The 56,383-nt window shown below is 35.2% G+C and overlaps 1 protein-coding gene and 3 long non-coding RNA genes across 15 annotated transcripts; 2 read left to right on the top strand and 2 right to left on the bottom strand.

Annotated features, from left to right (window-relative positions):
- Nucleotides 1–332: 332 nt before the first annotated feature.
- On the top strand, nt 333–2,460 carry LOC126829899 (uncharacterized). Its single transcript, XR_007683577.2, has 4 exons — nt 333–492; nt 1,299–1,476; nt 1,893–1,999; nt 2,228–2,460. It is a non-coding gene; the product is annotated as an uncharacterized LOC126829899 (long non-coding RNA).
- Nucleotides 2,461–8,794: 6,334 nt separating this feature from the next.
- On the bottom strand, nt 8,795–12,480 carry LOC126829897 (zinc finger protein 41). Of its 2 annotated transcripts, none has more exons than XM_050560068.2 (2): nt 12,414–12,480; nt 8,795–11,272 (listed from the first exon to the last, which is right to left on the bottom strand). In XM_050560068.2, the coding sequence occupies exon 2, from the start codon at nt 11,257–11,259 to the stop codon at nt 10,111–10,113; it is 1,149 nt and encodes a 382-aa protein (XP_050416025.1). In that variant the 5' UTR covers nt 11,260–11,272; nt 12,414–12,480; the 3' UTR covers nt 8,795–10,110. The 2 variants fall into 2 exon arrangements, with proteins under 2 accessions (XP_050416025.1, XP_050416026.1); XM_050560069.2 differs by lacking the exon at nt 12,414–12,480 and adding an exon at nt 12,174–12,266.
- A 3,736-nt stretch (nt 12,481–16,216) lies between these two features.
- LOC126829898 (uncharacterized) lies at nt 16,217–21,688 on the top strand. Its single transcript, XR_007683576.2, has 4 exons — nt 16,217–16,360; nt 18,401–18,672; nt 19,620–19,745; nt 20,595–21,688. It is a non-coding gene; the product is annotated as an uncharacterized LOC126829898 (long non-coding RNA).
- Nucleotides 21,689–24,682: 2,994 nt separating this feature from the next.
- Nucleotides 24,683–54,679, bottom strand: LOC126830917 (uncharacterized). Of its 11 annotated transcripts, XR_007684031.2 has the most exons (5): nt 45,922–45,942; nt 37,948–38,121; nt 27,433–27,595; nt 26,628–26,687; nt 24,683–25,708 (listed from the first exon to the last, which is right to left on the bottom strand). It is a non-coding gene; the product is annotated as an uncharacterized LOC126830917 (long non-coding RNA). The 11 variants fall into 11 exon arrangements; XR_007684038.2 differs by lacking the exons at nt 37,948–38,121; nt 45,922–45,942 and adding an exon at nt 54,568–54,679; XR_007684037.2 differs by lacking the exon at nt 37,948–38,121 and having other exon boundaries at nt 45,915–46,073.
- Nucleotides 54,680–56,383: the final 1,704 nt, after the last annotated feature.

Genomic DNA, 56,383 nt, shown 5'->3' with positions numbered 1-56,383 from the left:
AAACAAGACGGCCATGTTGAACTATATATCAGCATCATGCATCCAATGTTCGTCACTAAACATAAAAAATGGGATAAGTAATAAAGTTGTAACTGTGTGGTATTATTAATTTCATGTTGAAGTAACATTGAAAGTTTACTTGCGCTTTATGACAAGCTGTGAAAATGTGCTCTCTTAAATAACATAGTAGTCCTGTTACGACTGTGTAAATTGCATACTCGTTTTATTTCTAACCAAAACATCAGCGTTTCTTTTATTTCATTGTAATTTCCACTGCGAAATTCAGACAAAAATTCCTCAAGAAATTAAATCTTGCGTATGTTTATATACGTCGTGTGTTCTTGTTATTTGATGAGTTCCTCTAGTTTAAAATACATTTAATAATTTTTTTATCTAGTGTCACAGACAATGTTTAGAGTTAGAAGGTTTAATCAGATCAACAACAGATGATAAAACAGAAGTGGAAGAAATATTTCCCGTTATAACTGGACGGTAAGTTCTAAATGATATTCCTGACAACAAAAAAACCCAACGAAACTCAATTCAAATACTCATATAATTTTATGGGGTTAAGGGGGCCACGGTGGCTCGCTAACCTGTTCGATCCCTGCATTGGCTGAGAAAGTTCATCGGGATTTTCCGGCGTGGTCCCCCCTTGTCAGTGGTGCATGGTAAAGGTTCTGGCAAGGTACAACGCATAGTCGTTTGATGGGACGAACAACCGAGGTCCCGTGTACACATTGGCGTGTACATAAAAGATCCCTGTCCAGGCCCGTCTTCATTACCCCAGTCGGAGCAGAACAGTAGGACGTTTAACCCCATTTCATTCCATTTTCATTTCATTTTTATTTCATTTTCATTTCATTTTCATTTCATTTTCAATGGGCTTTAAAAAAGGAATTTCACGTTTTAAAAGTAAATTGTTAGGAATCAACCAAATATGTACAAGCGTTCCACGTACAAACTGAAAGGAAAGGTCAATATAGATGTGGTGTGGCGGTGCGATATCTTGAAGTCCTACAGGTAGTTGCCATGACTGGCTAACGCTGTAATAGACCGTACGCAACGCCAACCCTAATTAAAATTAACCAAACATTTCGTTCCATTTTATTTTTGACTGCTTACTCCACTGAATGGGGTTAGTTACCGACCATTCGATTAAAAGGAACGGAAATAATATTAGATTTTAATTAGATTGGGCAATTTTAAGACCAAATATGTCTGAATTCCTTTACGAAAATTCTGATAGACATGCCAGAAAATGACCCTTTTAACAATTTTATGATGTATTTTTTCAGAAGAAAATCCCCAACTGAAATAAATGAACGAATAGTGAATCAACCAATAGCAGTATGTGATATATTAAATATAAGTAATACTAGTGATGATAGTAGTATGACTGACAGTAGTATAGAAGATAATAATAACAGTGTCATCAGAAAAACTAAAATACCTAATATAGGTGACGCTACACAGGTGAGTTTAATTTGTCCTTGAAAAATATATTGAAGACCAGCAAAGTAGAACGTCAAACTCTATTTCATTTCAGTTCTCATAATGTAATAGCATTACCACTAACTAAACTAAACGGATATGTTCCACAAAATGTTGACACAGAATTAAAAGGTAGCTGCAGAAACTTATACCGGTCTTTGTCATGACGTTCGTAAAAGAGAATGACAATTGATGTTATGATGATTGATACGCCAAGGGACATAAATTAGAAATCTGCATTACTGGTATAAATATTCATCAAAGTTTTAAATATAAACTATAAAATAATACCAATATAGTAACAATAAAATATATTTATTAAATGAAAAAAAACCCATGAAACATGAAATAAATAAAATTGTTATCATAAGTGATATGTTCTTTTAATTACTTTACAGTTATCAAATGGTGAAATATGGATAGAGTTTAAAGATGGCTGCCATATTAAAATAAAACCATCAGAAGATATTTTTACATTTATAGACAAAAATGGTGTATGTCAAGAGTAAGTATAGGCTATTTATAATAATACTAATTTTCCTTGCTTTATAAATTCCGCACTGATTATAATATTATGTGCAATTTTCACTGAATTTTTATTGATATGATATTCGAGATCAATTAATTAATATATATGGTCATCGATGTTATTTTGAGATGTAAATAATTCTTGCCCTGGTATAACATGTCAACGTATTCCATAAAAATTAATATATTCCTTTCCAAATTTCAGGTATAACAAAAGAAGACATGTTCCGGACTTCGTCAAGTACAAATTAGCTTCAATAACATTTGTAGCAAATCATCTAAGAATTAACCTCTAGTTTAATCAAATATCGACTTGCTTTATCGACATCATTACATTATTATGTCTGTCACACAGATGACAAAAATCAGTTTACCAATGTTTGATTTTATATGTAAATGTGCGGATCCACTTGTAAAATATTAATTTATTTCAAGTTGTGCTGTTATTGTAAATATTGTATATTACATAATATAATTTAAAAAAATATTATTCAATAAATATAATTTGTTTTATATACTTTTAGTTAGTGCCTTTTGTACTGAGTAGTGACATGTGTCGTGTGTGACACATACTTCTTTCTCATTCTAAACATCGGATACCCTTCTTCGCAAGCTACATACCACAAGACAGAATTCCCGAATGACCTGGTCCCTGTTTCACGAAATTTTAACTAAAGATAAAATCCAAATTTTAGTAGATACTTCAATTTTGATTGGCTAAGCACTAAAATCAATCTAATATTATCCAATCAATTACTAAAATTTTGATTTTATCTTAGTTAAAATTTCGTGAAACAGGCCCCTGGTTTAGCGTTAATCCGGAAGACTGCCTAAGACTAGTAATTCTCTCTCCGTTGACTTCATTTTTAAATTCATTGATACATGATAGGCCTGGTCTAAGTAATATACTGAGCGCCATGGAAAAGGCATCGCTTTTTTTTCCCAAATATTTTATTACTAGGTGGTTTTGTATGTATAATATTATGCAATACTATGAACTATTGTTTCCCACAATGCTCCCAAACGCAAAAAATATCGGCCTGTGTGCAAAAAAAACAAGCGGTTGCCATGCAAGATACGCCCACATTTTGCAAGCGATGGACAGAGAACAAGCTAAAAAAAAGAAGTGATTTTTTCGTACAATCAAGGGCCATAATTCAGGAAGTTATGATCCAATATGTGCGAATATCGAAAGGAACCAAGATCTTTGGGTTATAAATATGTATTTCAAGTTTCATCAAAATCGGATCAAAATTGTGACCTCTATAGGGTCCACAACCTTGATATACCATATTTTTACGCTATTTGAGAACGAACGGCGGCCATTTTGTCTGTCAATTTTGGGCCAATTTTCACGAAATTCGAACTCTGTCGTCCTTAGGGTGTAACGGTGACATAATAATACGTTTTTTTTAAATCTGATAAAAATTATGACCTATATAGGGTCCACAAGCTAAAAACGCGATTTTTCGTACAATCAGGGACCATAATTCAGGAAGTTAAGGTCCGATATGCGCGAATATCGAAAGGAACCGAGATCTTTGGGTTATAAAATTACATTTCAAGTTTCAACAAAATCGGATAAAAATTGTGACCTCTATAGGGTCCACAACCTTGATATACCATATTTTTACGCTATGCGCGAATATCGAAAGGAACCGAGATCTTTGGGTTATAAAATTACATTTCAAGTTTCAACAAAATCGGATAAAAATTGTGACCTCTATAGGGTCCACAACCTTGATATACCATATTTTTACGCTATTTGAGAACGAATGGCGGGCATTTTGTCTGTCAATTTTGGGACGATTTTCATGAAATTCGGCCTCAGTTGTTTTTAGGGTGTAATGGTCATATAATAATACGTTTTTTTAAATCGGATAAAAATTATGACCTCTATAGGGTCCACAAGCTAAAAACGCGATTTTTCGTACAATCATGGGCCATAATTAAGGAAGTTACGGTACGATATGCGCGAATATCGAAAGGAACCGAGATCTTTGGGTTATAAACTTACATTTCAAGTTTCATCAAAATCGGACAAAAATTGTGATCTCTATTGGGTCCACAACCTTGATATACCATATTCTTACGCTATTTGAGAACGAACGGCAGTCATTTTGTCTGTCAATTTTGGGCCGATTTTCACGAAATTCGAACTCAGTCGTCCTTAGGGTGAAACGGTGATATAATAATACGGGTTTTTAAATCGGATAAAAATTATGACTTCTACAGGGTCCACAAGCTAAAAACGCGATTTTTCGTACAATCATGGGCCATAATTTAGGAAGTTACAGTCCGATATGCGCGAATATCGAAAGGAACCGAGATCTTTGGGTTATAAACTTACATTTCAAGTTTCAACAAAATCGGATAAAAATTGTGACCTCTATAGGGTCCACAAGCTAAAAACGTGATTTTTCGTACAAACAGGGGCCATAATCCATGAAGTTTCGATCCGATACATGCCAATATCGAAAGCAGCCAAGATATTTTTGGGATAAAGCTATATTTCAAGTTTCGTCAAAATCGGACAAGAATTGTGACCTGTAGAGAGTCCATAAACAAATTGTGGACGGACGGACGTCCGGACGGACAAGGGCGACGACAATATACGTCCACATGAAAATGTGGGCGTATAAAAATTGCACGAGATGCACATGAAAAACCCAATATTCACGTGCAGCATTGTGTGTCAGACCTTTAAAAGCATGTTTTCAACTTAATGTGCAGTACATGAACTGTGGCGTCAATCTGTCGTAATGTGTTGTTGGACGTGTGAAGGAATCGAGCTAGAGATGCCGAGACTTACTGAAAATCAACGGAATGAAGCCATGCAGGGGCGGATTGGGCCATTGGGTCCAATTCGTCTAAAAAAAAACTTTTTTGCTGAACATTATATGGGGGGGGGGGGTATTGGACCGATCATGTTGTATGTGGCCGGTGGCTTTAACGGGCCGCCACGCCATCACTGAAGTCTGGAATGGGCTGGTATAATAGTCTTTCTGGCCGGGTGTGCTGGGAGTGGGCCGGAATTCGGAATCCTGCAATAGGGATTCCGAATTTCATCCGAAAATTTCATCGGATTCACCCGACACTGTTGTGGAAGCTATATTTTGCGTCCAAGATCAAATTTTATTTTTATTTTTATTTCCGCCATCCGCTTCTGACAAAAATGTCAAGGGTAACGCAATTCTCATAATTAAATTTGTGTGGCCTTATACTCGAATATTCATTATCTGAACTAATGCTATGTTCATTAATCAATATGTAGTGTGCCAAATGTTCAAGTTCGGAGTCAGGGTAAAATAATTTACCTGGAACAACAAATCCAAAATTTAAAAAAAGCAGCTTTCATGAATTTCACTTTCGTCACTCTGTACCAATGTGTCTCGTGGCCTTCCATCACAGGAGGAATCAGCTAGCGCTCCCGGGAACAAAAATGGATCATTTTTCAATGAAAATATTCCTACTTATTCAATATTCCTAACTGGTTAATAGAATGGTAAAAAATTTCTCAACTATTCCCATTTTTTAACCAGTTAAATTCTCTTGACTCTTGACGATACAGTGATAATACGTTAATTAATAATATGACGATATGATAATTTCACAGGTTGATGGTTGTAAATTACTTGTAGGTCGGGGTTTTGGCCTAAATTAATCGATTTATGAGATATATTATTTGACAGAGGTTATAATCAGATATGCCACCAAATCGCATATTTGCGGTTCATTTTTCAAAATTTTCCATCCGGGCTCCGCGGTCAGTAAAAGGGGCCGGCCCCAATCCGCCCCTGAGGCCATGGGAATGTCCAGGGCTGGCATGTCTACACGTGCTATTGCCAGACACTTCAATTGTCATAAGTCCACTATTGTAAGGTTGGTGGAACGTGTTCGAGTTACTGGATCAACAAGTGACCGTCAACGTCCTGGTCAACAACGCGCTACAACCCAGGCTCAAGACCGCTACATCCGGGTCACTCATCTGCGTGACAGATTCCGCCCAGCGACTCGAACAGGTGCAGCAGTCGTCGGAAGACAAGGACCAGTAAGTGCCAACACCGTAAGACGTCGTCTAAGAGAAGTAGGACTCCGTGCACGACCGCCTTATGTTGGAGATATCCTCAGGGATCGTCACCGTCAGCGGCGTTTGACATGGGCTCAAGGACACCAGACATGGAGAAGAGTAGACTGGGAAAGTCAACGTGTGTGGAGACGTCTTGGGGAACGTCTTGCAGACTGCTGCGTCTTCGACACGAATCGATGGGGGGGGGGATGTAAAGGTGTGGGGAGGCTTCACATTTCATCACCTGACCGCCCTACACATTTGCAGGGGTCGCGTTAATGTTGTAGCATATCGTGATGATGTCTTGCAACCAATTGTTGTTCCGATGTTTCGAGCGCACCCACAACGTCAGCACTTCCAACAGGATAATGCCCGTCCGCATACCGCCCGTTTTAGTATGGACTACCTGGCTGCTAACAACATCTATGTCTTGGACTGGCCAGCCATGTCTCCGGACATGGCACCGATAGAACATGTCTGGGATGAGATTGGACGCCGTCTGTATCGGAGACCACAGATGCACACCATTGCTGCTTTAGAAGCTGCTCTTGTCCAAGAATGGAACAATTTGCCCCAGGCCTTCTTTCAAACATTGGTAAATTCCATGCGACGTCGCTGCACAGCGTGCGTAAGAGCCCGTGGAGGACACACGCGCTACTGACATCTGTGTCGTACTTTTGGTTTTGACCCCATTGACTTTGTACCGTTGATTACAGATTAAACATCCATAAGTGTACAAATGTGTTGTTATTGATGTGTTCCCATTTGAATATTGTTCACAATAAGAAGCAAAATAAATAAGATATGTTTACAGGATCATTTTGTTATACGAAAAACTAAGTGATGCGTTTTCCATGGCGCTCAGTATATATAGGCAGGTGCTGTCATTTTAGTGGGCGATCACCCCAATTCGTGTTTGTTTACTTCCTTATCCTTCCGCTCCCACATAATGAATATTCACGAAAACCGGGCAGAAAACGGAATTTCAAACACCCGTCATCGATTCTAGTCCAAAACATCAACAATAATAGCCCCGCAAGTATGCCCACACAGCAGCTATATCTCAACTTCAGCTTATCCGAAAGGCTAATCTCTATCGTGTTCACAAGCTTTTCCGCAGACGTTTATCTCTAGAAGAGAAAGTCCTAGATTGCTGATAATCAATAGAGTTCATCGGTTATAATTGCAATGGTTGACACCTAGTTTGAAAAGCCTAATGCTTTGCACCAAATTCCAAAAAAAAATGGCTTCAAGAGTGTCAACAAGATTTATCAAAGTGATCAAGGGCCATAACTCTGGCAGAAATTAACACAGATCGCTGAATATCAATAGGCGTCTTCGTCTCATGACCATAGATAAATTTAAAGTCAATCGTACAATAAGTCTCTAAAGCGTCCTCAAACAGTTGTGAACGCCGGGCCGACGGACAGGCCTTCGGACATTGGTGACTACATAAATACACCTACAATGAAATGAGGGCGCATACAAATTGCCCTGCAAAAGGGTATGGATGTTGAAAAGGGGTTATTTGGTAAAATACCTAGACAAGGGAAGTAATGACTGGTCTGAGTTCGAACCGTGTTAGGAGAAATAACTGCAACAATTGGGATGCAGACTACTAATCTTTACTTTTCAAAAGTAAAGACAAGAATTACCCATATGGTAAGACTGACAAAATTTTAACTGAAGACCACCATTAGCACTGATCCCTACCACACATCTCCTGTACATTCAGTGGATCAGGGGATTTGTGAAGGTCCTAGGGATCCTCCTGCTCACATCCCGTGGGCGTATAAAAAATTAAAGAGTTGGATATTGAGCAGGCAATGCAAATTAGAGTTTTCTTAAATTGGAAATTCTTATTTTCGGGCTAGTTATACCTCCCTTAGAAACTAGGAAAATTTATGGCTCGCTATGCTCAGTTGTCTGTACTTTCTTACATTTCTACCTCTCCGTGAAAAATATTTGCAGTTCCGATAATCAGTCAAAAATCATAGTTATCAGGTATGCCACTGACATCAATCAAATACATGTACAGTCATCTTTGCTAAACCATGTTACTAGCTGTTTCAATGTCCATTTGTCTGTGATTTTAACTAAAAAAAGGTTCCCAACAATGTTTGTGCTTCACATACCCACAACCAACCTCCTTTTTTTCAAGAAACCTGTATCTGCCCCTCAAATCTTCACATATGGTTACGCAATAAATGGGTTGATTTATATGGTTGACATCCTCGGTATCCCCAGTGGTGTCATTCCGTTCTACTCCACTATACCCTGGGGTATTCACGTATTCAAATTTATCGGCCCCTGATCAAAGATTGATTCTACAAACCAATAAAATAACAGTTTACAAATCAGTCTTAGCCTCATTGTTTACGTTCACAACAAAATGGTGACTTATGTTTGCTCGATTATGAGAAAGTTTGCAAGAAATTTAATTCAAAAGAAGTGGTATGCACACAAAAAGATGTTCTTAAACATCTTTTTGATGGAAAAGATATTTTATATCAGTCAAACAGGTAGTGGCAAGTCGTTATGCTATCAATCGTATTGGTCAATAAAAATAGCACAATCATCAAGGGGAGATTATTTCAATATGTGTCTCACCCATGGATGAATCCAGGGATTAGTGGAGTGGAACGGAATGAGACCACTAGGGATACCGAGGATGTATGGTTGAATGATAAATATTCTTCTTGTCAGATATACATTGTTCTATGTCAGCCTGTTTCAGTTTAACAGAATTTGCTATTTTAAGCAGCAATTTTAATGAAGTAACATACATCAATAATTAGTTTCACATTATCATATCTAATTAAATAGTAAAACAAAAACATAAACAACTATAAAAAAAAAACAACAATAGAAATCAAAAAAGGTTGTTGCTCTTAAACATGGTATGGAATAGTTAAATTTAATCTGCATTAAAAGTAAATCTTATATCCTCAGTACATCATCATAATACCCGGGTTACACTGATGTAAGCCTAGGACTTTTGTGGTTTTTGACAGTTGCCATTATTCAAACATTAAACACATTTATTTTAATTACATATTGGTAGGAGTAATAAAGCCTCTTAAATATAAGCAGAATGTATTAAAGAAATAAAAGCAAACAGTGTCCTATAACCAGTAAAATAATATGTACCTGATCAGACATAATAATTGTGTAGCAATAATATTTTCAGTAAAAAAGCTGGTCGTAAAACAAAATCAATCAGTCGAGCGTGTAATTGGTATCTGAAATATAGCTAGCCGGATGTGGACACTCTGCTTGACAAGGCATATACTGGAAGTGGGTGTGACCTGTCTCTATTCTTATATACGGTAATCAGTTGCCATGTTTGTTCTTCAAATTAAAAACAAGTATGGTGACTGTTTAGGGCATTAACATTTTTTTATTCAATTATTTCTGTAGTTTTGTTCAGAGTTCAGATTTACGTCTTAGATTATCTAAGACTTTATATCTTAATCTACGAATAGAGGATACACAACTACAGTGCATAAACAGAAAAGATGAAGCCAATAAAATGCAACAATGTTAGCACAACAGCACAGATTATAGAAAACTAATTTTTTTGAATAATTATTTAATTCAAATTAAAGAAAACTTCTTATTGGAATAATTATCTAATACAAGCTATAGAAAACTATTTCTTGGAATAATTATCTAATACAAGCTATAGAAAACTATTTCTTGGAATAATTATCTAATACAAGCTATAGAAAACTATTTCTTGAAATAATTATCTTATACACTGTATAGAAAACTATTTCTTGGAGTAATTATGTAATACACAGTATAGAAAACCATTTCTTGGAGTAATTATGTAATACACAGTATAGAAAACTATTTCTTGGAATAATTATCTTATACACTGTATAGAAAACTTTTTCTATAAATAATCATCTAAAAGAAATTATAGAAAACTATTTTCTGGAATAATTATATAATACAAGGTATAGAAAATTATTTTCTGGATTAATTCTCTAATACATACTAAAACTGGAATGTTATTACTGTCTATTTAATTTTTCATAGTGTTCTTGTGTCATATGAACAAATAATTCCATACTATCTGAATAAGGTTGGGAACAATAACCACATTTAAAAGGATCCTCATCGTTTTTAACCTCCTGATAATTTATAATATCAGAACCGTCAACAGTTGACAATACTATCTTAGCCTGAGATTCATGATTTTGGTAATCTTCTTGTATTTCTAACACACCATCTTCATTCACAAGATAGCCTGCTGGAATGTTGACATTAGAAATCGCTTCAGAATCTAAATTTACTATATGTATATCTTCATTGTCAATGATAATATTTTCACCCACACTAATATTAGTTTGATTGTCATTTTCATTCTTGTATGGCCAGACATAGATACAGTTTGATTCCTTGGAATCCGACGACTCATTTAAGTGGAAATGCACAACTTCTCCCACACTTGAATTTGAGGCGTCAATGTTATTTGATTCAACGTGCACATCTTGAACTGTAGAAGGATTTAATTTATATTCTACAGAACTATTTCGAGCATTGTCAATTAATTGCAACCCATCTTTAGATACTCTAAACATATATTTTTCATTATCAACAACGTGCTTAACCTTTTTTTCAACATTTCCTATGTCATTAATAATTTGAAATTCAGTGTCTTCATTTTTTCTCTTAAATGTTACAGGTGTGTTATGTGTTTCAGTATTTACCACGGGATGTGATTCTTTATGAATATGAATTTCTTCTGTTGATAAGAATTTTCTGGAGCATTGTTCACAATCATATGTTGTAAAATTGCTTCGATGGTCAGATAAATGTACTTCAAGGGAATTTACATCATCCAAGATTTTCCGACAGAGTAAGCACTTAAAATTTTCACTATCATGTGAAGAAGCATGAATGAAGAGTTCTTTCTGACACAAATATTGTTCCTGGCATTGCGGACACTCATCATGATTTATTCTGTGCTCAAAAAACTGCCTCTCTGAATTAAATTCCTGATCACAAAGTGCACAACTATAGGATACACTGTCTGTGTGTAAAGTCTGTGTGATTTCTGTTGACAGACTCTCATTTTCTTCAGTATCAACCTCATCAATATCTTCTGCATTTAGCTGCATTACAGTACTGTTCACAACTGCAACAGGCACATCTGTCATCTTGTTCACTTTTCTACAAAATAAATATCAGATTTAAATTAAATGTTCCACTACAGTATTGACAGTACTTGTCTCACGGTATTGACTCAGACCCTGGTTTGGCACGGTACGCCTACCTTAACTTTTCTCAGTTAAAATATAGGTGAACTTAAATTTTGCAAGTAAATTGGTAGACCTACATAATAAACGATATAGCACTGGTACTCAACAGCCCTAAAACTAATGTGTCTTATAATCGAATCCCTAAGAATTGTACTCAAATTGTAGTATCCCAGTCCCTAGGGTACAAGTAAAGCTTGATTACCTCCCTTTACCCATAGACCCTGTAAATCTTAGAAAGAGCCCCAAACTCTCCTCTGCTGCTCAAAGAGTGCAACAGTTTTTTGTGTACAGGTAATGTAGGCTATATGCCATCCTATCAGTAGGCTACTAGGCTACCAATATAGGCTAGCTGGGTAGACCGTAATATACAAGGATGAAGTACATGTAGCCTTATTCAATGACACTAAACCCTGGCGTAAAATTCAGGTTTTGAATCTGCAACCATTTGGTCACAAATCCTACTCTCTAACCGTTGTACCAAATCCCTCTATAATAAATTAAATAATAAGTAGAAAAGAAAGATATGAATTGATACTGATAACGACATTTTCATTCCATATCAAATGTATATAAAATTTATATTTTGTGGCACATGAGGCACGACAGCAGCTAACCTTGCCCAAAGAGCTTAAACAGTGGAAAATCAAAATAACATTGTAATTTGGAAAATAACAAGCTATCTATTCCATTTTTTGTTCAACACAACATGAACATGAAACTGAGACTGAGAGGCGTGTGACTTTTTTGGCTGTGCTTAGGTCTACTGTTCAGTAATGACCGAGAGTAGACTATACGAATAATTATAACATAACCTATCAATAATCTAAGTAATTAAAAATGGTGATTGAGACAGATTCAATAAAATTAATCCAATAAAACTAGACTAGACTTCAAATCCCACCACCAACACTGACTAAATTTGAAGGGAAAATAATGCGTGGTTTTATACGTTCTGGGAAATAATATGCCATGTTGGATGTTTTTTCCGATTCTTGTTATTGTAGATTCAGTCTTAAATATAAGCAGTGTACAAAGAAAAGAACAGTAATGACCTTATATTGCCAAGATTTAAATCGGAGAACAATCAAGAAAGAAAACAACAATGGCGATATCAAGGGGGGTAACTCGTTTTGCACACGAGGAAGCAGGCCACCATTATTTTTTCTCTGTGACTTTAATGTTAATTCTTGTCTCTTTGTCCGGCTTCAACTTATTCCCATATAAACATACCACTAACATTTGTATACTATATCCTTAATTTCAATTATTCCCCTTGGTTTCCTTATTAGTCTTAAAGAAGAACCTTTTGTTAAAATTTATGGTTCTGAAGAAGAGTTAAGGGGTTGGATGACAGTTAACCCCTGTACAACAAAAAGTATGCTGCTTCCAATGAGTGTATCGTAACATTTTCAAGACACGCTGTCACACTTAATTGGTAGTTAGTACGCATTTAGGAAGTCCATTTACTACAATACATTGTTTGATCTAGGGTCGATTGTTCTTACACCACTAACAAGGGAAAACAACACCGGAAAATCCTGAGGAATTTGGTAGACTGGGGTACATGAACTGTTTCATTGCATATGAGAGAGAGAGAGAGAGAGACAGAGAGAGATACAGAGAGAGAGGGGGGGCTTAATGTCCACTCGACACAAACTAGGTCATTTCGGGACTAACATACGTTCAATTTTATTTCAACAATTCGCTTGTGCTTAGGGTTCTTTAACAGTGGGGGGACACCGCGGCTGGCCCGGAGAAACCCCACGAAGATGAACAGGCGACACTCCTTGCCTGCGGGCAAAATTTCTAGCTTACTTAGAAACACAATTCCGCTACAAGGTCCCCAAACCTAAAAACAACGCTACATTTTTGGAAAGCTTACAACAACAGGAACACAAATCCCGAGAGTTCCAAGAAAAATGTTTGCAATAACTCGATTAAGGGCCTGATGAAACACGTCACACGAGTAAATAGGCTACTATAGTAAAACTAATAATTCTGAGATGGTATAACATTAAATATTGGCGAAAACATCCAATGCCTTAATTCATCCTTGGCAAAGAATAGCGTATTGGTAAAATTGTAATTTAAACAAAGATACCCAAACATCAAAGCCGAGGCTGAACAAGGAATTTTGGAAATCTATTAACGGTAAAAAGAAGAGTTGTCTCCCTTTTTGTCAAATGTCCGCAATAAAATTGATAACAGTATTTCAGATGCATGGTGACAGATGATGCTCTATGACGCACAAGTCTATGTCTAGTGAGCCAGGTGGTATGTTTTACCAAAATGAGCCGGAATGCGCTAAGTCTAATAATGCGCTACAGACAAAACAAGGGAAAATATTGATTTTGATCGAAATTGAAAGCGATAAGAGGATACTTGTCGAAACGTCGTGCATTTAGAATAAAACCAACGATTGTTTCCCAATCGCTAAATGTCACTTAAAGATTATCGTATAATATAGATTGCCGTCGAATGTCAACCAAACCACGTGGCGCGGAATACTTGAAAATCCGGATCGTGTTATTGAGTAATAATTGCCATGGATTAATGATTAGTTGATTGATAATTGTCAATGATATATATATATATATATATATATATATATATATATATATATATATATATATAAAGCCTTCCCCTTGTCATTATTTACTCCGAATTATTAATCTAAGCGGTAATTATTTAATATTTCATTTCGTCTTAAAAAATTATATTTCGATATTTTGAGTAATAATTGCCTTGGATTAATGATTAGTTGATTGATAATTGTCAATGATATATATATATATATTATATATATATATATATATATATATATATATATATATATATATATATATATATATATATAAATCCTTCCCCTTGTCATTATTTACTCCGAATTATTAATCTAAGCGGTAATTATTTAATATTTCATTTCGTCTTAAAAAATTATATTTCGATAGTTGAATTCCGGTTGCTGTGGCTTCATTGGTTAGATCTATTTCATAGGCTCAACTTCAAGTTTGGTCAACGGTCCCGAGATGTAAACAGGGCTAGCACTGTGTCCAACCCTAACCCTGGACCTAGCTCTATCGCTTACCCTAACCTTAACCTACAATTTCGCCAACATTCACGAGCCCTAACCTTTTTTACATCTCAGCGACCATACGGCATGTATAATATACAAGCTCGCCTAATTGGAGATTATTGTTTCCATGGGTCGGAAACGTGAGGACAGCGAACGAGTCGAATAGCTACGAATCTAGAGTGAACGGTCCACAATTTGTTTGATTATACCGCCACCAAAATGCACTTAAGTGAACGTAAGCATCCTTTACTAGTCTTACAAATGAAATTAAAATTGCAATTTCAATTTCTATCATTCTATCAGGGGTTCAGATTCTGATACCATTACGGTGCCTGAAAATATCAGTAGACCTATTTTACACGTAAAACCTTATTTTAATTCAGTAGTGTGGCGAAACTAACAGAACTAAGTTTATGAATACACAATCAACATTCTTAAATCTCCTGGGCAATAACATAAAGGTGCTAATTAGTTGGTGAGATTATCAGAAGTTATTCCCATAAAAGTTATAATATAAAAAATCTAGATTACTAATGTATGGACAATTCTCTTTTGTTCTAAATTATAATACCAAGAGAAATATTAAACGAAAAAATAACAAATATATGGCGTGGTTGCTATGTGATTTTGTTTTAGAACATACCGACATCTTTAACTTACTTTTTCTCAAAAGAATATAGCTCAGTCAATTTTTGCTCGATTCATACCGACTATACATAATTTTTAAGGTACTGAGGTGGAGAATGTGAAAATAACAATAACTCACTGCAAATCAATTTGCCCTCACAGGTCACATTGGTTGGGCACTAGTGGTTATGAAGTAATGGAGACCAGAATCTGTCAGTGGTAAATCGCATTGAAACCAGGCGACCTTTTCCACTAAAATATAAACCCACAACCCATACCCTTTCAATTTGACCCTACAGTATTTTTACTGAATGTAGGACTTTCGGCCAGTGAGTGGACATTTCGGCCTAGGACATTTCAGACCAAGATATTTCGTCCTAGGATTTTTCGGCCACTTTTTTTTATGAAGAAAGAGGACGTTTCTGCCAATTCATTCTTTTATTTATTCAACAGATCTATTTGTTTTGATTTGTTTTGGTTTTCTCTTCAATAGATATATTTGTTCCAATTCGAACTGTCAAATGGTTCTTTTACGTTCACGCCAATGTGTACACGGGACCTCTGTTTAATATACTATCCGAATAACTAGACGCTGCCCATGACACACACCGCCAGACACACCCCACCCCTCTGCACCACTGACAAGGGGAAACAACGCTGGAAAATTTTGGGGAACTTTCTGGCCCAAAATGTATTCACAATTATTATTAAAATGTAACGACAGTAATAATTAAAATGTTTATCTTTTTCATTGCATAGTTTCTCCCAGTTATAAGGAGATATCATTTATTTATTTAAATAACTACACACACGTAGCTTGTTTCCGCTTAAATACTGATCAATTTTATTTTAGTTTAAAACGCGTTCTATAATTATTCAAACAAGCTCAAACTTTTATAATGTGTGAAAGACTCAGTATTCATGTTAAATTACCTATGTTCAAAATCACTTAACAGAAAGTTAATGACAACTATTACCATAACACATTGTCAAATAATGACCCATGTTGTCGATCGAGCTACCATTTTTTCGAAGAAAAACCAAACAATTATATCACATTATATTTATAGCATTACAAAAGGTGTCGTATAATATAGGGGTTAGATTATTTTGTCATTATCGTTCAATAAATTCAACATAGTATTATGTTCATTCAAGAAAAACACACGCATTCTTTAATATGGGAAAATATATTCGAATGATAAGTATAGTGTTCTACAGGAAAGACGTATATAGTCCCCGTTAAAGTTTATTATAGGTAATCTGTGATTCAGGTCTTCATCATGTCGTCTAAAGGTAAACTTGTATTTATTTATCTGGAAGGAGGGTGTGTGTGGGGGGGGGGGGTCAAACAGAATTCGTCAATTACAATCTGGGTTACTTTTTCGGAGATACAGGGACAGTTGAAAACAGCCCGTGGATATACTCTACGTATAATTGAAAACTATTAAGTTAATAGTTTTAGGGGTGCTAGTTTTCTTATCTCTCTTTTTTGAGGACAGGAGCGGGGTAACGACATTATGGATTACCAAGCGACAATATTATTGAGATGGATTACGAATAAGCGACGTTGATAGTGTTGTGAAATATAACTATGCGCACACGCAGCGCTCATTATTTTGAGTCACGTTTAATTAATGGTTTTCGTTCCACAAAAATAATGATAATATTTGGCTTGGCCTCCTTACAGTGATTCGGAAAAATATTATTTTTGTAGAACTGTAGGAATTGGGTTCAGTGCGCACGACTTCATTCGACGTTACACAGTCGTCGACATGTAATGACTCAAAAGCAGAGAAATTACATTGGTGTGGGACATCAATATCAGTGTATGGGGACGGTGGGGTGGGGTGGGGCAGTCAACGTCAACAAAATTTTCACAAATTTTACTAAGCTAATAAAAGTCTGTTGTAAAACACAGCTATCAAGATACAGTAGAATTTGACTAGAATTTGTACCAGAAATTTCACCAAATATATTAAAGATGGCTTTTTTATCTGGTGTTCCATCAATTCTAGCTCTCTATAAAGAAGTCCTTAGGTCATCAAGACGCTTTTGATAGTCAGAACGGGGCGTTTTGAATGGCTGAGAGTCAAAGATCCTATTATCAAGTTCGAGATAACGAAAATATCTTTTTGTGGGTGGTGCTGTGGTTAGTCACGAATATTGTTCCGTCACTTCTACAGAACCCTCTACACATTGGCGATCGAAGGAAATTGAAATAAATAGGCATGGAAATATGAGAAAGCAGAGCCGCGGGAATATTTATTGAATTTTGTAGGCAACTTCTAACGTACGTTAGGTAAGTTTAACAACAGCCCCACGTTAGTCGTCGAAGGGGTTTAGTGCCCTCAGAAAACTTTTAAATTATAAAGCCCTATTATATAGAAATCTTAAGGTGAATTCAGGACATATTTCGGCTTATCAAAGCTGGGAAATTAATCAAGTTAGGTTTCACCAACCGCCCCAGTCTAATATGCTCTTTTCTATAAATGAGACATGGCCGAATGGTAAGCACGTGCGCGCTGTATCTTAAGGCCTGTCATCGAGTCAACTGGTTTCGAATCCCCGGTTGTACGTGACAAGGAGTAGGGTCGCCTGTCCAACCTCGTGGGTTTTCTCCGGGTCCTCCGGTTCCCTCCCACTGCTAAAGACCCCTACGCGCAAGCGAATTATTGAAATAAAATTAAACCATATGTTAGTCCCGAAATGACCTAGTTTGTGTCGAGTGGACGTTAAACCCCCAAGCGTAAAACACACACCCTTTCTCAAATCGATTGCCACTATATACTTCCGCTTTCACCGTAGGTGATATCACAGACAAGATGACGAAAGTATCGACACATGGTATATATGCGCGGCTTTACCCCAATAAAGTATCTCCAATCCCACCCCCTTCACATGGTTATTCCCCAACATTATTATAGCATTATCTATAAACAGTAACTGGTCATGAAATCAATTGAACTGCATAATACACTGAGTCCTATTTTTATCGTCATGATCAGCGATATGAAGCGACAAAGAGATCGTGAATTCTATTAATATAATACAATACAGTATTAGTTTATTTATATAGCGCCTAAATATCTTTTGCTCGTCGGTTTAGAGTTGCCCTAGCGATTTCTTTTCAAAATTTCGAAGAGAGATGCGTTATAATTTGAGCTTTGAAGGCTACCACTTGTGATAAAATCAAAAGGTCATTTATGAAAAGAATACAGGGAGATTTGGGATTTATCTGTTGATACAAGCTTATTATTACATATCAAATATTCTCTAACTAGTTTCCAACAATATATTCCACTGTAAAGTCATATGTATTAATAACATTTTTAGGCATGGGTTATGAAGTGAGACGAGAGACATACGAAGTTCATGGAAGCCCTGTCTACACCACGTCTACTGCTGGTTATGGAAATCCGGCTTACACTCAAGAATACTTGACCACAAGTAACAGTCAGTCACGACGTGGGAGTAGTGGTCATGTAATTTATTCAGGAAGTCGTCATGGTAGTCTTGATAATTCCAAAGCTCACCACAAACAGTATACCGGTACTCAATCGGCCGGAGTTGGCTATTCTTCTTATAGTCCCGATGGCGTTGTTGTTGTAAGTGTTCACTGTCATACATTGTCATTTATGGCCAGCTCTGCAGTATCGTGAATGGTGGTGTTGACCATAAGGTTGGGTATAAATTTTCAGATATCAATGCAGTACAACATCAAACAAAAAAGAAAAATGTAATTGACATTTTTGATCCGTAATTTTTCCTCACTAAAAGGAACACGTAACCTACACCGGATGCAGACCGATTTATATTTTTACTGCTCTCTCCACACCAATAATTACAAATCGCAATATTTTCTTTATTCACCCAAATTTCTAATCATATTCAGTTCTTAAAATATAATATCCACGAAAAGTTTCCTCTTCTGATGTTAGAGATTATTTTAGTGCAGCAATTTATATTATGATTTTCTAAGAGTTAACTTTGCCGGATGTAAGGTGTAACAAATTCAAGTGTTGAATGACTAAAGGGGACAAGTGCCGATGTTTTTAAATAAGATTTGCTTTTTAGCAGATTTTCTTAAAAACTTGTTCATTTTTATCATTTTCTCATTTTTCTCACAGTATGTGTCAATTTTAGTGTTCTGGTCTAATAATATGCAGAAATACTATTTTTGGCAGATTTTGTGAAATGCACTTGCCCACCTTATTGCACTAGCATCCTTAATTGTAATCTGCTATGTCGTATTTGGTTAGTAGACAGTACAATATATTTCCCTGAATCTTACACCGGTTATCATTGATGATATTCTTGATCACCCTTCTCATACCACCATTACAAAGCAACACAGATTTAGAGAACAATTTCCACATTTTAATAAATACAGAAAATATATAAGAAAACAAAAAAGAAATTCTGTCTAGAAAAAAAAAATTGGACACCGGTTAATGAATTCCCGATAAGGGCATGGAACAAATCAAACACACAGAGAATCGTATTTTATTTTCAAATATTGTTTTCAAAACTATAAAAAGTTACTTTTTAACAGGTCAACCCACAAGGAAATCATATGATGGTAGCCAATAGACCTAATGATTATTTTGGTTTGGCCTTATTTTCCTGTTTATGCTGTTTCTGTCCCACGGGCTTAGCTGCTCTATATTACTCTATACAAGTAAGTATACGTTTCCTTTAGTTATGATTTATCGATAGAAACTGGCACGGTTACACATTTACTCCGTGTCAGAATGCAATTCTGGTTTCAATAATTTATAATGTGACGTATACAATTCTGGATTGTGACAGTTTGCTGAAAGAGATGATGATTTATTAGAACTTGTTGTAAGAATATGATGACAGTTTCAGTTTGATGTATAAATCTCCATTTGCAAGATAGTACTGTCTGCATTGATGATTTGTAAGATTTTACTGTATGAAATAGTGGTTTGTGAGAATCTTTGTATGAAATTGTGCTTCGTCACAATCTGTTGTATGAAATAGTGGTTTTAGAGAATTTGTTGTATGAAATGACAGTTTATAACAATTAAAACAAGTGATTGTAAAGATAGATTGAATAAAAATGATGTTGAACGGGTAGTGTTGTTTTTTGTTTTAATGAGGGTGGGGGGGGGTCCATAATTAAATGTTTGCCACAATTTGATGGGACGATGATCTACTATTATTTATACATTCAGTGACGTGTAGAGGTTTGATAATGCTCTGGGTTAACTCAAGTATAGAGCCCAATACTTAAATATATAAGAAAAGAAGACATTTTTAATATGCAAAAACCGATGAAATAAGTTTTTTTTATTAAAATTAAGCAGGACAGCTTGTAAAATTAATAGCTATAATTTAAATTTCTAAAAATTTAAATTCAATTATATTCTTTGATTCTATCCCCCTCCCCTACCCCTCTCTCTCAGAAATGGATGCTGACAGCCAATCTGCACACCCCACACCCATCTGTCTCTGTACTCCTCTTATGTCATGTTATATCTTTTGCTTTTCTTTATTTTTGAAGTCCCGAAAGGCCACAGACAGAATGGATTTTGGAAAAGGTCACAAGAAAGGAAAAACGGCGAAGATTTTATCAATGATTGGAATAGTAATAGGAATAATAATTGTGGTCATAATAATAATATTGGTGATTATAATGCTTGTTAGAGCAAGTAATGCTAATGTTGTTTTGCTTGGTTAATAACATAGTTTAATCCATAATAATAAACATTTCGTTATCAATAATATGACCTGTTTCATTATATAAAGTCATTTGCTTAGTTATTTCCAAGAAACATTAATATAGCTAAACAAGGTGCATGTCAGAAGTAAGCCATTTTATTCTTATAATATCCAAGATTGGTGTTAATTAAAGGAGGAGCCCCCTAGATTTTACAGGATACCCGATGAATGCGAGCCGTTCGGGAGACGGAAGTGGTGGATAGATTTGCTCAATGGATTTATGTAACACATTGTTGTATGAGCGGTGAGCTATTCACGACGATCAACTGCCAATATAAATCAAAAAAGTATGACTATTCTGGTACTTCGCGGTGGCGTGGAATTTGGCTATTTATCGCCATCTACATAGATACAGAAAGTTTATGTACTCCGGGGATTCATAATAAAGATCTCTGAGAGTCTAACAGTAACACACAGGATTAACCTGTTTGATCCAGTAAAATATATCCGGGACGCCTCCTCTAATCTATCTTCATCTATACATGTATGTACATAATATAGGTATTAAAAATAATAGTTCGCTGGTAAATAAGACAATAAACCATAACACATACTTATGGAAGAACAATTATTGATTTATTTAGGCGATGTTTCGAAGAGTATTCTCTCACCGTTATAACTTGCTTTAAAACGGTAAGACTATATCTTCGAAACGTCGCCTAAAGAAATCAGTAATTGTTCTACCATAAGTATATGATATAGTTTAATGCTCTATCCAGTAACTAAATGCCTTTAAAAGATCAGTAAATAAAACCTCATAATTTTCTATGTACCCAATATTTCTCATTTCTTTATTTGTTATAATGCGTATAAATTAAAAGATACGACTCACTTTAGTTGGTAGTTTAATTTAATAAAGAATTTTTGTACATTAAATTTATTTACTTCATTTCTTTAGGCCTATGGGGAATTGGAGCCCAAGTCTCTTAGCCAAACCCTCAACTCCCACTAAACTATGCAGAATTGAATACAAATTCATATACATTAATATTAATGATGTCGTAATCCCAACTGTTCATCAACTGTTTGCAACTCTCAATAATCGCAGCAAAAATAAAAACTTTTGTGCCTGGAAGGTAACGGTGTTCTCCACATCATCTGACGTCAGACTATTAATTCTCTTACCCCATTGCCTTCAATGGTAAAACCATGTCATTGCTTGAGCTGTAACATTCCCGAAGACGGTCTCAGATTAGTAATTATCTATCCATTGTCATCAATGTTAAATTTGTGACATTCAGATGTTCTTAAACTTTATAACCACAAAGAGAGCAACATGTCATAAACATATTGAAGAGGGAGGTGAATTTGACTTTTTGTTGGGTATGGTCAAAGGAATCTATAGACATTTAGTAGACGATTACCCTAATTCATGTCTGTTTTCTTCCGGACTCTTCCGACACAAACTCATGCATAATCAGCAACAAGTCAACAAAAATTGCCATGCAAAAGGGAGAGAAGGGAGAAGATAGAATTGTTCTAAAGGCACTAATGGGCAAGTAATTACTAGCCTTAGACCATCTTCGATTGGCCCTTGCAATGTTGTCTCCACCTTGTATGGCTTGACAGCCCCTATATGACTATCACGAGTCTTTATATGGATATGTGCCTATCCATAGTGTTTACACATATTATATAATATGTTTACATATCCAGACGACTCGAGCTACGATTGAAATTGTGGTTTTAATCGTGGAGTAATTGTGATCATTTTATCAGATCTAATCATATCTTGAGGTGAGCCGTAGCAATCGTGTTGGTCGTAGAAGGGTTTTGGACGGTTCAAAATTAATTATTGTCAATCGGATCATCGCCTTAGATCGTATTGGATCGTAACATAACGCATCTTATCGTGCTTTCAAAATTGTGATGATTGGGATCATCTGTTAAGATGCACTATGATCTCTGTAGAAGTATAGGAAATAATGGAGTCCACCAGTCGGGCTGTATATATATATCCGTCGGGATCCAATCGTAGCTCAAATCGTGATCACTCTCGATCCTGATCGCGAAAGACGTCGCTACCACAATCATATCTTAACGCAAAATAGCGCGTCGGTTCCTGATGATCGTATCGAAACGTGTCCGAACGTATGTGCACATACCAGAACTTGGACTTAATAGGAGCAATCCTATCGGAACGTATCTGATGGTATCTGAACGGGGACCAGATCATGACAGATTGTGTCACCTGAATGAAATTGACCAGTCGTGAGCATATCGCATCCAAACGCACCAAATTGCACCAAAACGCATCGACTCGAAGCACCTCGTATCCAAACGTGAAATTTCAGAGAAGTAAATAAAAATTCCACGATCAGCCAAGAATGGCCAATCGTCGCATTCGTTACGCACCACACGACATGGGGAACCTAGCATTAGGGAAATGAACGCATAACCAGAATGTTCCGGTTTCGATCAGAATTTTCCAGGTCCAGTTCTCATTATTTGAACCTAATCATGGCGCAAGACTACCTAAAACTGGAATTCGTATCCTCGATGTTCTTGGACCGGTTGTTCGACACGTTATTTTAACGATCTCTTAAACTCAAACAGGTCGTTATCTTGCTAACGTGTCGTTTGTTAACTGTCTGTTAAATTTCTGTTGCTGGAAGGTCAATTTCATTATCCGTTAGCTAACGGGCTGATTAAAGTTAATCCAAGAGAAGACAGTTTGGTTATTGGCTGAATTTTTAAATTCGATGTACATGTATAATAACTTCATAGAAGTTAGTATTAACAAGAAAATGGAGAAAATAGAACAGCTATGCAGTCTGCTCAAGAAATTTGATGAAAGACAAAAATATAACTGTAGAATTTTCCACAGAAAATACTATGACAAAATCTATAGAATACTATATTATTTACCCATAGAAATTTGACCATAAATCTGTTGGAAAAACTATAGGATTTGCAGGACAAAAACTGTACAATATTCGGGGCCGTTTTTTTCCTACAGACACCCAAATTCTTCCTATCCGATAGCGCCCCCCCCCCCACTCTCTAGAATGTTCTATAGAAAACTAACTGGTAATCTATAGGAATAAGGGTATACATGTACTTCGACTGACAGCCGACTAATGCTACCGGACAACGTAGCTCAAGCCCTTTGTAAAATATAACGGCAAGTTAACAACATGTTAAACATGCATTATGCAAGAGCAAAATCAGCTCATTACAAGTCTTTCTTTAGGCCTGAAATGTTATCTAAATTATCAATTAGACATTAATTAACTTATCCAGACCATAATAAGCTCTCGATGTCAAGGCTAGCCTTCGATGTTGGCTGGATTAGATTCTTATATGCCGCTAACGGCTATTGATAATTAAATCAATAAAAGTGGATAATCGAGACTATGCTGTTTATATTAATGATTTCAGTAATGAAGACCGAGACTATGCAAAAATTTCACCCGCTTCTTTCTCGGCTCATAGTGGATCAATTTGACTGAAATTTTCAGCAAATTACCTTTACACTATCTAGTTTTTAACTATTATAGCGAGAACTGCCATCTCTTTATCTTATCTCCCATAATGTATCTTTAAGTTAACGTAGACGTTCTCTACGTTAATAGATCATGTTAACGAGTCGTTATAAGTTAACGGAGGTTTGAACAACCGGTCCTGGTCTTTAGTCTCTATATGTATTAAGCGCATGCTTACCGAAGCTCACCCATTTCTGTACCAAAATACACAAATACACTCTAAAAAGATTACCAAATGTAAATGCAACCCGCCCCGGCTTGGAAAGCCATGCATTAGCCAAACGTCTTCAAATTTGAAGTGTTATCAGGTTTTTAGAAATCGTAAGAATACCCGTAAGATGCATCTCTGCCATGATTATATTTTTTATATATAAAATTAAATACATTTACGTTTATTAATAATATATATTAGACATTGATCGTACATAAAATATATATGTTTATGTACAACATTATCACAGTAATAACAATAATTCCCACATTTGACATTTAGCAATAGAAAAGAATCACAGAATATACAAACAGGATCCAGCCTTGTATTTAATAATTATAATGTTATTTATCATTGAACACCGACCACCAGCAACCAAAACAAGTAGATGTTAGTCTCAACACTTGATCCTTCAAAATTGCTGTTAACATTTAGAATTGTGATTTCTAGTTTCACATAAACTCATCGTGTACTTTGTGTAAATGTCATGGACTAGACACCTTTATCAAAAGAGGACCTATAAAGCGTAAATATTTTTGAGCCCATCATGCTGAAGGTTAAAAACACGTATAATACTAGCTGTTGGGCTGTAGCCCTGCGGCGTAGCTCAATGGAGCACCGCCACAAAGATTAGATTGATTTATCTAGGCTATATTTATGCCTGATCTGGTACGACACGGTGAAGTACAGAATAAACGTTTCACACACAAAACATGTACATGGAATTTTTTTTTCTGTCGCCATTGTAACCTTTACACAATCAACACCATTACCCTCGACATGAACGTATCACGTACATAAGACAAATCACTATAAAACATACTAAGAAAGCAATCATTAGACAATAACAGAACATTATCTGATAGAAAGCGAACATATAGATTGTTTCGTTGCACCAGTTTGTCGGGTCGTGGAGAGGTTGTTTAAAATTAGGCATCCAAATAGAGAAAAACCACAAATTTCCAATCACAAACCATGTGGAAAGACCGAAACTCATGACGTAACAGGTAAATCGCACACTGCGTGCCATAACGGCGTCATCAAAGTCGTCGTCGCCGTTCGCTTCCAAACCTTCTATCTCACGTGACTGCTTTTGTCGCCAAAGTAATATAAGAATCTGAAGAAAACCACACACGCCACCTATGAGCAGATATAAAGGCAATTTGGGTTCTTTTGGACATTCATCTCGGAACGAACTCCCTGTAAAAAAAGAATACAACAAATATAAAATGTAGTTTAACGTCCTAACGTTCTGCACCAACCATGATAATGAAGAAGGTGTATACACCAGGCAATGTGCTATGATGAAACTTATAGTCCAGATAGGCAATTGGGCCGATTTTTTGCCAATTGGACCGGGTTTTCGCTTTTGTCGGAAAAATGGGCCTATTTGCCGGAGTCTCTTACACATTAATCAAACCAAAATGAGACATAAAAATCAATATGGATCACGGTGGCTAAGTGGGTAAGACTCTGGCTCGCTAGCCTGGAGGTTGGGTGTTCGATCCCTGCAACATTGGCCGAGAAAAGTTCATCCAGATTTTCCGGCGTGGTTCCCCCTTGTCAGTGATGCAGGACGGAGGGTCTGACAAGGACAGCTGTCCCGTGTATACATTGGCGTGCACGCAAAAGATCCCTTGACAGTTGGAATTCGATATAAGAGTAGGCCGTAGTGCCGCTGTCCGGGCAAAATTTCCCTCATAGCACACTGTATGGCGTATGCCCGTCTTCATTAGCCAGTTCGGAGCAGAACAGCTGGGCATTAAACCCCATTTCATTTCAAAAATCAATATTCAACTGAGTCATTTAAACATTAAATAATACTAACTACTGTTCGACCTAACTGCGGGTAATAATGCTGAGTAGGCCGATTATTTGATGAAGCCCCACCCGTCTCGGAAAATATGTTTGTGCAAAGGTCAAATAAAGTGTATTGCAATCTAACGCAAATGATACCCTGTTAACTCAATCACTGATATTAAAGACGCAATAATAGATCTCAAATTTTAATTTAATTCCACATATTTCCAAAGTTTAAATGATATCATAAAAACATTATTAGTAAGACCAACAATAAATAAACCACGAAGAACATTTCTGCGGCATATAACAAACTTACCAACGGCAACCATTGATATTGGAAGACAGATTAGTATTAATAGAATACAAGTCATCCCCACTGAAAGAAAGACGAGTAGAAGATTTTATTTATCACCAACCACCCTTTCCGTCCCTTTTAACTGGCCAAACAAATTCATGTAAAGCGATTTAAACATGCCTCCTAGGAGATATCGCTCAGTAGAATACGAAAGTTATCACACAGGCGATATCTACTGTAGAATATGTTATTGGCTGATAAACATATACATATAAACATGAACATGTACATTTATTTCAAGTTTATTTCATCGGAACAATTAACAAAAACGAGTGATCTTTTTCAACGTCTTGTCTGCATGGTATTAGAGAGCTGACAAATCAAACATTCACACAAAATTTGAATGAATTAATGCATGAAATGGGCTACTTTTCTGTCATAGCAAGGCTAATAAAGATGGGTATACAACATGTGGTGGGCAAAGAGGTGAATTTTGCAATTGAATTCCAATTGTAAAGGGGTGTTTGACATACACGTCATGTGTACACCGTACCTCGAGTTTTGGTCCCATCGAAACGACAAGAAGCTGTTCCCTAAAAGGCCCTCCGTACTACACCACTGACACGTTAACAATTCTATCTAACACCTGGATCGAACCCCGAACCCCCTAGGTAATGTTCCAGTGCCGTACCCACTGAACAATATGGCACAGTCAAATTACCGCGAATAGAAAGGAAAACCATGCTTTACTAATCGACTGTATAAAGTTTTAATTATAGCATACTTTATCTCAAGTGAAGTATTCCGCAAAGTTAGCATAACTTACCAGAGCTCCATAAAACCGCCAAGGATCTGTCCAAAAATTCACAAATATCCTCCGACTCTTCATTCGCCTCTTGTAATTGAACAAATATGGAACCATAGTTATAGGTCTGGAAATTATCTTCAGAATATTCACTGTTACATACACTTTTTTCATCATCCAATGCCTGAAAAATATAACCAATCGACATAATCGCACCAAATCATTTACGTAATTCTTATTTCAATTTACCTCGTCCGACTCAGACAATCTATAAATATCCCGCTGATTAAATTTGAACTAAAAGTTATTTTAAGTGTACCACAGGGGCCTGTAACGATTGGTTACAGATATTTACATCCTCACTTTAAGTATATTACCGCAAGTATAAGGGAGTAAGCTGGAAAACATCAATATCAATATTCCTCGATAAAACATTTCTTTAGCCTGGTATACCGCTAACGATTTCCATCGTTTCGGTCCAGTGTTATTTTGTATTAATTGAGTCAATCAATCAATCAATCGTCCTCACTTTAAGTATATATCCACAAGTATAAGGGAGTAAGCTGGAAAACATCAATATCAATATTCCTCGATAAAACATTTCTTTAGCCTGGTATACCGCTAACGATTTCCATCGTTTCGGTCCAATGTTATTTTGTATTAATTGATTCAAGTAGAACGCGCCTTTTTGTACATTAATGAAGAGGTTATTGCTGTTGTCAACCTACATTGATTTCTTACATTTTATATAGTCATCTTGTTTTTATATGAATCGCCAAATGTCCTGATAAATCACAAAATGTTAAAAGTTGAATCCATTTATGTTCAAAAGTAGCGGCAGAACTGTTTCATTTTCGCCAATCACCCCTCCCGTGTATTTGAATTCCGACAGGCTTTCATTTGTAACGTCCCAACAAACCAAATTCATATTTTTTCAACTCACATGCCGAATGTGTGATGACTTTGCCATAGAAATTGAGGAAACACAACGTCCACGTTTTAAGCACAACCTAACATGATGTAGGCCACATATTTATATCTGCCGAAAGAATTCAATTTATAACAATATTTCAGTAATCCATATCGAACCTTTTTTTTGGCTCAAAATGAAAAACCTCACTGTACATACACAGAATAACAATGAGTCAACAACATACAGTACACAACACGCCTATACCAAACTGTATTATTTTATTATAGAATGTATGAATCAATTGGATTTGTGACAGATGTTTGATGAATTTGAACCACTTATCTCTTTGCTGTGATACATATATACGAGTATAAAATATACATATTTCGTAGGGATATTTATAATGAATTATGGCAAACCGGGTTTATTGATTATCAAAGACATAACATGCATAAAATACACGAATAAGGAAGAAATATATACAGTACGAAAAATCAATTGGAAATTTATATTTGAGAAGTGAAGTTTGAGACAATAACTTCAAACATAATTGCGCAGGTCAGCTAATAAAAATAATCAGTAAGTTTAGGTGTTCTACAAAAAGTACATGTACACTGTCTGGTATACGACATATTTCACTACTTATTGCACTAAGTAGGCTCATGGTCTGGACTACCTGGAACATGTGACATTTTGACAATGGCGTCATCGGTTGAATTCTTTAGCAATGTAAAATAAGCAAACAAGGTTAGGCCAGCAATCGTATTCCTTGTCTATGGAAGACCAAACAGTTTTCTTAATTCTTAGGACTTAATTCACAGTCCTTAATTTTTATTTCTTCATTTGCACACTAAAATAACCATTTGTATCTTACAATCAATATTTGTTTTACAATTCAGACATTTGTATTATCAGATTTGTAAATTGTATTTTTGTTTAATTTAATTGTATTTTAATATAAATTTAAAAATAATATTTTAGAAAATCAAAAAATTACATTTACATTTCACCAGAAATATACAACGAAAACAAATCTTGAACAACAAATTTCCAAATACAAATCTCCAAATACAAATCTTGCAAAACATTTGTCAAAAATACATTTTTCCAAATACTGCAACGCTAGTGGTACATCAAATGTTCGATTTACGAGTACTTTAAGATTAAATGTGCCGAGCCGTGTCTTGTAAAACGAGCGACAATTGTTCAATAGTAAGTGATATTGATATCTACTTTAGACCTATATTTAATAACAACTTTAGACATATTTAACAGAAAACCACACACGTTGATATAGTTATAATTTAAAATCGACCAAAAGTATAAATCTTATTTAATCATTGAGAAGTCTGGAGAGAGAGAGAGAGAGAGAGAGAGAGAGAGAGAGAGAGAGAAATGGGGTTTAACGTCCACTCGACACAAACTAGGTCATTTCGGGACTAACATATGGTTTGATTTTATTTACATAATTCGCTTGCGCGTAGGGGTCTTTAGCAGTGGGAGGAAACCGGAGGACCCGGAGAAAACCCACGAGGTTGGACAGGCGACCCTACTCCTTGCCACGTACAACCGGGGATTCGAAACCACGGAGAAGTCTGGAGACAAATACCAACATATATATGTATAAAACAATATGTATGTACATAAAAACTGCGATAGGTGTAAATAACTTCCAATAGTTATGTTAGCTTGTTTGGAGAGAGGGGGGGGGGACAAATACCAACATATGTATAACACAATATGTATGTACATAAAAACTGCGATAGGTGTAAATAACTTCCAATAGTTATGTTAGCTTGTTTGGAGAGGGGGGGGGCGAAAAGTGCACACTGAATTCCTTTTATTATTAACTATGTGAATGAATAAGGAGATTTAATTTTTGTAGTGAATGGACATGCCCATGTTTTTACGTTAACACTACATCCTGGTTTAAACAATATTTTATTTCGGGTACAACATGAGTATTTACAATACTGTTATAATGGATTTGAAAACAAGCCGAAGCTTATATAAATTCATCAGCGTCATCATCATCATCATCACTTTTTAACACTAATCACTGTCGTGTTTTGTGTGTTTGGATTTAAGTGGGAGGGTATTTAATGTTCTGATACGCTGAGTCGCATAATTTGGGCAGTGCAGAAAAAAATGATCGCTATCTTCTTGGATATGACCACATATGCATGTCGGATTATCAGAAATATGTATTAAAAATCTATGAAAATTTAGAATCTGGAAATGAAATGGGGTTTAACGTCCTACTGTTCTGCTCCTATACTGGGCTAATGAAGACGGGCATACGCCATACAGTGTGCTATGAGGGAAATTTTGCCCGGGCAGCGGCACTATCGCCTACTCTTATATCGAATTCCAACTGACAAGGGATCTTTTACGTGCATTCCAATGTATACACGGGACCTCGGTTTTTCGTCTCATCCGAAGGACTAGACAGCTGTCCTTGTCAGGCCCTCCGTCCTCACCACTGACAAGGGGAAACCACGTCGGATAGAATCTGGAATGAATAATCTGAAATTTATGTTCACCAAAGTAATATTTGTGTATTTCACGATCATTCACACTTATTTCAATTTTGAACTTTTGTATGGTGGAGGCGTTTTGAGTATCATTAGAAAGACTGTTTCAAAGGTCAACTGTTGAAGGTAAAAAGGTTTTTTTTATAATAATTGGTATTAGCAACGATATGTTTCAATGTATTATTATTGCGTACAGGGTAAGGATTTACTTCGGAAATCTTATTGAACATTAGATACAAACATCTATCGTCTGCAAATAAACGTATATTAGAATTTATATTTTCAGTAATATCATTGATATAAATAAGGAAAAGAAGTGGACCTAATACTGATCCTTGGGGAACACCTGCGGTTATATTATTCAAATTAGAGCCTTCGCCTTTAATAACTACTGATTGTTTTCTATTCGGCAAGTAATCTAATATAAGAGTTTCCACGTGTCCGGAAATACAGATATATTATGTAAGAAATGGAGCAAATTGGAGAGGGGTTGGCTTAATGACGTAGCACATTGTTTCAAAATAATGTTGTTAACTTTGTCAGGTCCACCGGCTTTATTTTTCGAAAGTGAGATCAACTGTTCAATTTCAATCGGATTAACATAAAGTTCCAGTGGCTTATCGTTAGCATTCTCAAAATGAGACTGACTGGAAAAATAATCGTTTAAATTATTAGCTGTTTCACAATCGCCATAAAACAGTATATCATTAACTTTCAGGGTAGGACTTTCGTGGGGGACTTGCCGGTAATGAAAAGCATGACTTTTAACAAGTGTCCATCAAGCCCTTTTATTTAATTATAGTACTCTTATTTACATTTTCTTACTTCAGATATAACAAAATTTCTGTATTCACGAAATAATTTCCATGTATCAGGACGATTCTGGGTTTTGGCTCTTTTATGGATTCTATTACGTTTGCGTATTATACATCTCAGGAAACCGATCATCCATGGGACGTCACGTGGTCTTGAAACAACATCTTTATGTGGCACAACTTTATAAACCCCTTCAATAATTTATTTGAAAAGCAATCTTCTTCTAAATTTGGAGAATTGACATTAGTAAATAATCCAATCAGTTTCAAGATAGAATTTGTCATAATTCCAAATAGTACGCTTAAATCTTTTACCTGGTTGTGTGTTAAAAGCTAAATCTAGTTTTACTGGACAGTGGTCACTAACGTATGTTGCATTCAAGAACTTCGGTTTGTTTTATAATGGCAGCTTTTATGAGTGTTGCTGAATTAGGAGTAATACGTGTAACATTCTTTAAAGTTTGAAAAGATTGAACCGGTTTACGATATCATGGATTTTATTGGGATTATTGTTTAAAAATATCAAAGTTAAAATCACTAAGGATAATACTTTATTTGAGTCATTAGCTAAAACGAAACTTTCTTCTTATAATTTCCAACAGCCAAGACTTCTATGTCTTTACGATGTTTAAATAAATGGATTCTTTAACTACATCGCCAATACCTATGTTACAATTGTATAAGACAGGTGGGTGGTAACCTTTTACTTTTTACAAATCGATATCATATGAATAGGAATCAAAATTCACGAAAAAGTTAAAATATCTATTCCTGAAAATTCAGGTAGGATAAATTCTAGTTTAGTTGAGAGACTTCGAACATTAAGATGGATGACAGAGAATAGCAGGGCAGGGTTGCTTTCCACATCACAATACCTTGGGATAAGTGAGCGCATTTTTGATATCTTGTAATGTAATGACGTATAATAAAATTGGGTTTTCAAATAGAAAAAAATGAATCTTGCGGTTTCGAAAGTAACTGATAAATACTTAGGTAAAAAGTAGGCGAAGACTATATAAGTAAATATATATGACATACAACTAGTAATCGGTAAAATATATGAGTTATTGCATGATAAATAAAACTCACTGGGGCGTCGCTGATAAATAGTTATTCAATAATGATAATAATGACGATGATGATAATACTAATAAAATGACAACAATGCTGAAAATAATAATAATAGAGATAGCATTAAGAGAAATAAGCCTATATACATAATAATATAATAATATGACGTATATATAGATTTTATATAACAAGGGAAATACTGATCACCTGCAGGTTATCCAGGAGCTAAGTGAGAGAGACGCAATGACGAGCTTTGCATCATGGTTATGAGTTTTAGCGCTCCCTTGAATTTTTGCGCCCCTCGCAAATGGCAAAAAAAAAATCACGAGGTTTCAATGCGGTTTTCAACATTATAATCATAATCATAATGCCCAACCAGTGTCAAACATACACCGTGGGTCAGATAATATGCTACAGATCGACTCTAGCATGTTTCACACAGCCCAATATTACCCGGTGGCACTGGGAGGGACAGCCACCCCACCTCTCCCCCGCACACACAAATAAATATTGGGGGGGGGGGGGCAGACGGAATCTTGTTCATTATGCAAAATCATAGGTCACCACGCCCCTGAGATTATTCGAAACTCTGGTCGACTCTGTAGGATGTCCCACATTCAGTTTCACTAAATACACAAAAACATCGATGATCTTATAAATTCTACGTGTAATTAGGATTTTCAATTCATTTGCTATTATTGAAGCCGCAAGAATTCACGACCCCCCCCCCCCCCTACAGCTTTTGTATTTTTATAGCATCCGAATATGTAATATTCTTATATAGTACATTTTTTCGGGTGTATAATAAAATAATTTGTTGATGGTTCACATTCTACTGCATAATGTTCAATGGCCAAATGAATTGAGACACTAAAAAGTAGGTGATCGATGTTCTATCCGGTTCCAACGTCTTATGTATTCCAAATAATGACCAGATATGACATGTTTAATCATCAGTTATAATCTGAAATTGTATTCCTGACGCTATACCTCCATACGTATTGTGGCTACTGGTTATGCACAAAACAGTGTCTCTAAGGTTTTGCCAAAATCATGATTAAAACATTTTAAGATTTTTAATTTTCTTTTTCCAAACCACATTCATTTTCGCGTAGTGATTTTTATCAGAGTTTCAATGCTAACGCTCACAGAACAAACGGTTGTCAAATATATATCTGTTTCATTGTGTATTTAATTATATATTATATAAAACGTTTAACATAATCAAAAAATCACATAATACATGTATTTAATAAGGAAAGAATATATATCAACGATACACAGAAATAGTAATTTAACATGTTTGATAAACGAAAACATATCTGTATAAATTATAATCTTAATAGCAAATTTGTAGGATTTTTTTTTCAAGTATTTGCACAATGAATGATATTCGAAACTGGGTCATTGCCTACTAAAGAATATATTGCAATATTATGTAGACGTTATTCTACAGGGTTATATTCTAGCAATTCCCTTGATGTTAGAAGTAAAGAGGAAAATAATCAATTACCTTTTTCTTTGCCATTTTAAAGTTATGATGATAACGTGTATACAGTCCCAACTGGCTGCGTTTTATTCGTATTTAGCATAAAAGCATATTATGTCTCTTAAAAAGATGTTAAATGTGAAACGCGCTGTTTATTTTACATAAATAAACATATTCAAGGGTAACAGTTTGATTTGTCATACACATTAATTTTTCTCGTTACAGAAATTTTCAGTCGATATATAGATATTGTGTACACATATAAAATATTGCATTATAATGTAATACACTATAGTCTATGTCGTTTATCATGAATTATGGCGTCTTACCAGGCTGTAAAACGTCGAATATTACGATATAATGATGTTATTTCTCCACTTGCGACTTTTCGGTTTTCATTGATTATTGAAATAAAATACACAGGTCCGTGATGTAATGATCAATGGTTTAATAATAATCAACAAATAAATCAAATGCTTTATACCAATATTAGAGATGACATTAAGCAGGATAGGTAGAGTTGTCTATTTAAAGTCACAAAATGCCAGTTCGCTTACATAATGTCTTCAATGTGTACTATGGAAAGACAGGCCAATCCGAGCAAGATAAAGCATGAATAATGGTTTGGTATGCACGCGAAGAACAAAAGAATATTTACTAACATTTATCTAAGACACACAAAGATGGCGGTATATAATCAATGGAAACTAAAATGATCATGACTTAAAATAGAATTGCATGGTTTGAATAATTATTGATCCCAAATGTTTTATATGGTCAGTCAGAAGTGTTACAGTGCATGGTATATAAAAGTGAGTTTAAGTATTAAATCTGCCGGCAAATTGTAACAATACAGTCTATTTTGACAATTTCAAATCAAAACATTGAGGTATTCCGATTCAAAAATATTCGCTAGAGTTGCTTTTAGCCTAGTTAAAAGTGGAAAACGTAACTCATTATGGAATTTCGTTCTGTAATTATAAGTGACTAGAAAAGCATGACGACCGGCTAGACATGGCTATCCAGACACATACACATCACTGAATGGAAACTCAGAATTTGCATTTCTTCAACAAGTATTATATAAGCCTACAGATTGTTTGACGGAATTAGAATAAAGGTTTACAAGAGTCTACCATCTCCACTCAAACAGTTTTATTGAACAATATATATTATATCTGGGAGTGTTCCTTTAATATAAGTATTTTTTATTGACAGAGTTCGTAAGCTGTGCAAATTAAATAACGTGGAGATGAAGATTTTGTTTACGGTGTTATGGTTAAAATGAAGAATTTGATGGGGAATATGTTGAGGGGCCCTGATCGACCAGAGGTCCCAGGTTAATCCGGTTCTGTGGAAACGGGCTTCAGTTACCCCGAAAACATATATTTTGATAGAAAACTCTATCATATAATTGTAAATGAGTGAATTTCATCGTAGTAGTGGTAGGACTAACTAGGAAAATCCCCAACGCCCTAACTGGATTATCCCCTATCGTGACTCGGGGAGGGGGGGGGGGAATTTTATCACCAACATGACATAATGGGCACGAAAATAGATTGAGCTATCTTGATAACGTACATTTTGATAATTTAGTAAAATTCAGATTTTCCAGACAAAATTGGCAGTCGTCATGAATATTCCCCAAATACTTTTCCATTTATGGGTTTTCGCGGCGTTTCCGTCGTGTTTTCGCCGGTTACATAGAAACGGTCCCATTACATTTGCATTAGACCGACTTTTTCGCCGGCGAAAACGTCGCAAAAACGTACACATGGAAAACGGGTCTCACTATGTGGTATCGTTAATCGTCACAATTTGTTTGGAAATGGGTTCGGCTACCTTGAAAACATATATTTTGATACCAAACTTGATCATATTATGCAAATCGGAGAAAATTGAAATTGTCGAGTCAATACCGATGACCATTTTGGATTTTGGCCTATTTGACCCAATTAAACCATTTAGACATGGATTTCGGACTGGGACTTGTTTTTTAGTCATAAATATCTAGCTCGACCATAAACCGTGGTCGGCATTTCTATTGCAGCATCTTCCAGGGATGATGCGGGATTGGTCGACGATTGTGACGAAAAATGTCTTTCCAAAGGAAAACTTTAACACCAACCTTGAGTAATATGTAACGTCTAAGCAACGTATTTTTTTACATGATCAAATTCAGTGAAACATATTGTAATTTGAGATACACGTGATAATTGTACTGTAAAATCGATATGGTAACTACACCTATGAAGGGAGGTAATCCATGCCATTTATTGGCTTAATTATAACATTCCGGTGATCTTAACCTCTATAATCACAAAGAGCCTAACACGTCGCGCTCATCTGATAAAAGTATAGACGGGGGTTAACCATTTCGATTTTTTGCTAGGTCTGGTCAAAGGAATACATATGGTAGTGGCGTCGTTTTAGTAGGCGATCATTCGATTTCATATATGTTTAATTCGGCACCAAATTCTTGAATATTCACCAACGTCTGGCAAAGAATGAAAATTCAAACACTCTTCTTCAATTCTAGACCAAAAAGTCAACAGAAGTGTCACGCAAAAGCGGGGAGTGGGGGGTGCTATATAAAGACGTACCGAGATAAGGAAATTAATTACTAGCCCATTTTTAATTTTTACGAGTATTGGATTGCCTTATTAGCTGACTGTATTCATAGATCACCGAATGACAAGGATAATGACCCATCGATAAATTTCAACATCTGAAGTCCATGATGTTTCTACAGCAGGAACAACAACGTTATGGTGTTGTTGTCATGACAATCAGTTTTGAGAGGTTTTTGTGAACATTGAAAACATACATAATATGTTTCGGGTATTAATCCTGGCGCGAGTGGATGGGAACTGTCGGGGTTTTAGAAGTCCATTTCACACTTTTGCATGGTAACTCCTCTGGGACAATAAACTATAAAACATACATAAATGCCTCCCAAAGATTATCCTATGGGGCGTTGTTGTTCTTGGTGTTTAACGTCCGCTTCCACCGAGGCTGATATTGCAGTCAATTCCTATTTTTATTATCTAAGCGCACGAACAGGGGTCTTTTCTTTCGGGTGGTAGGAAACCGGAGTAAACCTACGAGGTTGAGAAGGCCCACCTATTTCCAAGCCAAATACGCTCACACCAGGCATTGAAACCAAGCCAGAGGTGACCGGCTAGTATTAAATAATCCAAATTGTTATCTTCTATCAAATAAAATAATGATTATTAACTTACTTTCAGTTGTACGTGTTTCCAAATTTAACATGGGATGATTTGACAATGAATAATTTAATCCCATAAGCACAGCATATTTTAGCTTTTGGGGTTGTTTTTTTAAATAGCCAATAGCCGGTGTCTATTCCATCTAAGCGACAAGAAAGTACAGGACTGATGAGCCCAGTAATGGTATCAGCCGTTCCAATAAATTTAGCAAAGCCTGTCTCGTACGTTGTCAGACGAGAGTAATACCAATGCACGAAGACAGTGTAAAATGATATCATATTAAATTATCAGCAGTGTTTTATGTCATCAATGTCTATTCACACAGTTATTTGAATTTAGACCTACGGAAGAACTTTGCAACCCAACTGACGTTTGCCGACATCAAATTTCACTACTTGTTTTTACATAAAATCTTTTAATATCGAGAAATGCTTATCGCCCTTAATATTTTCCCCTAAGAAATGTAGATGATTTAATCACTAACCTTGCGTTGAACATGTATAGAAGATGATGAACTGGGGCGTCTGTCAGCCAGCGAGTAGGGTAAAATACCATCTCTCGGTCGTAGAAAGGATGTCCGGGTTCCAATTGCACTGAACATAGTGATGCTGTGTGATGATCGAGTCTGTGTCTAGTTGTGCATAAAATGTTTCTTGATCTCAAAAACACACATTTACACCCATTTTAACAATGCTAATTCACAAACCCCATAAAATTCTTAGAATAAACTATAACGTCAATCTTCTTCCAGTAATGAGTTCAGTCTTTTCGTTTATTTCATGATATATGGATGAGAAAATAAGAAATCATTCTGTAATCCCTTTAGTATGAAAATACAAATGATTTTTGTTTAAGTAATTTATAATGTTGCAATGTCAGACCAATAATGACAAATCGACGATTACGACTCAACAAAAAAAACCACACACACTGCTCAACTGAACTTGAATTCCCAAGGCTTCTATGGTTCTCAAATGCTGAGATATTTGCTCCATGTTACCTTTAGATCTTGATGTGAATGATATTTCAGACAAACTGGTTATTACCCTTGATAATTGCTGTGACGATTTATATAACATTAACCACTAAATGTCGCAATCGGGGGCGGATTTAAGAAAAGAGTGGGATGCTATGCAACACCAAGATATACTCCATAAGCAGTAGTTTTCGTCTTCGAAGGGTTCTTGTGTTTGGTCATTTTATAAGAAATAGCACAAGCACAGTATAGGAAGGAAGTCTGATAATAAAAAATGGTGGTATTTTAAACAGAGGTGGGCCCCAACGTTTCAGAGTTATACCAATGTTTTTTTTAAATAAGTCAATCATAGACTAGACTAGCCCTGGAGTTTTAAGATCAAGACAGTTTCTTGCGCTTGATTATGTTCCTATTTCCCAAGTGTCCCACCCACTCTCTACTCTACTTCATAACCTACAACTGAATCATAATTTATATCCAAAACATAATCTTTCACTGAATAGCTTAAGTGTTGCCCTGTGATGGAATAAGGGGTGATTTATTGACAAAATTCACAAGAAACATAAGTCGAGTCAGAAATTGTTTGGCAACTAAAAATGCAGGTCCTATTTTTGGAGCGGAGCCCTATGGTAAGGTCCATTTCCTTACAAAGTAATCCGCCCCTGATTGCAGTAAATAAGAAAACCAGACGAACTAGCATTAATCATGTATTACAATCTGAATATTACTGTTGTAATCTAGCAGGTAATTTAGATACGTTTACACATTCAATCTAACACCCAAGCAGACAGCCTAAATGAACCCAACACAAGAAATTTTGGATTTTACTTTAAAGTAGCTAAGTCTCTAACTCAATATCAGTCAAAGTCTTCGACATTGAAAACACGAATTATTTGTCAATTTAAATGAACAGTGATGTTGTAAGCTTACCGGGAAAAGATGGGCTTCTGACAAAAAAACATTTACCATTGGTAAACGAATCGTGTACCATAATGCGTTTCAGCGCTATTTGTAACAAGGGACTCGAAGAACGAGGTTAGACATATTACACACGTCATGTCAAACGTTGACGCCATATTCTTATCTGACGAGCATGCGAAATAAATACTATCAGTGTAGAGTGCAGACTGGAATAACCAAACGCTAGGGATTGTTATTCAATTGAGACTTCTGGCGTATTTCGCCGAACATAACGGATTTTAAATTAGAGTAAGTATGGAAACGATTGAATGTAAATCAGTTTATATACATGTACATTCACATTACATTAGTATATGCGATACGACCCATTTGTGTCAATTTCTAGGTCCCATCGACATTCTCCAAACTAGATGACGGACATCGCACATGATACATACATACATGAGATTAAAACATTACCGGGTTTATTTGATGAACAGTAATATATTAATTTGGGGCCTGATACATAAAACCTAATTTATACGACATATAAAAATAGTTCAATCCAGCTTATACATCAATTCAGAGGTTGACAACAGCAATAAACCAAATCAGAGGACGATATCAATAATATAACAAGGCAAGCAATGAAACCATTAGTACATCAGTTCAGAGGATGGCATTAACAATAAACTAATCCAGGGGATGACATTAGTGATACACTAATCTATGGGGATGTTTGCAATAATTCAGTGAATGATATCGTTAATTCACCAATCCAGAGGATGACATTAGTCATACACTAATTCAGGGGGATGACATTAGTGATACACATATTCAGAGGATTTTAACAATAATACCCCAATTCAGACGTGATATCGCTAATACTCCAATCCTGGGATACATTAGTGATACACCAATAGTGAGTGATACCATTAATACCCAAATTCAGAGGATGAGGTAAGCGATATACCTCTCGTGAAGCCGCTATATATGCCAATCATGTCATAGCATATACAAAGTTTTATCTTATCCACTTTTATAGATGAAACAAATGATATAAACTCTTTTAAAGATTTTATCAATGACTTACTGGTTTGATAAATGTGTTTTCCTAAAAACAAAAGAAGAAATTACTTAATTAAATTTAGTTTGTTCATTTATCTTGTCAAAAGGAAACTCTGAATTAACACGTTACCAGATCAATGTTCAGATAGTACAGACAAAACCCAAATAAAATATAGTAAACAAAATAACATATTAGGTAAAGAGCAATCAATTCAATACCCGAATGAAAACTGTACTTCTCCTTGAAACCAAATCATTAGGACGACAAATCCTACAAATATTATCCTCGTTGGAAGAAATCGTGGCCCACTTGACTCGAGTGATATAGTGTCATACTATCAGTCTTATAACAAATAATGTTACTCAAAACCAATAAACTAGAATTAATCAAGTACACGTAAAACTTACTCTACACGATGTTAAACTTCTTGAAAACAAAGAATCTTACAAAATTTCAAATGTTATATCCAAACACAGTTTTAATAAGATGAATTCCAAGGTCCATGTATCGGTCTCTACTAGGAATACAATAATTACATTTCCCCACAGATTAATCATAGTCCAGTAATTAGACAGAGAAACGATACTTGAAACTAGATAATCGACACCGGGTATATAAAAGACTCACTGGTATATAAAAGACTCACGGTACCTCAAACAATATTCCTTTATCTGTTGGTTCGAAATGTCCAACAATAGTTGGTGATTAGGTGAGAATTACTGTTTAATAAATAGATTTACCAATACAATCGACTGACCAGTAAATAGTTATCTATGTATTGTCAGTATAAGACTATTGTCATATTGATAGCCTTAGGCGATAATGCTAAAACAATAATGGTGTCATTATTTTGTACATTTGAATCAATAAGAGCATAAGTTCGACAAACACCAATTAACATGCTATGTGGGCGACCCTACCAATCCATTACCGGGCTTACAATATCATTACAATTATATGATTTACATTTAATCATATGTTATTATTAATTAAATGGAATTATTTTCATCCAGGAAATGGCCCTGGAGCGTGTTATGTGTACATCAGGGACTCCTGGTGGTAATTTGTTGTTCTAGTATGTATAAAACTGCAAGGTCTGTGTATAATTATTGATATGCATTGAACCTTCTGAAGAAGCTCATTAAGAACAGACAGTTAGCTTATGATTTGATTGAAGAAGTGGTTGATTGTTTTGTTTTTTGGACGTGTATACACATACATGCACATTTTCATTAACCCCGTTTACATTACAAACTTAAGGCGTGCCAGGAACGGTGCGGGTAACGTAACATAACCGTGTCGTACTGAAAACCGTGCCATTCTGGACCACTGAAGTGAGATGGCCTCGGCACCGTTCTCAGTACGGCACGGTTAAATTTTCGTAGTGTAAACGCTATCAGGTCTCAAAACGATTCTCAGTACGGATTTCTGCGTATGCGTTAGCATTAATTTTGACCCTTTTCCTCGTGACTGAAATTAACTTTTCTATGAAGAGTTCCACAATTAGCGAGCCATGCGTGGTTCCAACGCCGGTTATTGTACATTTAATGAAAACCGGCCATTTTCTTGAAATTTATCGCGGCCTGGAACGGTTCCGAGAACGGAACGCTTATCGCGACCAAGTGTAAACGGGGCTATAGTCTCTACCGTTCAGACAAATATTAGTCTGGATGGGTTGTCAACATTTGAGAATAACTAGGTCATTGGCTAGATTATCCGGTCTTTTACATTACCGTGAACAAAATCTAAGGACGCCCTTGAAATTTATTTAAGAATTGCCATTTCAGAAAATACATTTGCATTACCAGTTCAATATCCAACACTGTTAATTTTTTATTGTAAAATTTCTCTCTTCATGGACCATATCTATGGGGTTTTTTTTTTAATTAATCCAATGATTCATGTTGGTTTTTACATTTAAGCCAATATCAATATTTATATACTGTTGATCTTTTAAAAATGAACAAATACTGTTCAGGTTTTATTTGAAATAATATTTGTAAACCATATCACGTTTTATGTTGTTTTCAAATTTCAACACTTCGCCAAACCATTCAATCTGACGAGAGGGGTTTTACATAGACTAAGCCTGTTCCCCAATCCCATTCAGGCATCCTGAATAAAAAATATTGTTTATAAAAAAAAAACATAATGGTCCCGATCAGGTGCTCATGCAATCGCCAAATTGAGCATACGGTGGCGACACCAAACCACATCATGATGATGGTTGCCAGGTAGAAGTATCAAAATTTTAAATTTGTTCGAGGTTCATGCTTAACATGTAAAGCGACAATGAAGTAGACAATTTTTGTCTTAATAACAGAAAAAAGATGAAACAGAATTAAAATTTACACTGAAAAAATAATGAAGTTGGATTATACATTGTCTTAATTTAGAAAGTACATGGATAGAAATTAGAAATTACATGAATAGAAGTTAGAAATTAGACGATAGCATGTTAGAATTTTGAATTTAATATACGTTGAAGACTAGAAGGTTCTGGGTGACCGAGACTAACATTTTCACAGAACTGTTAGGTAAAGGTATGAAATGAACTCCAAAATGTAAAAGGCCAATCAACAGAAGTAGAGTCTAAGACCATGTCCAATCATAAACGTTCTCCCTATAACAAAGAAATATATTGGTCCAAAGTTCAAAACCGTAAAGTTGTGGCTAGTTGAACTATACATTTTATATTGATTACATAAAGATAGTTTTATTATTAAAACATGTTGCTGTGGATTTCCATGCGCAGATTATCTTACTTTTTAAGTAAAATTTTATTTCTTTGATTTGTAAAATATTTGTGTACCCCTTTAAGATCTATACACAGTTTGTTTTATGGTCATAATGAACATCGATTTTAAAGGTCATTGAAAGAAAAACTCGGGTGATGAGCCTTGTTGACATTAACCAGGTAAAATATTTAAAAACAACAGTTGTTTTTAGACGACTTAATGTAATTAAAGAATATCGTTAAGGTCTCACATGACGTCAATGTAACGTGCACTTAAACTTCTTGCGCAATAGAAAAAAAAGTAACCTAATAAAAATGGAATTTGCTAGAAGGTCTGGTGTTTTGATGCACCAAAATTAAATTTTATCTAAATCTCTTCATAATCAATTGTGATATACTCACTTAAAGTAGACATAAACATGATCGTTATCCAAGAAAACTACTTTGAAATTTACCTAACACTCTCTAAATTTCCCCACATGCTTTATGAGACATCACAGAGACCAAATGTTTATTAGCAGTGTGTAATGCTCTACGCCAATATTTACCCCATTATACAAATTAGCTGCTGATAATGTCTACTTGTTCAGGTCTGGCTGGTTTTAAACCATATACCTAATACACATAAGCACGCTTTACGGTATAATTAACTTTATATGAAGTAATATAGACAACGTGGTATATAGCTTATTAATATGGTGATTTTATTTTTAGCTTTTATTTAGAATTCGCAATGAATTTTAATGTTCCTTCACATTTGATACTCTTTGTGGAACTGCTGCTGATACTATTTTGAAATCGAAACACCGTTTATACACAATTACATTACTTTGTGACTTCCTATTTATTGAATTCCTGAACATTAATTAGGATCTATGATAGATACTATATTTTATTACTGTGCTCTGCTGGCCAGTGGAAACATAAAGAGTGTGATATTCATACGTATAACAGACGCTAGTAATACAAATAATGTTAAAACACAACTCAAATATGCTTAAACCGTTAAACAAAAGATAGCCACGTAAAACGTAGAAATACACCCACGCAGCAGCCTCGTCTCAAACAAGAAAATAAAACCTTTACAAAAAGGGGAGCGGAAAAAGACACGGAACCCTTATCGATAGGATTCGTCATATTTCCAAAACGTTCTATGAAAACTGCAACCAATCAAACGGGTAGTTTAGACAGGTTTTGTCGAAAAGTAACAAGGATGCTAGTTTTGTCATAATTCAACTTTTATGAAAGATCCGATAAAACCGCAAGCTCCAATATGCCGACAACAGTCAGGTCGCTCAAGTAAAAAAAACGTTCACTTTTTGACAAACGAGTAGTTTGTCGAAAAGTAACAAGGATCCTAGTCTTGTCATAATTCAAGTTTTATGAAAGATCCGATAAATCTGCAAGCTCCAATATGCCGACAACAGTCAGGTCGCTCAAGTAAAAAAAAACGTTCACTTTTTGACAAAGGCATGACAATTGGCATAGGTAGTTTTTGATTCTCTTACGAATAAGAGCAGGACACACGCGATCTGACCCCCATTTTCGGCCGCCATTTTGGATTCGAAATGGCCGCTTCCGTGATATGAGATTTTGGCTTTACGATACGATAGAAACTTGATCTAAGTGTCGAAATCTATGTTTTAGCACCCACCGAATTCACCAGAAGTGCTTTTATTATCATCTTTTCAAGTTTAGTTACTGAAAACACTCATATCCGACTTTCATGCTCCGAGCTTCCGAAAATTGCGGCGTTTCTCTAGAAAACGCCTGAAATCGACATTCACGCGGTTTTCGGAATAAACTCATTATAATATTAACGATAATAAACGATTTCTAATGAGCTTGTAAAACTTGAATAAACAGAGCAAATAAAATTGAACGGGAGGATTCATTCTTTTATTGGTCACGTTTGATGACAAGTTCCATCGCTGGTACAAAGTTCAGTACATGATAATGAAACTACCATATATTTACAAAGTGGATTTAATGTCCTAGTTTTCTGTACCAACAGCGATAATTAAGACGCTATAAGGGAGATTTTGGGCGGGCAGCGGTGTTTTCGCCTATAGACTATTCCACCTACTCTTCATCAAATTCCAACTGTCAATGATTCGTTTACGCTTACCCAACATGTACGCGTCCTATCCGAACGACAAGACGCTGTTCCTTTCCAGGACCCCCTTCCAGCATCACTGACAAGGGGGAACCAACCCGAAGAATTTTCTCAGCCAACACTCTGATTGAACAGCATGTAATGGCCATAGCCTTATTTCCTGCATCGGGTCGTAATGATGTGCATAGTTATCAGAGACACACGACCTACGAGGATAGTGAAAATACAATTATCATTTAGATTTCGAGCGATAGTTTCGTTCCAATGATGTGCAGTCATAGCAATATTTCCTGGATCAGGTAAAACTCATTTGAAACCATTACATTAATCCCTACGTCCAATCAAAATGGTATTACGACTTTACTCATATCAAAGATATATTAAGATAAACAAACAGCGGCGTAACCAGAGAAGGGTGGAGAGGGGTGTCGAGTCCATCGTAGGCTGATAAAAGGTGTGATTGAGTTTCATCCCGCAACTCAACACCAACAGCACTATTTGTCCAACGAATATATAATTCAGAGAAGTCCAATTTTTGTCCGCCCAATTTAACGCAACTTTAAACATTTAACTGTTTTGCCAGTCTTGCCAACAACCCAACTCACTGATATTGTGAAATATCAAACTTCCTCTCAACAAAGTTTCATACTCACTACTCACAGCGATATATAGATTTCTTTCTCCAAACTAGACGGATTGCACGCAGTGGATCCAAAATTTCAAAATATTCTCCTCCATAACAGTAATAGTTCTTAAAATTAACATCAACCAACACATTTTATAACAAACACGGACATATTAAATTATTACTTGTTGATTACCCCAAATCTAACGGAAACACGTTTTTGTCTTGTTTAATATACAATCGATAGGTTCATGCACGTTATATACTCTTCAACAAAAGTAGGGGATATTAAAAAACAATATTAAACTGCGGAAATGCACTGCTGTTTTTATTAGAGGTAACCAGTGGATGTTAATAACAGGCCAATTGCCTACACATGAACATAAACAGTTCATATGGGCGGCTTATCTGCCGGCCCCATTTCACTCGCAAAGAGATACACTGTCAAAAGTGAAAATGGACGTTTTTTATTTTTGTCTTAATAATGAGTAATTTCTCCACCAATCCTCAGACATTCAGCAATTCGTCGTGGCATGCTCCTAATCAACCGTCCAATCACGATTTGGGGCAATCTGACCCACTCCTCTTGCAGTGCCACGGCCAATTCTTGCAGTCTTGTCGGTTGGCGTTGACGTCGACGAACACGTCTCCCGATCAAATTAAACTTAACACACTAAACCAAAAATACGCTAAACAGTAAATCTTGTGCAAGGACCGATAGGAAAGCAAACATGGATAGGATAAACCAGTCAGCGGCAGTTTCCATCAACCCGTCCTTGAAGTGTCAAATTTGACAATGAACTCCTCCCACGTGAATGGCGCTATTACGTGTCGCACATGCAGCTCAGTGGTTCTGTTGGGGCGATAAGTTCTTCATCTGTGAACATACCCTCAAAGCATGTCAACTGTCAAGTGTCCATGACTATTTATCATATCACAACCTGCATAGGTATTTGCATTTCAATATCCCCTACTTTTTTTGAAGAGTACATGTATATAAACTATAACACATACTTATGGACACAGATCACCAAATATTCCTACGCCGTCACCCACGAAACAAGGGCCAAAGCTATTTTTAGTCTTCCTCTCCCTTTTCCTTTTTCCCCCTTTTGCATGGCGATTTTTGTTGACTTTTTGGTGTAGAATTGAGGAAAAGGGTTTGAAAATACATTTTCTGCCAGGTTTTGGTGAATATTCATAATTTTGATGCGGAAGGATACAAGAGTTGAGAGGTTGGTTACGTTGAAATGTAGGGCCTGAAATTGCATGTTTACTTGTCTCTACTTCCAGCTTGTGTATCTCAAGTTTTTCATGAAGAACCTCATACGTGCTTTTGGGCAAGTGGTTGCCACATGTTGCTCCATCTGTGGTAGAAAGCGTTCTACCCAACGAAAATTTGGGAAAAAGTTAGAGCCGGTCTAAGATACGAGAATTAACATTGGAGTCAATGGGAAATCTTTAGTGATCTGTGTCCTTATGGAAGAACAATTACTGATTTATTTGGGCGACGTTTCGAAGAGTATTCTCTCAACGTTTTCAAGCAAGTACAGTAACAAATGTGTAGAGCAATTATATATAGACAAGCAATAACAACAATTCAGAAACCATGCATGACAACAACAAGATCAAAGGAATAAAAACAACATGATCAAAGTCAATATACATATGAAGGATTAGTGAGACCACTGATAGGTAATTATAGGGGTAAATAATTTTAATTAGACAACCAATCATGACATAAGATATAAGATATATTTATCTTATTCTGTCTGGGCTTTCATTAATGGCGTGTAGCTCTATTCTGTGGGACCTTAAATTAAACGAAAATTGGTCTACAACAAACACTATTAATGTAATGTAAATGTATATGAAGTGGTATACATCAATTTTTTTAATTAAATTTTAATTTATACTCAAAAATGTTCGGTGAAATACACGAACAGATCAAATTGAATGGCAATCGTTTTGGCCAGCTTAGTGTATTATCTACATGGTCTTTTTTTTTGTTGTATGTGAATCAGCCATTTTTAATCACATCCGTATTGTCTTGTGCAATATGTTTTTCTTTTCTTTGTTTATTACAAATTGCCCTCCTAACCATAGAGTACACGTTTCGTGTACTGATTTTAAAACGTGCATTGCATCTTAAATATTATACATTAAGATCCCATATTTTCACGCTAATATAACAACATCAATATTGATTGAAATAGGTCAATACTGAATTCTAATTCGGGTTTTCAATTTTGAATATTATGGATAATATTGAGTTAGAGGTTTAGCTCCTTTAATGTCAATAATGGATGTGATCAACGAATGGTTGTCAGACCCACATAATTGGTTTGGAGAAGTTATTTTACACGAAATGATAGGTTATTTTACATGAAATAATGAGTTATTTTGCATATGTTATTTTACATGAAATGATATATTATTTTACATGATATGATATGTTATTTTACAGGATATGATATGTTATTTTACAAGATATGATATGTTATTTTACATAAAATGATATGTTATTTTACATATGATATGTTATTTTACATGATATGCTATGTTATTTTACATGATATGATATGTTATTTTACATGATATATGTTATTTTACATGATATGACATGTTATTTTACATGATATGATATGTTATTTTACATGATATATTATAGGTTATTTTACATGATATAATATGTTATTTTACATAATATAATAAGTTATTTTATAGTATATATATTATGTTATTATATATGATATGCTATGTTATTTTACATGATATGATATGTTATTTTACATGATAATGATATGTTAATTTACATGATATGATATATTATTTTACAGGACATGACATGTTATTTTACAGGATATGATATGTTATTTTACAAGATATGATTAGTTATTTTACATGCCATGATATGTTATTTTATATGTCATGATATGTTATTTTACATGATATGCTATGTCATTTTACATGATATGCTTTGTTATTTTACATAATATGCTATGGTATTTTACATGATGTAATATGGTATTTTACATGATATGATATGGTATTTTACATGATATGATAGGTCAGCAGTTTTATTACGTCAGATTTGGTCTGTAAAATACTAAACGTTTCCTGTTATTTCTATATCGTAATTGCATCTTGTCAATATAGTCTCTAACAGAAAACATTTGGGTGTAAACACTAGTATTTATAGAATATCCCACAAATACGTTATAAGTAAAATCCCTGAAGTTTTGAGTATTATATTTTAGTCCATTTGACAATGAGTCCCAATTAAAGTCCCAACATAAGTCAAATATTCATATCGATCAATTCTACATTAAGTTATGACCATTTATAGTTTACGTTGGTTTATATTTCCCATAGCAAAATATAGCCATAATAATTTGCTATCAATATTTTTGTATACTCGAGTTTTTGTGGTAACATATTTCTGACTTTTGAGATATATATGAAAACTCTGGCTTGTTATGCTTTAATTTAACTGTACCATCATTATACACCCTGTAAGTCGTTTTTATGAACTGCATTTTACATTAACTGTCTTTTTTGCCACTAAATATTTATAAAAATTTATATCAAGGTGTGTATGCCCCATTACAAGTTGATCGTATATCGATATTCTGTATCCAAACAAACGTAACACAAATTTGGCGTAATACAGACGATAGCCTGGGCATGATACTAATGGGCCTTTGACTTAATGCTTAATGGTACAGTATCAGTTAATTACTTCAGTTCATTTAATTGGGACGAGTTCAGATGAAAATGTTATTGTCCACAATCATAGGTTAACTTTAATATATTTAACAAACAAATGAAATGAATTACGGTTTTACGCCCTACTTTACTGTACATAGATAATGAAGGGCATACGCCAAACAGCGTGCTACGAGAGGACATTTTGCACGGACAACGGCGTTCCGCCTTCTGTTCGTACAATCCAAACGCCAATGAGTACTCGGATAGACCTCGTTTTGGGGCACCTTCCGAACGACTAGACGCTTTTACCTTGTCAGACACCCTGTCCAACGCCACTGAGAAATCCCGAGGAACTTTCTCGATCAACACATGGATTGAGACCGGTTTACCTGGTTATTGAGTAGCCCTATACTTATTGAGCCACCGTGGTAGTCAGTCAGAACAAAAATATTGGCTCATGATAGACACAATAATTATAATTTGTGTATGAATTTCTACTTATGACTATTGGCGACTTTACTTATATTCAACTGAAAATTGACAAGTTCTATAACTTTTATCACTAGATAGAATGTTTTCTAATTTCATACCATTATCATTTTCCAAACATTTCATCCAATGTGATAAAATAATTCAAATATTCTCCAAAGTAAAACAAGGTTGTTTTATTGATTTATTGTGGAGATAAAAGTACACGAACAAAGAAAATATTAAATATAATTACTTTGTGTACATTTTGAATGAAATTTTACTTTGTGACAATACATCACCGCGGTAACAAGAAATCAAAAAAAAAAGAATTATTTGTTAGTTAAAAGCATTGTTGTAATTTAACCATACTGGGAATCGAAGTCTAATAGGAAACAATTATGGTAATTTGATTTAAAAGCCTTGGTATTTTTGCGATATGACCGATAGTATTACTTCAAGAATGATGTTTGAAGCTAAATAGGTGGAAATATCGATAACGACATTTGAAAGGGTAAATTCCCCAATGTACTAAAAAAACAAAATTGTTTGAAATTTCACGTTTTACAGTTGTGATATAATATGTAGACGGAATGTGTAGTCCTACTGTCGATATCCCTGTGGAACTGACTTTTGTACAGGATTGGTTGACAGGGCAGATTTATGCGAATGTGTTTAACAAAGGACATATTATGGAAATAATATATTCCCCCCGGACATCAACTACTTCTTTTCTTTTCGCTCCTTCATCGTATTATTTCATGTTGTCAAAATTGGTCTTGGTGGGATTTATCAGCCCATCATAGACTCGATCATCAAGCCGATCTTATTTCATGAGAAGTTGACGGTAGATCATCGCAGAGTTTGTTGGGGTTTGCAAATAGGTATGATGCGTTATCAAGTGTTCTAAAAATAGTAAAGCATACCCAGCGTGGTTAAAGGCACTATCCAATGCAGTTTGTTTTGTTAGCGTTTTAGATCACCGCTAGTGTTATTTTCTTTTCATTGCCCACGTCTTTTAATGATTTCACTACCAAAGAAGTTTTGAAATATATGCTAAGTTATCACGTAATTACGAAATCGTGCGGGAGCCACGGTATATTTTATTTCACCAAATGTACACGACGATTGTCTAAATCGTTTTGTTATATGTGTTTGAATTTACATTCCCATACACTAATCTCCCGAGATTATCTAGCACCGGTGTTGCAGTTTGGCTCAGTCTCTGTTTTGACTCGATTCTCTACTATTTTAGTCACGAAAAAGTGACTTCAATCATTACATATTTGCAATCAAAAGGGTAGACATATAGGCTTTATATATGGTATTCAGTAGACCCAATAATAAGAAACAAAAATGGACAAATATTTAAATAAGTAATAATGTACTGTTGGCTTGCTGAAAAACTTTCCAGCACAATGCGTCACAAGGACATAATAATCACCAAATTTAATTGCTTTACACCCAACTCTGTCTGTTCTCCTTAGTTTGGTGCTATTCGTGTTACTCCACCATTATAACGATTGATAACTATTATGAAATATTGCAGACGAAGTTCTCCGAAATAATACACCATCCCCGACAACCTCCTTAAACTGCACTATCTTTTACTAATATTATTATACAAAAGGGGTAGTTATCAGCTACATATTGAATATATACTTTTATTCCGTTTTCGCCAACTTCTGACTTATGGAAGACCAAACAGCTTTTTATTCTTAGTTCTTAATTCATAGTCATTAATTTTATTTCTTTATTTGTTGTCGTATTTTGATATTTTTATACTAAAATTAACATTTGTATCTTAAAATCAATATTTATTTTACAAATAAGTCATATCAGATTTGTAAATTGTATCTATGTTTAATTTAATTTTATTTACATTCATCAGAAACACAACGAAAAACAAATCTCGAACAACAAATTTCCAAATACAAATCTTCCAATACCATATTTTGCAAAACCAATCTCAAAAAAACATTTTAATCCAGATAGAAAATTCAAATCCAGCTAGAATAAACAACCATAACACATTACACAATTATATGGAATACAAATAAATACGCGCACTCTGCAATGTTTAGTCAAAACCGCAGTTCTTGCCTACAGCCGCTTGGCTTACATCACAAAAGGCGTCACTTGCACTAATTTACCATTGCTAAACAATCTGATTAAAACACAGATCCAATTTCGTTTCGTTTTTATAGTTCAAAATTTCGATTTTACTTGTCCTTACTACACTTGGATCTGGAAGCGATGTTATTTAACTCGTGTTCTGCTTGAAATAAGGGGTCAGCCAATCAAATGGTCTGTCGAATCCAGCGTTTGACCTTTTTTGCGCGGAACTGTGGGTAGACATTAGCGGTAATAGAAATCAAAACAAAGCAAATGTAGATAAAAAAAATACATGGCGGTCGCTAATTGGTTAATCGAATGACTGACGTAATCGGGTCAAATGTCGCTTGCTTGGTACCTGACATCATAGAACTTGAACTCCCACTATAACCTGTTAGATCTACATGTAGTGTAGGGCACCGAAAGTATAAAAAACGAAACGAAATATAGATCTATATTTTAATTAGATTGCATTGCTAAAGTGATTAGAAGAGAGTTTATTACATAAAAAAAACCAAATACTACGTTTATAATAACTATATTATGTGTCGGTGATCTCAGTTAATGCTCCCAGTGTAACATGATGCCCTATGCTATGCTATGCGTCGTTGGTTAGATGTGAAAAGACAGTCTAACAAAAAAAACACATCCAACGTGTGACGCACATTCTCTTCACTGCTACATATTATAATAGCCCTGTGATCGCCTAGTATTGTCTCTGGTTATTTTTGTAATTCTTTACTCTAGGACACCACTTTAAACGTTGTGTATATATCCTTATCTCAGCCGTTAAAACGTTTCTTTAACTACGATTATTTAGTTTATGGTTACACACAGGAATTACAAAACCACAATTCGTTTCTACATTTTTATGTCAAGCGCTGGATACATAAATTACAAACATAGATTACCATTAACACCATTCTCTCTACCTCACGACAAGTTTACGGACGGAACCCCCACAACATAAAGTGTGTACTAGCTAACAACTTCAATACATCAACCAGGACATCTTTTATATAGAAATTAAATAAACTCTACAGTATATTATAGACCCTATAGGCCAGATAGGCTTATTTAACTTTTACGTCACAGAGTAATAAAGAGTAATTGTATTCCATAGAACTGGGTCCTTTGTATTTTCAGTTCAATTACTAAATGTCATTGAAACAATTTGAATTTCGCAGGGCTCTTTTCTGTGTATTGGTAATAAATCCGTGTTACAGCTGACTTACAATGAAAGTTAAAGTTTCATTAGTTCTCCATGTTGAACAATTTCGCGGGTTATACTTCCAGTATCAAGTATATAGAGTTTCATTTCTAAAACGGGTTTTGTCCTACATGAAAGTTTGGTTACTTCTAAAAGTTTCTAATTGGTTGTCACTGTGCCACTCAATCGAATAAAAAGGAGATGCTGACAGTGCCGTATTAATAATTAGGCAAATAAAGCACATGGCTCCGGGCGAGCCAAAATTCCAGGCCGCACAAAAATAAAGTAAAACATAGTTGTAATAGCTACTGTAGTCTTTTAGTAATTACAGTACTGTCAAAAATATTGGTTCTGATTTTTTTTTGTAATAAATTTTCTGTTGTTAAATTTAACTTTCTACCTTTTATCGGTGAACCCAAAGTATCTATATTTTCAGGCCAACTATCAAAATGTGTCTTAGGGCCAGCAGAGCCTTAATCCGGCACTGGATAATGGGCTACATGTTTATCAGTATGGGTAATTTATAATTTGCAGATCAGCAGGACTGGTAATGAATTAAATTGTAATGAAAGTGCTACTTCCTCTTATGACAGTTAAGTATAGTGATTAGCTGCTGGTCAAATAAAGCTTTTACTAAATTAATATCTGTTATCACCTTGACAATCCCGATTTTTATCAACATGCCATGTTGACTGAGACAACACCCAGATTTATTACGGGCTCTTTTAGAGAGAATAAAACGTTAAGCGGGCGACCAACTCCTTGAAGGTTATCGTTGTTTGATATTTCTGCTAAACCTTAGGTAATATCTCTCCGAGTTAATCAGGCGAAGCGGTTTTTTTGGCTTATAGGTAGTAGGCCAAAGTTTCTCTGCTAAAAGTTTACATATAAAGATTCACAAATTTCGCAATATGGGCTATTAAACTCGCCTTAGGAGAATTTTACCCTAGCTTATTACTTTAAATTCTCTCTAACATGCTAGCTGTTAAGAATATGAATCTCTTGTAATAAGTAAAATATTTTATTATCTTCAACTGCGTCTTCTAGATAAAAGAAAATTTGAGTTTGTTTTTAATGACCCCATCTGTATTCTGTATTGGAATATAGAAACATGTACATAAACTATATCTTCCTGTCCACAAAATTGTTAGCATGTTTAAAATAGAATTTGGCTTACCGTAAACTTCTGAGAGAATTCATGATCTGCTTTTTCACGTGTCTTCTTCGTTGGTTTGCGCATCGGGCTTCTCGTTTTTCGGATCATGGTACCCTTCCTAACTAAAAGAGACATCTTAACGGGTGTATTGTACGGTGAGCAACAGAAACAAGTCCTTGCTGTAGCACTTGATTGGGAATGTGTAAGCAATCAGGAAGGCGGATAATTTCTTGTTGAAGAGAAAGTGAACTAGAGTACCGTAGTTGATTAATGATCTGTGTCAACAACACCAGGAGCATAGTCCGTCCGCTGAGATATAAACCGGTTTATATTCTTGTCCTCTTATATAACAGTATTACTTAGTTCTGCAGTTTATATTTTTCTCTTAAAGAGAATGAATAAATGTAATTTGATCTTTGCATAACATCATAATTAATAATAATAATTTAATTCATTTAATACTACATTCCTACTACACTTATAGTTTCTCGGTGGCATACAATATATACATACATTAAAACAAATTAGATGAATAAGGAACAAAAATTCCGGTATAAATAAAATGAACACACATATTTTAAAAACTGACGGGTAAAATCAAGGCTAAATTCCATTAAAAGGCTCAGAATAAAATAGGTTTTCTTTATAAAACCCATACCAGAACCAAAGTAAAATTTTGATTAATTAAAAGCCCATATAAAAAGTTATAAGATTATTCTTAAAAAGATTAATCGTTTTGTTAGCTTTTGCATGTTCTTATCCCACGTCCAATTGAAGCTATACATATTCAAATGACCTTTCTGCTAAATGCGTTTCATTTTTAAAGGAACCTGCGTTAATGTTTTGTATCATATAAAATGATCTTGGGTTCAATTATCTCAGTATTTCTGATAAATTTTTCAATTAATGGTTAACTGTATTATGACCTCGGCTTTCACGATTTACATTTTAAATTTTTTAATGTAATAATTAGTTTAATCCAAATATTTCTGATATATTTTCTGTTCTATCCACCTATAAATAGTAATGTGTCGTGCACTCTAGTCATAGTAAGCCAGGTTCAGGTTGTTTCGAAAATCGCGTACAAAATTTCTACCATGCTACATGAGTGGACAGCGGTGCCCAATACTCTGCACCTTGATTCTTAAGTTGCGGGTCCCCTTCCCATGGGGGTGGGGATGGAGAGCGGGGTCCGACGATACGTTGAAATTTCGAGTTTAATTCGACTTTTGCGTACAACTTGCGTACAACGATCAACCTTTGTGTATAAGTCGACCCACCTCAGATGTCGCCAAAAACACTGCTTAAGAAGACCCCCGGTCCTTTCTTCCTCCTTTAAGAATATGGAACGGAATTCCCCCCCATAATTCTAACTCCTAACCGAGTAATGCGTATGCTAATATGATTACTTCTATGCATGTAACTTCTTACTAACACATGTTAAATTGTCATTTACACATGTAAAAATTTAATTTATATGACTTATTTTTTAAACATTGCAGTTAGAATTTGTATTTTGTTTTATTTTCATTATTACTTTTAATTTAGCTAAACGTACAATCAAAACAGATAAAATACTGTATTTATAGAGATAAATTGAAATCATACATTTATCCATATATTGAACACAGTTTAAGAATTATGAATATGTGGGTTGTGATATTTGAACATTTAATTATGATAGTCTATACAGGTATAACATACATACATTATTGAATAATGAGAAGAAGTATATGGGTTGAATATGATGAATTACATTAAAAGATCTGGGGTTGTATAATGTTGTTACAATTTGTTGATGCGGTCATACGTTTTGGGGATGTAAACGCGTTGGTCT

This window comes from Patella vulgata, chromosome 8 (genome assembly GCF_932274485.2).
Source record: "Patella vulgata chromosome 8, xgPatVulg1.2, whole genome shotgun sequence".
Taxonomy (NCBI): Eukaryota; Metazoa; Mollusca; class Gastropoda; family Patellidae; genus Patella; species Patella vulgata.
The sequence above is the reverse complement of the archived record's forward strand: the minus strand, read 5'-3'. Positions and strand labels throughout refer to the sequence as shown.

Bases quoted from the DNA above. Each gene is read 5' to 3' on its own strand.
- LOC126829897 (XM_050560068.2), bottom strand. From the start codon at position 11,259: ATGACAGATGTGCCTGTTGCAGTTGTGAACAGTACTGTAATGCAGCTA.